Source organism: Elaeis guineensis, chromosome 1 (genome assembly GCF_000442705.2).
Source record: "Elaeis guineensis isolate ETL-2024a chromosome 1, EG11, whole genome shotgun sequence".
Lineage (NCBI taxonomy): Eukaryota > Viridiplantae > Streptophyta > Magnoliopsida > Arecales > Arecaceae > Elaeis > Elaeis guineensis.
Genome location: NC_025993.2, coordinates 27,216,399 through 27,277,530, shown reverse-complemented (window position 1 = coordinate 27,277,530; position 61,132 = coordinate 27,216,399). Strand labels below are relative to the sequence as shown.

The 61,132-nt window shown below is 45.1% G+C and overlaps 1 protein-coding gene across 7 annotated transcripts; it reads right to left on the bottom strand.

Moving 5' to 3' along the window:
- Nucleotides 1-6,009: 6,009 nt before the first annotated feature.
- LOC105034247 (protein ANTAGONIST OF LIKE HETEROCHROMATIN PROTEIN 1) lies at nucleotides 6,010-13,289 on the bottom strand. 7 transcript variants are annotated; one of them, XM_073251540.1, is made up of 2 exons: nucleotides 11,900-13,289; nucleotides 6,010-6,918 (listed from the first exon to the last, which is right to left on the bottom strand). In XM_073251540.1, the coding sequence occupies exons 1-2, from the start codon at nucleotides 13,268-13,270 to the stop codon at nucleotides 6,823-6,825; spliced, it is 1,467 nt and encodes a 488-aa protein (XP_073107641.1). In that variant the 5' UTR covers nucleotides 13,271-13,289; the 3' UTR covers nucleotides 6,010-6,822. The 7 variants fall into 7 exon arrangements, with proteins under 7 accessions (XP_073107641.1, XP_073107647.1, XP_073107651.1 ...); XM_073251546.1 differs by having other exon boundaries at nucleotides 6,010-6,883; XM_073251550.1 differs by having other exon boundaries at nucleotides 6,011-6,880.
- Between the last annotated feature and the right edge of the window lie 47,843 nt (nucleotides 13,290-61,132).

The following is a 61,132-nucleotide window of genomic DNA, read 5'->3' as shown; positions in this document are numbered from 1 at the left end:
AATATTTGTGGATGAGATTCAAGTAAGAAACTATGAAGACTCAAGCAAGAAAAATTTTAAGGACGAAATTTCTTTTAGAGGGGAAGAATGTGATGGCCCAGCCCATATAACAAACTCAGCCACCAAAGCCTAAAAAAAAAAAAAAAAAAGAGAGAAAACAGGGAGAGAGACTCCCAAAGGGAGTCTTCTTCCTCCTCTCGCCGGCTCCCAATCGGAGTCGGAAACGAGCTCCTCCGGCTCTATTTAAGGAGGAGATCCCTCCTCTCTCCCTTCCACCAAAGATCATAAGCTCAGTCGACGGCAATCGCCGGAAAACCACGCGGAAGATCCGTCCCTGTGTCCGTCCAATAGCTCGCCGGAAAAACCTCGCCGGCGTCGGAGGTAAGCCTCCTTCCCTTCCTCTCTTCTCCCCTTTCCTTCCCATGCCTGTGTACATGCTCACCGGCGACCGGAGTCACCGGATTTTATTGCGGAAGAACCTCTATATTTTTTTACTATTTTCTTTGATTACCGGCACCGGTGGTCACCGCCGACCACTGGTTTGGCCCTCCTAGTGTCGTTGAGTCACCCCCTCCTGTCGATGGCCGCCCCATGCCGGTTGCACCGCCGGACGGCCAGCCAACAGGGGATTGAGAGATCCCCTGTTTCGACCCAAAGGAACCCACGGGAAGAAGGAAGGAAAAGAAAAGAAAAAGAAAGAAGAAGAAGGAAAAGAAAAGAAAAAGAAGGAAAAGAAAAGAAAAGAAAAAAAAAGGAAGAAAAATAAAATAATAATAATATAATACTAATAAATAGAATTTTTTCTCCTCTTTCTTCCCTGAAGAAAAAGAAAAAAAGAAAGAAAAGAAGGAAAGAAAAGAAGAAAGAAAAATAAAATAAATTAATTAATAAATAATGATATAAATAATAAAATATGAAAAAGAGAGTTTTTCTCTCTTCCCTCTCTCCCTTCAGCCTGAACTAGTATTTTCTCTCTCTAAAATTGGATTTTCTCTCTCTACTTTCTCTCTCTAGAATCCTCTCTCTAGATTATTTCTCTCTCCTAAGATTTTTAGAATTTTGAGAAGAATGATGATGAATTTAAATGATCCTCATGATGGATTTTTGATCTGTGATCGTCGGACGGTACACCGACATCCACTTTGATCAGATCAGGTATTTTTAGATTTTATTTCTCATGATCTTATTGAATTTTTCACATGATAATTTCAGTATGTTTGATCCGATCGATCGGATTTGTTGAATCATATCGTCTGAGGAGTCCAAGATGAGTTTTCTCTCTCTAAAATTTTTTCTCTCTAAAATTTTCTCTCTCTAAAATATTCTCTCTCTTGATTGATCCTCTCTCTAAAAAGGTTAGTGAATGAAGAAATTTCTTTTAATAGTCCTGATCTGATTCTAATGAAGAACCCTGATCCATGATTGTCAGACAGCGTACTGGCACCCACCTTGATCAGACCATGAATCTTTAGATTTGATCATCCATGATTTCGATCTAGCCATGACTTGATTTGATCATGTTGATTTCACTACTCGAGATATTGGACCAATCATAATGTTGGATTATGTCACCTGATCAATTCGAATTGTACCTCATGAATTCTTTCTCCTCTGATTTTCTCTCTCTACTTGATTTTATGAAATCGATGAAGAAACCTCGATCCTATCACTTCGAATCTGATTTGATCTGATAGTCAAACTTTGGATCGTTTAAGTCCTAATTAGATTTTGATTAGATGAAATTAGATGATCGGACACAATCTAAACCGTTGAAATATGGTATTCGTATTCTTTCTAATTATTGAAATTGATTCTGTATAGGATTGTGGATGTTTGATCATGGGATATCGCAATATGATCTACGAATAGAATTTTTGGAAGAAAATTTATAGAATTATGTGGATTTATTGGAATGCATTCGAGGTAAGTAATGTTTCACTTTTTTTAGATTTATCGGCAAATTATAATGTATTTTTCTGACATGATTTGTGAAACGATGCATGAATTGGATGAATGATATTTTGTTATGAAAATATCTTATTTGAACTATTATGATAAAGCATGATTGAACATATTGATTCTATGATGCATTATATTGATTGATTTTGATACTACATGATTTTATGTTTTATTATCAAAATTAGAATATGAAATATGATTTATGAAGAATTATGATATAAGAAACATTATGAATTGACAACCTGACTATGTAAAGGACCCTGCCAATGGGGGCATATACGTTGGCAATTGATTTGTCCTGAGGATTCATGTCGTCAGAGAGACCAGTGACAAACCGCCAGAGAGACTAGCGGTTCTGAAGGACTTTGCTGCCAGATGATTCGCAGCTCACCGCAAGAAGATACACGGTGTTATGATCCTGCCACAGGAAAAATGTGGTCATAGCTCATGGTTGACGAAAAGAATTTAAGAACGAAAGAAATTGAAATCTGAAAAAAAACTTAAATTTTTGAAAAAAAATGAATTTGGCATGAATTATGTTGCATAATTGAAATTGATTTCGAATTGATGAACTTTATATGCTTATTTTCTATAAATGATTATTTACTTAAATGCCTGATGAAATCTGTTGAAAAGTGATCATTGCTTACTGGGCTGTCTAGCTCATTACCTCCTATTTTTACTGTTTTTACAGATGTTGAGGAATTAAGATGATACAAGATATGAATGCAAGAGTGATCAGAAGCAGAATCTCTATATTTTTATTTTAGGTTGTGTTGGGTATAAAATACCCATAGTCGAAGTTCTCAGCGGGATTGACCCTTGCGGGCTCCGTCCACGACTCCAAGGGAGACTCCGCCCGGACTCCTACGGGAGCCGGACTCCACCCACGACTTCAACCGCAAGGAGGACTCCGCCCGGACTCCTACGGGAGCCGGGCTCCGTCGCCAACTTCAACTGCCGGTAAGCTCCGTCCGGACTCCTACAGGAGCCGGACTTCGCACCTAACTTTAATTGCAGGAAGACTCCGCCCGGACTCCTACGGGAGCCGGGCTCCGTCCATGACTCCAAGGAAGACTCCGTCCGGACTCCTACGGGAGCCGGGCTCCGTCCACGACTCCAAGGGAGACTCCGCCCGGACTCCTACGGGAGCCGGGCTCCACCCACGACTTCAACCGCAAGGAGGACTCCGCCCGGTCTCCTACGCGAGCCGAGCTCCGTCGCCAACTTCAACTGCCGGTAAGCTCCGTCCGGACTCCTACGGGAGCCGGACTTCGCACCTAACTTTAATTGCAGAAAGACTCCGCCTGGACTCCTACGGGAGCCGGGCTCCGTCCACGACTCCGAGGGAGACTCCGCCCGAACTCCTACGGGAGCCAGGCTCCACCCACGACTTCAACCGCAAGGAGGACTCCGCTCGGACCCCTACGGGAGCCGGGCTCCGTCGCCAACTTCAACTGCCGATAAGCTCCGTCCGGACTCCTACGGGAGCCGGACTTCGCACCTAACTCTAATTGCAGGAAGACTCCGCCCGGACTCCTACGGGAGCCGGGCTCCATCCACGACTCCAAGGGAGACTCCGCCCGGACTCCTACAGGAGCCGGGCTCCACCCACGACTTCAACCGCAAGGAGGACTCCGCCCGGACTCCTACGGGAGCCGGGCTCCGTCGCCAACTTCAACTGCCGGTAAGCTCCGTCCGGACTCCTACGGGAACCGGACTTCGCACCTAACTTTAATTGCAGGAAGACTCCGCCCGGACTCCTACGGAAGCCGGGCTCCGTCCACGACTCCAAGGGAGACTCCGCCCGGACTCCTACGGGAGCCGGGCTCCACGCACGACTTCAACCGCAAGGAGGACTCCGCCCGGACTCCTACAGGAGCCGGGCTCCGTCGCCAACTTCAACTGCCGGTAAGCTCCATCCGGACTCCTACGGGAGCCGGACTTCGCACCTAACTTTAATTGCAGGAAGACTCCGCCCGGACTCCTACGGGAGCCGGGCTCCGTCCACGACTCCGAGGGAGACTCCGCCCGGACTCCTACAGGAGCCGGGCTCCGTCGCCAACTTCAACTGCCGGTAAGCTCCGTCCGGACTCCTACGGGAGCCGAACTTCGCACCTAACTTTAATTGCAGGAAGACTCCGCCCGGACTCCTACGGGAGCCGGGCTCCGTCCACGACTCTGAGGGAGACTCCGCCCGGACTCCTATGGGAGCCGGGCTCCACCTACGACTTCAACCGCAAGGAGGACTCCGCCCGAACTCCTACGGGAGCTGGGCTCCGTCGCCAATTTCAACTGCCGGTAAGCTCCGTCCGGACTCCTACGGGAGCCGGACTTCGCACCTAACTCTAATTGCAGGAAGACTCCGCCCGGACTCCTACGGGAGCCGGGCTCCGTCCACGACTCCAAGGAAGACTCCGTCCGGACTCCTACGGGAGCCGGGCTCCATCCACGACTCCAAGGGAGACTCCGCCCGGACTCCTACGGGAGCCGGGCTCCACCCACGACTTCAACCGCAAGGAGGACTCCGCCCGGACTCCTACGGGAGCCGAGCTCCGTCGCCAACTTCAACTGCCGGTAAGCTCCGTCCGGACTCCTACGGGAGCCGGACTTCGCACCTAACTTTAATTACAGGAAGATTCCACCCGGACTCCTACGGGAGCCGGGCTCCGTCCCCTGCTGTGACTAAAAGAAGACTCCGTCCGAACCCCTGCGAAAGCTGGATTTCGAGCTCCTCTTGGACAGATGGCTAACTACCTCTCCTCGCCAGACACTCCAGCCGGACTTCAGTCGACAGACCTCCGCCCCCTGGCGCGCTGCAGTAACAGCCGCGATTCTGCTCCATTCCCTGCGGCAGATCCCACGCAGCTCCATCACTCCACGACTCTGCCCCACTCCCTGCGGCAGATCCCACGTGGCTCCAGCATTCCACGACCCTGCTCCATCTCCTGCGACAGATTCCACGCGGCTCCATCACTCCTTGGCAGGCCGTAATAATGGCCACGATCCTGCTCCACTTCCTGCGATGGATACCGCACGATTCTCCTATCCTCTGGCAAGTCGCGACAACGAACGCCGCTCCACTTCTCGTGGTCGACTCCACGTGGCACGCCCCGGTAATGGCCACGGGTCCACCCCAATACTCGCCGCAACAAACTTTTTCTGACCACGGGCGGCCCACTACCAGACGGTTACAGACGTCACCATCAGTTTGTTGCCCCCTCCGCCTATAAAAGGGGAACCCCAGATACGTTATTCCATAAGCTCTCATTTTTACCTAAAAACTCTGCTAAAATTTCCGTTCGAGCACTCCTTTCTTGTTGAGGCAGAGAACTGACTTGAGCGTTGGAGGGTCTTGCCGGAGCAACCCCACCTCCGGTTTAGACTTCTTTTGCAGGTCCCGGCGGCGACCGCGACTCCCTCGACTCCAGCTTCTCCGACACAAGCGAATTTTTGCACCAACAGGTTGAAAGTCTTATTGAATTTGATGTAAGGACTATGAATCATTGTTGAATTTATTGAGACATTAAAGAAAAAATTTAGATCGTCATATTTTGGATTTAAATTATTGACTAATTATTCCGCTATTGTTTTAGGATAGTATGATAAGATGCCATGCTTATGGGAAGAGTTTTCTATGAGTATGCGGTGGTTGCCATGACCTTCGATTCACAATCTCGGATCGGAAGCGTAACAAGATATAACAGTAAAAAAGATTATAATATTTCTTTTCTTTTCTTTCTTCTTTGCTTCCAATCAAAAATGAAAAAAATATTTTTTTTCTTTCTTTAAACTCTTCATCAAGAAAAAAAATATATTTTCTCTCTTATTTTTTTTTCTTCACTTACTTTTTTTTTTTTTTTTTTTCTTTCCTCGAACTCCCAACCAAGGCGTCGATGTGGAAGTGGATCTGCCGATGTGATGCAAAGGAATTTAGAAATCCATCCAAAAGAGGTCAGGAAAAAAATGGGTGGTCAATTTAACATGTAATCTTAAGTGCTTTGTGTCTAGTAATGCGGTCTCAAGACCCTTGTGATCAAACCAAGACTTAAATAACGGAAAAACTACAATTACACACCCTTGACTTTCATGCTTTTGCATGTACACCCTTTCTTCTTTAAAAAGTTTCAATTAATCTCCTAAACTTCTGATTTGCGTCAATGTAGCCCTTGACTGATATATGATGTTGATCATTCAAAATCGCCAGCTTGCCCTCCGCATGTAGCCCATGTTCCTAACTTCCCTACCCCACCATCGTCCCGTATCCCACCGCTAATAGACCCTTGTACAACGAGATGGTTGTGCAACAACCCTCTAATTTGGCAACATGTTTCACCTTGCACTCGCTGGATCCTTGTCCTAGGACTTTCTACTCTAGCGAGATCTTTCACCGGCGAGCATTGGCTCCAGAAAATCTTGTGTCACCCAACATGTCCGTGGTCTCAAAAGAGGCCAACGTGTGAACGAGCACAAATAGCAAAGGAGGATGCTAAGGAGGAGAAGGAAGAGGAGGAAACCTTTCCACTACTCCCTCACTATATATACATCTTCCATGCCAGCTCCCAGCTCCCTCATCCTGCCATCTCGTCTGCCTACCACCTGCCTCCACACCCTCCATCTTTCCCACCTGCCCTGATCATCCACGTCGAATACTGCTTATCGCAAGATGGCCCTAGTCGTCTCCATCCACATATCTGAGAAACATTGCTTTAACATCCGTATCAATAGCCACATCCATGTCCACCACCGCTTCAGCATCCGCATCAACAGCCACATCCATGTCCACGACCGCTTCAGCATCCATATCAACGGTCACATCCTCATCGTCCACTTGGGAAGGCCGCTTCAAGACTCATGTCTACCTCACCTAATTGTGGAAATTAGGAAAGCACCCCTCGTGGTACAGTTGGGATCAATGCCCCTGCTGACACAGATATTGATTGTTTGAGAAAATGCCCACTGTCACGCAAATATTTCAGTACTTACTTTCCTTTCTTCCAGATATCACAGAATACAAATGGATAACTCAAGCAGCTAAGTTAGCACCCCCAGGCTCTCAATTATCAGCACATAAGATCACAATGCATGAAATGAACGGACGAACTTGTAAGGAAAACCCAACTTCTTGGCACTTCAAGGTCAAAGAGGTATAGGTTAGCAGCTGCTTGGTGGACCCATATGGATGGCTCCCCAGGAACTCTTCAGAAAGAGCTTTAATCAACATCGCTTGAAGGGGAAGAGCATGGGAGGGGGTCTAACACCAGGAAGAGGGATGATAACAAGAGGGAAAGAAAGGAGAAGAAAAGAATAGAAAAAATGAAACAGGCACTTCACCCTGGAGTTAGGGATAAAAGTAGAAAAAGGAAGAACGCGCCCCTAACACCTATAGTGAATGGCTTCTTAAATGGATCCTTCACTCAAGGTTCTTTTTGTAAATTGAATGAATATTATCCGGGTTGTTATATATAATTCTAAAAAAAATTCATATATGACATGCTAAAAAATCTCTATATAAGTTAAGGCTGAAACATGATCAAATACGAATTTGATACCACTATATATACAACCATATTTGTTTTGTTTGACGAACATGAATATAAACATTAATCAGATATAAAAATTTATATTTATATTTATTTTTAATAAATATAAATATAAATCAAATAATAAAAATATAAATATAATATGAATATAAATCTATTAATAAAATTTTATGATCACAAAATCAAAGATGTTTTTAAGTGCACGATAGATTAAATTAATAATATTTTAATATGGTTATAATTTTTTTTAAAAAAAATTCATAAGTTTTATATAAACTTAAATAAGGTTACAATTGGATGGTTGCCTATCTATACCTACATCTATTTTTTTCTAATAGATATGGATATAGATATTGTAGGATGCTCAAATATCTATATATATCCTAATAGATTCATAACAAAAATAAATTCAGATAAATATTTTCCGATCCACTTTTAACGTTTATGTAAAGTATGGCATGAATTTAGTAAACATTGCCGATTTGTCAACTATAGACAAGCCTCCTGGCTTGTTTTAGAATCATAGTGCCTTCTGCTGTCATACCAAGCAAATAGTGAATTTGGCATATGTGATAAAGGGGTATGAGTAATTAAAATGAAAGTAATAGAATCAATTGGGAAGCTAAACATAGAGCAAATAAAGCCAGTGGAAATAATGAACACACACACACATTTAACAAGGAAACCTTTTCTGATATAGTCAGCTTTAGAGTATTTGATCAAGCAATAACGAGATGCCAATTTCAAGAATCAAAATAAGGTTAGACAACAAATGACTAAACAGCCCAAGAAGCAACAAAGGAAGAGTTAACCCCAAATCATCTGAATTAATGTTCTTTTTATGAAAATTTCATAGGTCTCTTGGTCTCTACATCTTTGATACTGTAGATTATTCCTTTCTTTTTTGATGTGAGTAGATTATTCCTTTCAAGAAATAAGAATCCTTAATATAGAGTTTTTTCTGCAGATCACATTCAGAAGACAACACAAGATAACAGCTGTGATAGATGAAACCATCCACTTAGGAATAGAGCAAGATGAATGGAGATTGCACATAAGGAGTTCAATAAATTCCTCAGATATCACTGAGAGTTCACGAAAGAGGCTAACAAGACACTCTTCTATCTTTTTCTTATTCTTTTAAGAAAAGAAAGTGCGTACCACTCAAAAACATCAACCGTCATCATCAATCTTGAAATTCCAAGATAATTGTTCAACAACACAACAGCCACCTACATAGGCCACAAATATGGCTCGGATATACTACTGTCCATCCAAAATTCTTGCTAATTTGAAGTGGCCAAAGACCAATTTACTGGTGTAGATTAAAATAATCATGCTGAAGATGGTGTCATGTGTACTAGCAAACATGAGGTTGTGTAGATGGATAGACAATAGAACTACCAAATATACAGTGTGAGTTACAGAAGACTGCAAGCAGCACTAATAAAATATATAAGAAAAATTGATTGTGATGGCCTCAACATTCAGTTCTAATCCAGCATAGCTCCGCTCTGAAAGAAGACTCAAATTCCAATAGATGAAACTAGGATAATGCAAATACAAAATTGGCTGATTTCCAAATATGTAAGCACCTTTAGAAGAGAAATCGGAGAGCTAATTTCATTGTCTGGATGCGTAAAAAAAAATTCATTACACATGGATTTTGCTAGAATCGAATTAGAAGAGGACTTAAGTATCATTAGACAGTAGGTCAAAGCAGACATCCTAGAGTTCGTAAAATAAACATAAATAGAACAGTAAGGTCCATTGCCAAGGAAAGGAAGAAAATCTTTACAAAAGAAAGAAAAAGAAAGATCCAAGAAATAGCTGGAATTTTGGGTTAGGAAAGAAGAAGAAGAAAAAATTATGATTTTTGTGGCTTGGTGAATTAGATTAGGGGAAGCATTTCTGTAGAAATTACAGGTAGGAACAAGGTAGACAGAAGCTTATAACATTCAGTTGACCAGAAAAAAAGCCGAATTCTGTAAGTAAAGAGGTAGATGAATATTAGTTCTGACAATGCAGAATTCACCCTAAATACAGAAAATAATTAATTAAACCATTTTTCCCTCTATGATGCATGACCTTATTGATATTAGCATACGGAAAAAGCATCAAAACATGCTGCCAGACAAATTAAACCGGGCTTGCACAACAATATGAGATTGCAACTAAAATTCACTATGACAGTTGAAAGTTTTAAGCAAATGTTCTCTTACAAGAAAAAACCCCGAAGTCTCTTAGATTATTTATGTTGCATGGAGACTACATACAAGGAACTCAAGACGTGCTACATACTTGTGACCACCTACCTATTTACTAAGACAATGATCACCACCTAAACCCCAAATATTTGTTCTATATGCGCAAACTTACAAAATTTTAAGAAAAATTAAGTATAATTTTCAATGGATATATCAATATGCTTAAGGCTCAAAGGCAATATGAAGCTCCTCCATTTGATTTTTCTTTTCATGCAGTCCTATCACACAACAATAGATGTTTCCAACATCAGAATCATTAGTCGACACCATATTTGACTATTGTCTCTGTCACTCTTTAATGGCACATTACAACACTTAGTATATAATCACAATCACCTCTAAATTTCTTCTGTACACTTGATTAGCCTTGGCGACTCTACAAAATGAACCACATACCTCATTTTGAAAAATGATCTTGCATAAGAGTGATTCAAGGAGCTTGCATGCATGATGTGATGGAGGCTTCCAACAAATTTTTTTATGTTCATTTTCTGATTTCCTACATGTATCTTCATCAATTTTTTGTTGATTTTTCCCTGATGCGATATCATACTCAACAATGACATAGCATCATGTTGTAAAAAAGCTATTTCAAGACGTTTGACCTTTGACAAGAGAATTAGGACTTCAAATTCATTCCCAATCTCCAAAAACAACTGAGATCAGAGATTTTTGAATTTTTCAATTAACTTGTTCATTGAAATTAAATAAGGTCAGAATTTTGCTAAGGATATTTCTTCATTAAGAGAGATCACTAGGGAATCCACATGAAATAACTAGATTGTGTGCCTTACAAGTTTTGTCTACCATATGATTGACTATTCTAGTTGAACTAATACACATAAATTCTCAAGAACAAACAAGGACCAGACTAGTCTCTTTTTTTCGGACAAAAGACTTGAACTAAGATTCACTAAGGCAATTATTTTGCAAAAAAAAAAAAAAAAAAGAGAAAGAAAATTAATGAAATGCAGTGAGAATATTAATCAAATGCTGATAATTATTTTATTAAAGAAAACTGAGGAAAGTATACTAATAAGGGTCATTGGTTGGTGCAATAGTAAAGGGTTTGGACTAACAAGCCATAACTAGGTAATGTCTCTTTTAAGAACGGTATTCTAATATAATGATTTTGATCCGGTGATTACAAATCTTCTTAAGAAGATTCCATTACGACTAGTCAGATCTTAAAGTAATTGTGAACATCCAATAAATCTTTACCAAATCTTCCAAATTTTTAAAAGATTATAGAAATTAATCAAATATGGCAATTTTAGCTACACATCAGTACATCACATAGGATGCAAGGATGGGATTTATATGCAACTCAGGAAGCAGAATTGTGCGGCTAACCCCTGTGAATTTCACCTGTCTATTACCCTGATCAACAGTACACATCCCTTGATATTCGGGGAGTCAAGCACTAAATGGTTTCCCAAGGTCAGCAGTCAAGCTGATACAGCAGCAGTTGTGCCTGCAACCAGCACCGTACTCCTACTTCAACTGCATGTGACCTGCATCACTAATGTAAAGACCTAAGAAAAGGAAAGAAAAGGGCAGAAATGGCTCGAGAACACATTCAAGTAGATTGATGTGAATGTATAAGGACGTAGGATTTCCAAAATGTTGACCCAATCAAGTTGATTAGACAAGGCATGTTGTTTATGCACATGCTAACTAAGCATGGTAATGATCATTGACAAAATTGATGACACATTTGGCATCACTGGCAAATATGGTGCAGTCTTCCAAAAGCACTACCAATGCCCCAGACTCTTAATCTTCCCCATATCTGAAGTCTTCCAGCCACGACATTAATCACTCCCTAAGAAGCTCCTTACGCAGTCATGGTTATCTCGAAACCAGACTCAGAGCAACGAAACAAAACAATCTCACATTACCAAGATGTTTTAGTCCAACTCAGCAATCTAAAGATATGCAAACCCAACTTGAGGATCTAACGATTCATATGACAATAGCAGCAAAGGGGTAGCATGCTAGTAAAGCCACAAAAGCAGTTTCCTGAAGAACTTAGAATTAAATTAGCATTTTAAACTTATGCAAGAACTGCACAACACATGCAATGAACAAAATTGTATGGCGAGCAGGCATTCATTACTCATGAATTACCAGGCTCATGTGTGAGGCGAGTGCATCTCTGATCCTCTCTCCAGCCTCATCCTCCTTCCCCTCAAAGTCCAGAAACTTAAGCTCCTTCACACACACCTCAATCTCATCTGGCATAGGCTCACTACACTTGATAAGGTAATTATGAAGCAAACAGCTAGCCACCACAACATAAGGCAAGGCCTCAGCACAATCCTCCTTCCAACTCGTCTGAAGTAGCTGCCACCTCGCCCGAACCCTCCCAAAAGCCCTGTCAGCCAGCTCCATCCCCCGAGCATGGACACTGTTAAAAATCGAATCTTTGGAGGAACTCGACCTTGAATCCACCATTTTGAACGGCGTCAGGAGCCAGGGGAGCAGCGGGCAGCAAGAACTTCCCAAGAGATACCGAGGCACAGACACCCCATTCAGCTCTACAGGAGGGCCACCAGCAAGCACCACATGCTGAGCTTTGTAAAGCTTGGTTCTTGTAATAATCTGTGCTGGGGTCATCGACCCATGCCACCCAACAGAGACATCAAGGAACCTCCCTTCCGAATCCACCAACCCCTGGGCGATCACCGACCCCCCTTTCAACTCCCCCTCAACGGAGAACCGGGCGAAGCCAAGCACGCCGCAGCAATTAGGGAGGGACATCCAGGTGAACCCCTGGACGACGCGCTGGAGGTCGGAGGAGAGCTCGAAGAGGTGCCCGAGCTGGTCGGCGACAGCCTTGCAGACCTGGTAGAACGCGCGGCAGGCGGCGGCGGGTGACGGGAGGCCGAAGCGGCGGGCGACGCCGCGGAAGGGGGCAGCGTGGGCGAGGCGGAAGAGGGCGGCGCCGAGCTTGTGGTCCGGCGGGCCGGAGGAGGGATCGGACAGGAGGGACGGGGAGAGATGCTGGAGGAGGAGGTAGAAGGAAGGCTTGGACATGCGAAAAACTTCGATCCAGCGAGGATCAAAGCCATGGGAGGAGGAGGAGGAGAGGAAGCGAAGGAACCAAGAAGAAGAGGAGGAAGAAGATGAAGGAGAGGTCTCTAGGGCTAGGGTTTGGAGGGATTGGAGGGAACTGGAGGGGAGGAGGGAGAGGAGGCGAGAGAGGGAGAAGGAGGAGGAGAGGAGGGAGGATTCGAGGGACAGGGTTTGGGAGGGGAGGAGGAGGAGGTCGGAGTCGGAGAGGAAGCGGAGGGAGAGGGAGACGGCGGAGGCGAGGAGGGAGAGGACAGGGGTGAGGTCATCCGCGGTGAAGGGGGGACTGGGAGAGGGCCTACTCTTCTTCCCGGAGGTGGAGGCGGCGGAGGAGTGACGCTTTCCGCCGCCCATGGGGGTGGGTCTCTGAAGGTGGTGCTCAGCTTTGAGGGAGGGGGGAGTGAGGCCGACAGCGACTTGTTGCATTTGTATGTGGGCACCACATTTGAATTTTTTATTTGACGCAAAAAAAAAAAAAAAAAACTAGAAATATAGAGATTTAGCGACAAAATTTTAGAAAATGCAAATTTTCTCCTCATGGCCTTAGAGGTTTTTTTTTTTTTTTTTTAGGGAAAGATCTTCCATTGGCTAAAGCGTACAGAAGTTTTGTAATTTACCCATCTATTATATGCATTAGGAAAGGCTCTGAAACGAGCCTCATGCAGCATGTCGTGTATTTTCAATTTTGAGAAAAAAAAATTTAAGTTCTCTGAAAAATAAACATATTATTTTAATGTATTTTTTTATTACACGTCTTGATCTTATCGTGGAAAGGAAAGCAACTCCTGCCAGTGCGCTGGTTTGCAGGCCCAAAAAAAATGTATATATTTCTCGTTCGTCCAGGTGCAACGTTCTAGTAACCGTACCCTACCGAGTTCTTAATTTTAATAATCAAAAATTATTATGATGAGAAAAAAATTAAAAAAAATATGTATAAAGATTGCAATTGAGCCGGAGCAAGTCAATAGCCAGACACTTGAGTCCGATTCATTTCGAAATCAGTTAAATCTTTATATTTAAGCCTGAATCTAACTCAATCAAAAAAATTAAAATTATCTCAATTTAATTTGAAAATTACTGAAGCCATACTCAAACTCAAATTTAACCTTTGATTATAATTAAAATAACAACAAAACATCCTATCATATTTAAAAATATTAAATTAATAATATATATTATAAATAAATATAATATTATATTATATATATATATATATTCAATAAAATTTGTGAGTCTTAATATTTTATTGCACAAACTTAATTTAAATTTTTTTTAAAATTATATAAATATAATAATAATTGAGTCAAAATAAGTTCGAACTCAAACTGAATCGAAACAATTTGTCTGTTAATCAACTTATGTGCACCCCTATCCATGAGGAGAGCCATAATTTTTACCATTAACATCAAAAGGAGACTCAATTTATGAGACCTATCATTAAATCTCATTTCTCATTTTCTAATACTTTGTCATTGCTTCATGGAGACATGGAACTCAGATTTTGTTATAATCAAAGAACAAAGAGGGACATGTCATCAATTTTTTTTTATTATTTATATTATGATCCTGTAATAGTATATAATCACAATATGAAAGTATGAAATTTTGGTTTTAATATAATTGATGAATCATATTTCTTAAAAACTATAACTAATATCTATAGTTGGGCCTAACACTAAAGTTTTTTTTTCTAACGTTTCATATAATGATCATAGATTGGTTCTAGGGCCGTAATATGGGCCTTCTTAGAATCACAAGCCATAAAAGAACTATGGGTAGACTAGAATGTCAGGAGCAAAGTAGAATATCCATCTACACTCATTTTCATATCCAAACCATCCAGATATAAATATAAATTTAAACATCCAATTAATATTCATATCTAACTATTTAATTTTATTGGTAATCCTAATTAATCTTATATAGCACTATAAAGTTTTGAGGAAAAAAATGACAATATTAGTTTGTTACTAACTAAATTTGCCTACTATCTAGTGAAATCTTTCATATTATGATCATAATGTTTAATTATTTGACTTATATTCACATTTATATCTATACTTTCAGTACCCAGCAAACACTCATTCCCATTTAAGATGCATATGGATATGAATTTTCATAACCAATTAATATACGTATCTACGATCATATTTGCTAAATATTGGATGAGGATATGGACATGCTAATGTCCAAGTCACATATGCACTATTTTTAGACTTGTTCATTCCCCTTTTTTATTGAATGACTATAAAATCTCTACGATCATTGTGTGGAAACACAAAACCTAGATATTCACATATTAAACAAACTATAAAGAGATTTGTGATTAAAGTTTATTTCCCATGTCTAACGACCACAAAGTGGTTTGGTGGTACCCACACTGAAATCACTAGCAATTTTAAAAAGATGGGCAAAGAGAAAGCATAGAACTAGTTTTAGGATAAGTATGAGATAAAAGAACTTGTTCAAAATTTCAAATACAACCATCACTAAAATGCACAGTAATTGTAGATGTTGGTATAAAAATCCATCTGCGCCGGAGAAGCTGGAGTCGAGGGAGTCACGGTCGCCGCCGGGACCTGCAAAAGAAGTCTCAATCGGAGGTGGGGTTGCTCCGGCAAGACCCTCCGACGCTCAAGTCAGTTCTCTGCCTCAACAAGAATAGAGTGCTCGAACGGTAATTTCAGCAGAGTTTTGAGATAGAAAATGGAGCTTATAGAGTAACGTATCTGGAGTCCCCCTTTTTATAGGCGGAGGGCACAACAGACTGATAGCGACGTTCATAACCGTCTGGTAGTGAGCCGCCCACAGTCAGGAGGAATTTATTGCGAGGAGTAGTGGAGTAGACCCGTGGCCCTCACTGTAGCGCTCCACGTGGAGTCTGCCGCAGGGAGTAGAGCGGCGTCCGTTGTCGCGACTTGCCAGAGGATGGAAGAATCGCGCAGTATCCATTGCAGGAGGTGGAGCAGGATCGTGGGCATCATAGCGGTCTGCCAGGGAATAGTGGAGCTGCGCGGAATCCATCGAAGGAAGTGGAGCAGGATCGTGGCCGTCATAGCGGTCTGCCAGGGAATAATGGAGCCGCGCGGAATCCGTCGCAGGAAGTGGAGCAGGATCGTGGCTGTTGCTGTGTCGCGCCAGGGAGTGCAGACCCGTCGGTTGAAGTTCGGCTGGAGTGTCTGGTGGTTAGTTATCCACTTGAGAGGAGCCTGAAGTTCGACCCAAGTAAGAGTCCGGACGAAGTCTTCCTTTAGCCGAAGTCGGGGACGAGGCCCGGCTCCCGTAGGGGTCCGGGCGGAGTTTTCCTGCAATCAAAGTCAGGGGCGAAGTCCGGCTCCCATAGGAGTCCGGACGGAGCTCGCCAGCGGTCGAAGTCGGCGACAGAGCCCGGCTCCCGTAGGAGCCCGGGGGGAGCCTTCCTTGCAGTCGGAGTTGTGGGCGGAGTCCGACTCCCGTAGGAGTCCGGGCGGAGTTTTCCTGCAATCAAAGTCGGGGGCGAAGTCCGGCTCCCGTAGGAGTCCGGACGGAGCTTACCAGCGGTCGGAGTTGGTGATAGAGCCCGACTCCCGTAGGAGTCCGGGCGGAGCCTTCCTTGCAGTCGGAGTTGTGGGCGGAGTCCGGCTACCGTAGGAGTCCGGGCGGAGTTTGTCTGCAGCCGGAGTCGGGGACGAGGCCCGGCTCCTGTAGGGGTCTGGGCGGCGCTTACCAGAAGTTGGAGTTGTGGACGGAGCCCGGCTCCCATAGGAGTCCAAGCGGAGTCCGCTTGCAGTCGGAGTTGGGGACGAGGTCTGGCTCCCGTAGGGGTCCGGACGGCGTTTTCCTGCAATCAAAGTCAAGAGTGAAGTCCGGCTCCCGTAGGAGTCTGGACGAAGCTCACCAGCGGTCGAAGTTGGTGACAGAGCCCGACTCCCGTAGGAGTCCGGGCGGAGCCTTCCTTGCAGTCGGAGTTGTGGGCGGAGTCCGGCTCCCGTAGGAGTCCGGGCGGAGTTTTCCTGCAATCAAAGTCGGGGGCGAAGTCCGGCTCCCGTAGGAGTCCGGACGGAGCTTACCAGCGGTCGGAGTTGGTGACAGAGCCCGGCTCCCGTAGGAGTCCGGGCAGAGCCTTCCTTGCAGTCGAAGTTGTGGGTGGAGTCCGGCTCCCATAGGAGTCCGGGCGGAGTTTGTCTGCAGCCGGAGTCGGGGACGAGGCCCAGCTCCCGTAGGGGTCCGGGCAGCATTTTCCAGAAGTTGGAGTTGTGGACGGAGCCCGGCTCCCATAGGAGTCCGGGCGGAGTCCGCTTGCAGTCGGAGTTGGGGACGAGGCCCGGCTCCCGTAGGGGTCCGGGCGGCGTTTTCCTGCAATCAAAGTCAAGGGTGAAGTCCGGCTCCTGTAGGAGTCCGGACGGAGCTTACCAGCGGTCGGAGTTGGTGACGGAGCTCGGCTCCCGTAGGAGTCCGGGCGGAGCCTTCCTTGCAGTCGGAGTTGTGGGCGGAGTCCGGCTCCCGTAGGAGTCCGGGCGGAGTTTTCCTACAATCAAAGTCGGGGGCGAAGTCCGGCTCCAGTAGGAGTCCGGACGGAGCTTACCAGCGGTCGGAGTTGGTGACAGAGCCCGGCTCCCGTAGGAGTCCGGGCGGAGCCTTCCTTGCAGTCGGAGTTGTGGGCGGAGTCCGGCTTTCGTAGGAGTCCGAGCGGAGTTTGTCTGCAGCCGGAGTCGGGGACGAGGCCCGGCTCCTGTAGGGGTCCGGGCGGCGCTTACCAAAAGTTGGAGTTGTGGACGGAGCCCGGCTCCCGTAGGAGTCCAGGCGGAGTCCGCTTGCAGTCGGAGTTGGGGATGAGGCCCGGCTCCCGTAGGGGTCTGGACGGCGTTTTCCTGCAATCAAAGTCAAGGGTGAAGTCCGGCTCCCGTAGTAGTCCGGACGGAGCTCACCAGCGGTCGAAGTTGGTGACAGAGCCCGGCTCCCGTAGGAGTCCGGGCGGAGCCTTCCTTGCAGTCGGAGTTGTGGGCGGAGTCCGGCTCCCGTAGGAGTCCGGGCGGAGTTTTCCTGCAATCAAAGTCGGGGGCGAAGTCCGGCTCCCGTAGGAGTCCGGACGGAGCTTACCAGCGGTCGGAGTTGGTGACAGAGCTCGGCTCCCGTAGGAGTCCGGGCGGAGCCTTCCTTGCAGTCGGAGTTGTGGGCGGAGTCCGGCTCCCGTAGGAGTCCGGGCGGAGTTTGTCTGCAGCCGGAGTCGGGGACGAGGCCCGGCTCCCGTAGGGGTCCGGGCGGCATTTTTCAGAAGTTGGAGTTGTGGACGGAGCCCGGCTCCCGTAGGAGTCCGGGCGGAGTCCGCTTGCAGTCGGAGTTGGGGACGAGGCCCGACTCTCGTAGGGGTCCGGGCGGCGTTTTCCTGCAATCAAAGTCAAAGGTGAAGTCCGGCTCCCATAGGAGTCCAGACGGAGCTTACCAGCGGTCGGAGTTGGTGACAGAGCCCGGCTCCCGTAGGAGTCCGGGCGGAGCCTTCCTTGCAGTCGGAGTTGTGGGCGGAGTCCGGCTCCCGTAGGAGTCCGGGTGGAGTTTTCCTGCAATCAAAGTCAGGGGCGAAGTCCGGCTCCCGTAGGAGTCCAGACGGAGCTTACCAGCGGTCGGAGTTGGTGACAGAGCCCGGCTCCCATAGGAGTCCGGGCGGAGCCTTCCTTGCAGTCGGAGTTGTGGGCAGAGTCCGGCTCCCGTAGGAGTCCGGGTGGAGTTTGTCTACAGCCGGAGTCGGGGACGAGGCCCGGCTCCCGTAGGGGTCCGGGTGGCGTTTTTCAGAAGTTGGAGTTGTGGACGGAGCCCGACTCCCGTAGGAGTCCGGGCGGAGTCCGCTTGCAGTCGGAGTTGGGGACGAGGCCCGGCTCCCGTAGGGGTCCGGGCAGCGTTTTCCTGCAATCAAAGTCAAGGGTGAAGTCCGGCTCCCGTAGGAGTCCGGACGGAGCTTACCAGCGGTCGGAGTTGGTGACAGATCTCGGCTCCTGTAGGAGTCCAGGCGGAGCCTTCCTTGCAGTCGGAGTTGTGGGCGGAGTCCGGCTCCCGTAGGAGTCCGGGCGGAGTTTGTCTGCAGCCGGAGTCGGGGACGAGGTCCGGCTCCCGTAGGGGTCCGGGCGGCATTTTCCAGAAGTTGGAGTTGTGGACGGAGCCCGGCTCCCATAGGAGTCCGGGCGGAGTCCGCTTGCAGTCGGAGTTGGGGACGAGGCCCGGCTCCCGTAGGGGTCCGGGCGGCGTTTTCCTGCAATCAAAGTCAAGGGTGAAGTCCGGCTCCCGTAGGAGTTCGGACGGAGCTTACCAGCAGTTGGAGTTGGTGACGGAGCCCGGCTCCCGTAGGAGTCCAGGCGGAGCCTTCCTTGCAGTCGGAGTTGTGGGCGGAGTCCGGCTCCCGTAGGAGTCCGGGCGGAGTTTTCCTGCAATCAAAGTCGGGGGCAAAGTCCGGCTCCCGTAGGAGTCCGGGCGGAGTCTTCCCTGCAGTTGAAGTTGGTGTCGGAGTTGGGGACGAGCCCGTGAGGATCAATCCTGTTGAAAACTTCGGCTGAAGATATTTTATACCCAACAGTAGAAAGTACTTATCACAACTAAAACTTCTACGTTTGCAACTGTAACATACTGGCTCATGCGTCACCCTGCATTCAGACAGCACTGGAAATCAGCTTGTATAATTAAGTTTTTAATCAATATATAGGAACCAGCAAAGGCTCAACTGCGGAGAGAACTAAGCGAGGCGTTGGTTTCTTTGGTGAAAAAAATGAAGACAGCCTAACGGTAGCTGCTAATCATGCAATGTGATGAAATGACATATCCTACAATTGATTTGTAATCTTGTATTGACAAATGGAAAAACAATGATGGTGGATGTCAAAAACTTTAGCACCTCCTCTCTTTGTAGAGTCTACAAATATCAGATGCTGTGAGATGGCTGTGATCCTCTCAGGTGAATGCTGAATCTGGGGAGCAACCATTTTCCTTTTCAGTGTTTCTTTCACTTCAAAAAGCATCGATCCTGGCAGCAGCTCAATCCAGAGCCCAAGTTAATCAGATAATTTTTTTGACTGTTTCATCAAAAAAATAGTTTTTTTTACTGCATCTGCTTCTGTAACACATTCATCTTCTAGCAAAAGGAAGTATTCTCCAATCTTCCAAATTCAATGACTTGTTTTCTCTGTCTGCAGTAGACAGAGAGAGTTGAGAAGAGAAATAATTGAAGGTTTCTAAGCTAAGTTGGTTCAGTTGTTTGGTGTTGTGGCTCAGCAGCTTCTACGTCTCCCAATTTTAAAACTTCTCAAGAAGGATTTTATTCTGGTATAACAGTGGACGGACTACCGTCAAAGTGCAAGAGATTTATCATGTACTGTCATCTCATCTAAATACGGGGGAGATGGAATCTTATAGTTCGCATCTTCGGTTCTTCTTTATCTGGAAGCTACAAGCAGTCCCAAGGGTCAAGTTGTTTTGGTGGAAACTTCTCTGGAACAGGCTGCCTGTTAAATCTTGGCTCGTTAATCATGGTTTCCCATCTCCAACACAAGGTAATTGTGATATTTGTGGAACCTGTGAGGATATTAATCATGTGCTTGCTAGTTGTCGGGTGGCTAGTGAGACTTGGCTTTGATTGCTGATTTGTTGTTCATCACTTCCCCCTTTACATCGTTGATAGATATTCTGGACTTTATTACTGATAGTTGTCATCCGATGCAGAGATCTATAATTGCCTATATAGCCTGGATGTTATGGTCTGTCAGAAATGGGAGAATCTTTGAACATCTTGAGGTTCCCCCGGTTTCAATTGTAGCTCAATCCTTCAAAATGGCGAAGGAATTGCTGCTTTTAGTACTGCCTGGTGCTGGAATTCCTGCAGCTCTAGTAGCTCCACAGTAATGATCACTCCTAAAGAAGATAATATCTTTATTGAGGATAATTTCTGATTCTTACATTTCATTGTTCTCCAATATGAGTATATATAGATTACAAGGTCTAGCTATTGTAGCAATTACAAGAAGAAGGAATATCTCGATTACATACTAAGTAAAGAGAAGCCAAATGTAGATTAGCTAAATAAGGAGAAAGACCAAATAGGAGTGCCAGCCAAATATGAATATGTGTTGACTTGCTAAACATAGAAAAGAGCCAAATAAGAGTGCAAGCCAAAATAGAATGTTGGGTTGGAATGAGTGTGTGCTGATACACCCCTTCAAGATGAAGAATCGAGAGCACGAATCTTCAGCTTGTCTCTTAGGAACCTAAAACGGGAGGTACCCAAGGGCTTGGTGAGAATATCGGCAAACTGATCGTGGGTGGAGATGAACTAAACAGATAGTTGATGTCGTGCAACACGTTCACGAACGAAATGAAAATTAATTTCGACATGCTTCGTGCGAGCATGGAAAACAAGATTGACCGACAGATAAGTGGCCCCAATATTGTCACACCATAGAATTGGGGGACCATGTAAGGGATGGCCAAGTTCCTGAAACAATGACTCAAGCCAGATAAGTTCAGCTGATGCATCTACTAAGGCTTTATATTCAGACTCTGTGAACGAGCGGGCAACTATTTTCTGTTTACGAGATGCCCAAGAAATGAGGTTGGGGCCGAGAAAGAATGCATAGCCCCCAGTGGAACGTCTATCAGTCCCACTACCCGCCCAATCTGCATCCGAGAAAGCTTGGAGAGAGCGAGAGGTGGATCGGCGAATTTGTAACCCATGATCAGCTGTAGCTTGAAGGTATCGTAAGATGCGTTTGACCATAATCCAGTGATCAGTATTAGGAGACTGCATAAACTGACATACTTTATTCACTGCAAAGAAAATATCTGGACGTGTCAATGTAACATACTGAAGAGCTCCAACAATGGAGCGATACTGTGTGGGGTCCGGATGGGGAGCACCCCCTGAATCAGAATCCTTTGTCATGGCCATTGGGGTCTGAACAGGTTTACAATCAACCATGCCTGTCTTTAAAAGAAGATCTTTAATGTAGCGGTTTTGAGATAATAATAATCCAGCAGAGTTCCGAACAACCTCAATTCTTAAGAAAAAATGGAGATCACCAAGATCCTTAATAGAAAATTCCTTAGCAAGTTGTTGAAGGAGAAGAGAGATCTGACTGGAGTCATTGCTGGTTACCAAAATATCATCAACATAGATGAGCACATAGAGGACATGAGACCTCATCCTTAAAATAAATAATGAAGGATCAGTTTTGCTGGCAACAAACCCAAGTCGGAGAAGAAATTGGGAGAGACGGTGAAACCAGGCACGGGGTGCTTGTTTTAACCCATATAAAGATTTGTGGAGATGACAGACATAATCTGGATGGTCGCGGTCCTCAAACCCTGGCAGTTGGGACATGTAGACTTTTTCTGTTAGGTTGCCATGTAAAAAGGCATTATGAACATCTAATTGCCGGATGGACCAACCTTGAGAGATTGCAATACTTAGAATAGACCGAATGGTGGTAGGTTTGATAACCAGACTGAATGTCTCGTTGTAGTCGAGGCCAAGTTGCTGATAGAACCCTTTAGCAACTAGACGCGCTTTGTAACGCTCGAGAGACCCATCAGCTTTTCTCTTAATCCTGTACATCCATTTACACCCGACCAAATCTTTTGATGAGATGAACATGGAACAAGAGACCACATACCATTGTGAATTAAGACATTAAATTCTTCAGTCATTGCAGCACGCCACTCAGAGTGTTTAGAGGCTTGAGTAAAGCAAGTAGGTTCTATGGTGAGGATAGTGGTGGTGAGGGCGGATGGCTAGTTGGAACGGGGTCGAAGTATCATGGAATGTGTACGGGTGGGTTGGGCAGGTGGGTCAGGGGAGGTTTTATCTTGCTGGGAGCTAGTTGTAGAGGAAGGCGTAGGAAGGAAAGGCTTTGCTGATGAGGAATTGCAATAGAGGTCAGTAAGTAATCTGGTCCGAACAGGTGCAGAGTCGTTAATGCTAAAAGGGCTTAGAGTGCTATCGGTCATAGGAGAAGGTGTTGAGGTAGATCGAGAAAAGGGGGTTGCAACCGATGATGAGTTGGATAGACGATGCAAAGGAGAATGTGTAATCGGTGGAGGAACGGATGGTAGTGGGGTGGCCTTTTGTGGAGGGTGAAGTAATGTAACGCCCCAAGGTGGGGAAGAGAGAGATGATGGTGGTGGACAAGTTAATGAAGACTGAGATTGAAAAGGAAAGGTAGATTCGTCGAAGCGAACGTGCCTAGCGATATATGTACGATTTGTTTTTAAATCAAGACATCGATAGGTACTATGAGAGGGACTATAGCCGAGAAACACACACGGTTGAGACCGATACTTCATTTTATGCCGATTGTAAGAACGAAAAAGAGGATAGCAAAGACACCCAAAAATTCGTAGGAAGGCATAGGATGGTGGTTTGTTGTGAATGAGTTCGAAGGGAGATACATCACTAGAGACTTTAGATGGCATCCTATTAATGAGAAAAATAGCCGTTTCAAAGGCATAGTGCCAGTATGACATGGGCACGGATCCATGAGCAAGAAGGGAAAGGCCGGTTTCCGTAATATGACGGTGACGACGTTCGACAGCCCCTTGTTGCTCGTGGGTGTGAGGAGCAGCAACACGATGGGTAATGCCAATTTTACGAAAAAATTGAGGAAGAGAGCGAAATTCTCCTCCCCAGTCAGTTTGGATTGATTTAATAGTACGAGAGAAATGCCGTTCAACCAAGGCTTGAAATTGTAAGAAAGTAGAGAATACATCAGATTTGCGCATTAATGGATAAAACCAAATATATTTACTTTGATCATCAACAAAAATTATGTAGTAGCGGTGTCCTAACAAAGATGGAGTAGGGGAAAGACCCCAAACATCACTATAAATAAGATATAATGGAAACTGACTGCGACGATGGGACGGAGGTAAATGCAACTTACTAGATTTGCTTAATTGACATGAGGGACAAAGGGGACGAAGATGTGCAGACTTGCAGGATAGATTATTGGTCTTCACCATTGAGCGAAGCAAGCGATAATGGGGATGGCCCAAACGGTTGTGCCAGCCATCAAGAGTGGTGCTCTCGGCTACGTGAACAGATGCAGACAACGGAGAAGGGCTGGAATGGAGAGTGTATAATCTTCCTTTACTCGGACCGGATAACATATGGTCTTGGTAGTTCGACCCTTCACAAGAAAATGAGAGGGGTGAAATTCAAAAAAGATATTGTTGTCTCTTGCAAACTGTTGTACGGAAAGTAAATTTTTGGAAATAGAAGGAACGTGTAAGATGTTAGATAACTGAAAAGAAAGAGAAGAGTAGAGAGAGGAAAAAGAACCATGACCAATATGTGATATATGTAATCCCTTACCATTGCCTATATGTACCTGATCAGGATCAGTGTACTCATCATAGGAGGACATAGAATGAATGTCAGGAGTGATATGGTGAGATGCTCCTGTATCTGGGTACCAAGTGAGGGCAGTGGAGGGGTGAGGGGTAGGGAGAAGTGGTGGATTAGGGTGACGTTGAGATGGATTTGGATTTGGATATGGTGAATATGAGAAATTGGCATTGGGTTGTGGAGAGAAAAAGTATGGATATGGTTGCTGAGGGCGATAGAAGCAGGTGGCATTAGAGTGGTTGTTACGATTGGAAAATGAACATCATTGAGAACCACGGCCACCAGGTGGACCAGAATGACCACGACCTCGACCAAACTTGCCATGTCCTCCACGACCTCGAGTAAAGCCACGGCCAATAGAGGGCCTAGGGTCATTAGAAGAATGGACGAACCGTTGAGCAGTATTGACGGTAGGATTGGTAGGAGTGGCATCAGCAACAGTTAATTTTCTAAATGCCCGCATGCTTTCATGGCTAAGTAACAGCCCATAAAGTTCAGTGTATGTCGGAGGGGTGTGTCGGTTGAGAATGCCAGGGACCGCATCTTGTAAATCATCACATAGAGCACGCAATACATGAAGATTAAATTCGGTTGGCTTGAGAGCATTACCAGAGGCAGCAAGTTCATCAGCCACAGCTTTGGCACGTCGGAGCAGAGAGGTGACAGTCTCATCTGGTTTTTGACGTAGATTCTGCAACTCTAGATACAGAGACATGAGCCTGGTAGGAGATGCTGAACCAAAGGCTTCATGAAGAGTGGTCCAGCACTCAAAACTAGTCTCTTTGTCAAGAAGAAGAGGAACCAAATCTTCAGATAATGAAGCAACAAGAAGGCTTACGAGTTGGGCATCTTGTTGTTGCCAAGCAGTAGCAGCAATCGGATCGGTAGGCTGTGGGTGAGAGCCATCAAGGAACCCAAACAGGCCTTGACCCTTTAAGAAAGGAGTAATTTGCTTTCTCCAGATCAAAAAATTGGATGCATTTAATTTGATAGATAGAAAATGCTGTGCCGATAGAAAGGTGAGAGGGGTCGTTGTGTTGGGTGGAGGAGGAGAAGAGGGTTTGGAGGAGGTGGAGATAGATGAACTAGTGGCCATGAGAGAGCACAGAAAGAGGAAGAAGAAGAGATGCTCGTTGGAGCTTCAAGGCTCTGATACCATAAAGAAGGTAATATCTTTATTGAGGATAATTTCTGATTCTTACATTTCATTGTTCTCCAATATGAGTATATATAGATTACAAGGTCTAGCTATTGTAGCAATTACAAGAAAAAAGAATATCTCGATTACATACTAAGTAAAGAGAAGCCAAATATAGAATAGCTAAATAAGGAGAAAGACCAAATAGGAGTGCCAGCCAAATATGAATATGTGTTGACTTGCTAAACATAAAAAAGAGCCAAATAAGAGTGCAAGCCAAAATAGAATGTTGGGTTGGAATGAGTATGTGTTGATAACTCCTATAGTTCATTGGGAACCCCCCTCCTAGGATGCACTGAAGATTAATTTGGATGGATCTTTTAAACGAGGCAGTGGAGGTACTGGTTTCATCATCAGAAATTATTTGAGCGAGATACTCTATGCTGGATCCCGAACTTCCATAGCTTCATCGGTACCGCAAGTTGAACTTAGAGCGGCTTGGGAAGGTCTCTTTGTGGCTATTCATATACTTCATAGTCGGAGGATTATTTTGGAACGGGTGGTCATCTCCTGGCTTAAAGATATTACTCCTAGCAAACAATCTAATCCGCTAGTTATGGATAAAATGATTGAAACGGTGGAATTCTTTCGGCCGGTCCATGTTCTCCATGAGGCAAACTTCTCAGCTGATTGGTTGGCAAATCTTCATAGACGAGGATTTTTGGAATTCAACTTCTCTTCCTGCTGCTTTAGTTTTTTTGGTTTACAGGGATTCCATAGGTTTTTGTTATTCTAAAATTTTTTGAATGTATTTTCTCTTTCTTTTGTTCTTTTCTTCACCCAAAAAAGAAAAAAAAAGAGTTGCTTGCACTTGATACCTGGATAATTGCATCCGTCTCCATACAAACTGCTGCATGATGAGAACTGTCAAGTTCAAAGAGCAAACTGCCAATTGTCTTTGAGGATTCAAGGATCATCAACAACTCCAACCATTCTGAGTGCTTGATGTCATCATCAGAGAGTCACATGCAACAAAATTGGCTACAGTCAGCAATTATATTTTTTAGTACAGGTTGAGAAACCATAAAAAATTACAAGAAGGTACTCGAGAGGAAAAAAATATGAAGGAGGGGAAAAATAGAGGCAGTAAGATACAGTTCAAGGCATATATCCGAATTTGATTCCCAAGGAACTTGATTGCTGTCGCGTGCTTCCAATTTCCAACCAAATCATGAAATCTTGAAAGGTGCACCTGAGGAGCCACTCCTGCGAGCCCCAACACATGCCTCCTAGAAGTTGGGAAAGCTAGTTAAGTTTTTATACTTACATGTAGCAGATTAACCACCCCAACCCGCATTTTACCTCCTGTTACATTTAATATAAGAGATTTAAAAGAGATAAATAGTTTTAAAGCTTCTAGTTGTCAACATTGTATAAGAACACATAGTTTGGTCAAGCTTTGTTCCCTCGCATGAGTTTTGATCATGGGTACCTATCTTAAGAGTTACAGCTTTCTTCTTCCTTGTAATTCATGTTTCATGTATAACAGGTGACAGTTAACTGCTGGAATGGGACATCCCACTTAACCCCCTAAACATATGTGACCCTTGAAGTAGGAGCCCCACTAGTGCAAGTGGCATGTAACATCTATACTCATCAAGAAAAGTCACCTACAGCTTCACTAGGTCAAAAGAAGCCTATTTCAAGATCTTTAGTAAGCAACTTCCTACATATACCAGTCATGATAAATTGCACATTACTGATAAAGAGCCGATCGAGAGAACCAAGAAAATAATAACCACGCATACAGATCCTTTCACAAAAAACTCAAAAATGTCTGTAAGCTTATAATGCCATGGTTCCATGTAATTACCATGGCGAACATACCCATCATCTAGAGGATGACTCTCGATACCAATGATAACACAACCAACATGTATAATATCATAGCATAGTCGCATACTTGCATGCATGATCAACAGATAGTAATTATCTGATGAATTTGCAAATAATTTATTTAATGATGCAATCAGGGATGCAATGGAACTGATCTCACATGTGCAGCTGACAGAGGAAAATGAAGGATAATGCAAACATAAGAAGAAAACTGGACAACATGAAAGAATGTGGATCTTCAGAAACCTCTCTCACTTTGAGGGTCCATAATTTGAAGAACTCCCTTTGCTGAGTCCAGTGATGTGCGAAACCATTCAGGTATCCAACTTTAAAGGAGAGAAGTAACAGTGAGAGATAGGATATTATTTCTCATCTTCCATTGTTTTTCTTCAATATCAATGCCAATCTGTAAAACTCATAATTACATGAGACATTTTAGTTAGAATATTTAATTATATTGAAAGCACTGAATGCATTAAGATGCATAAGACAAGAACAAGTGGTTGATGAAAGGGATCGGAATACTATAGGCACATCCAGGATCAAACCACAGAAAACCCAGGAAGATGTATGTGAAATGTTGAGAGGCAAGGATGGTGGGAACCAAAAATCATGATGTTGCCAGTGTGCCTAAGAAAATGGCTATTTTTAATATGAATGAGATTGCTTATAAATTAAATTAAATTAACAAAAATCTCAAATGCATATAACATATGGCTGCAACCAGTCACCAGTTGGCTATTAATTACATCAGGCTTCTCATATGTGTACTTTCTGAATTTGAATGACTTTGGAATTTACACAATATGTATCTCATCTAACATCTAACAAAATTAATTATCAGCAATGTGTGCATACATTTTTATTGCCATGATGAACCTTCTACCTATGTAATAAAAGCAGTAATACAGAGCAGGCTGAGGATAGCATAGGTAGTATAGATAAGCTATGAAAATATTTTGTCATTTTAATGATAAATAGGGTTTCAAAATTTCAAGGATGCATGGAAATCTCAAACAAAAGGAAACATGATAAAAAGGAAGATGGGATGCTACCTAGATCTATCCAACCTGTATGATAAACCAATAACCACCTGTATTAGCTATAGTTGGCCATCAATGACCCAAACACCCTAAGTCTTTCAACAATATAAACCTGATCAAATCATCAGTTTTGAATCAGCAGCCCACCATATGATGATGCGGTGGGAAAAAGGTTGATAGACAGATACTATAAGCTGCTATCAGCCACTGATTGACAAAAACTACATTTTATTCAAAGAACAATACAAGATACTTAACTTCCAGTGAGCAAAAAAAAAGGACGGGGAGGGGTGGAAGAAGAGAGCTGCTAATCATGGAACTACTTGACCTCACAAAGGCAGTTGCATGATCATGCGAAGCAAACCATTAAACCCTCAAGAGAAAATCTTAAACTTATGATGAGCTAACACACTGCAACATATGCTGCGGTCATCATAAATCATGCACAATAACTTCCCAAAAGACTGATAGCACAAAAGGTGCATTTATTAAGATCTGCATACCTTATAATGGACACAAGACAGGATCATATTGGGTTCATTGAATTTTGCATTTATTCACTGATGGGTTGTCATTGTAGTACAGTGGTGAGTATTCCCACCTGTCAGTAATTCTCTGATAGGTCAGCTCTTTTAGAGGAATTTGGGCTAAAAGTTCCCCAGGGGTAATGTGGGGCTTTAGTTGCGTTATGTTGAAACATTATTTGACAAATTTATTGAATAAAGAACTTCAGTTGGGGACCAATGTCTTGAAGATGTCCCTTACCAATCAAATGATGGGGTAAGCCTTTTGTCTTAACGTTCTACCAAGCAAAATTCTTCATTATGTGATGTAGCACATGCATCAGTCCATGTTAAAACTGGCAGGTTTGTCTTTGCAGAAACCATGGAGCATCATGTTCAATCTTCGGCACACCTCACACATTGCTGGCTCCTTGTCACATTTGATTGTACATTTATTTCTTCAATTGAAATTACATGACGTAGTAGAATGATTTTGGTCAAATATTAAACAAAGTACTTGGTCAAAATTTGCAGTGCTCTATCTGCCATCATGGACAAAATTTTCATTGATATGAAAAGTAAACACAAAGAAAAAACCCCTACTGGGTCACTGCGTTTGGAAAAAGAAAGACCCTTTGTGGGTTGTTACAGATTAAAAAGATCCTACCAGGTCTATGCATTTCAAAAAAAGAGATTTTTACAAGATATCTACCGGAGTGCTGGAATTCTTTTGTGTTAGTTTCTTTTTGATTTGCTTCGATTTTTTAGCAACCTCAACGGCAGCGGCAGTGGGCTCTGTGGCCGTGGCAGGCTCTGACCCCTTAGTAACCTTCAGAGTCTCGGTTGTGGCAGGAGACACGATAGTTATGGGTGCCGCAACGATGGCCTCGGGTACATTTGCTCCGATCGACATCTGGACCAACTCCTCGATGGGCTCTTTAGCCACTTCAACAGGCAGCTCGGGCTCTCCCTTTATGTCCATTTCAATAGCAATTTTTTGGGTCATCTTGCAAAGATCTATCTCGAGGTACAATCTCCTAATCAGATTTCAGCATTGATTGAAAGTGTAGTCATATACCCCTTCAGAACTTTTGGAGACCTCCTCTTCAAATTCTTCGGAAGTCTTATATAACTCGATTGCCCTTGCCACCTTATCTCGCTCTTATTTGAGCTACTTTTTAAGTATTTCAATGGCTTTTCCACGAGCCTTATTGGTCTTCTCTGCCTTTTTAAGCATCGACTCTAGTTCTTTGTTCTTCTTGGCTTAGGTGTGCAACTCGAAAACCTTCTTCTCTTGTTCATTATATTTCTGTTGAAGATCCAAAAGATTTTGATTATTCTCTTTCAGTGACTTCAATTTCTTATCAAGTTGATTTTTGAGCCCTGCCATGAGCTCGGACTCCTTCCTCTTCTCCTCTTGGAGAATTAACAGGTTGGCATCCATGACCTCCTTATTTATCAGCAAATAGGCCACATTTTCATACATGATCTTGAGATCGACAGTAACTTGTGAGGTAAAGATTCAGCTCAGTTATTCACCGACAAAAAAAAAAGGAGAAAAATAAAAGAGAAGAAGTGGTGAGGAGACTCACATGCATAAGGTGCTTGAAAGCATGATGAACAGTCTCTTCTGGTTTATTCTTCTGACGAGCCTCCAGGTCAACGATTGGAAGCACCGATTCAAGAAGGTCGTGATCTAATCGTGCTTGCTCTAAAAGAGACATCCACCCCACGGTGTCTCCCTCAGCCGAAGTGGATGGGGTGATGGTTGGCTTGCATCCTTGGTCCTTGGGAGGGGGCATAGGCCGGCCATTATCCTTCTTTCTCATCTCGATTGACTGACGAGGTGGAGGATCGATTGATATCTCCCAGGGAGTATTTTGGAGACCTCGAGAAGTATTGTTTCTCCCTGAGTTGGCCAGAGAAAGGGTGACAGAAGAAGACCGAGATGGCACCCTGGTAGGAAGAGGATTTGCACCTATGGCTCTTTTTGGTGTAGGATCAGGGTCAGATGGCTTTGATTGGTCCTTTCTTTTTCTCCCCTCCAGTCTATTTGGATTAAACCTCATTTCTGTATCAAGAGAGTTATGCAGTTAGAAAAGATATATGATACAAAAAAAATGGTAAGGTAGGAGAAAATACTTCGATCTTATCCCGAGGAGAGTACAGGCTAATGTCAGCATCATAAAATGCCTGATCAGTAATCAGAAAAGATAACTTGGGCACTCTGGTGGTAATCAGGGCTGAATGAGCTACTTTATTTTCAAAAAAAATTTCATCATTGGAATTATGTCTGATGTCTGGATGCCCTCAGAAAGTTCTAAAATCCCATGGAATAGGAGCCCAGAGAAAGAAAAAATGGTCTTTCTAGCCATGAATTGAAAAAAAAAAGATTAAGTCCAAATTTATAATTTTTTTTAGGTGAGAAGTACCACCAATCTCTCTCACTTGGATGCCTTTTCAAAAAGATCAGAGACCTAAACAAAGAGATCTAAGTTCTATATGGAGAAATTTACACAATTATAAATACTATGATCATCCTGATTGCATTCAAAGTTATTTGGGTAGGATGAATCCTATAAAAATCGAAAACGTTATTGAAAAATGGTACAATAAAAATTGCAAATCAGATCGAAGGGCTTCATCATAGAAGGCAATGCAACCCTCAAGGGGCTCAGAAACTCGATATTCCGGATCTGACGCCAACATCTCATATTCATCAGGTACATCATATTTCTCTCTAAGGTTCATGAGATTCTCCTCAGTCAAAACCAATCTCTTCGTTTCAGGGTCGAGGTAATCTGTGAGACCATGTATGGGAGATTCTGCACTATAGTCCAAACTTCCTTCACCTATGAGACCAATATCAAGGCTCTCCCGGGGTGAACTCTCTACCTCAATAGCCAATAGGGGATGAGTCGATCTAATCTGGAGGTCATCTATAATCCTCTTCCCCTTTCTCCCTTTGGTAAGCATATTCTTCTTAAAAAGTTTTCTAAAGGCAAATAAAAGGGGTCAGATAGAAAGAAGTGTAAGGAGAAGAAAGAAGCAAAAAAAAGTTATTCGGTGACTCAAATAAAATCGGGATGAGAAGGTCAATACCTAAAGTTGGTAGACGAAACCCCTCTCGAAGATGAGAAAAAAAGCCCTTCTTCTCTGATTCTGCCAAGCTCTCTCTGATGGCCTCCCTTTGACAGAAGTTGAAGGGAGAAAAACTTTGAGAGAAAAAGAAATCCGGCAGAGTCTCCATAAGAAAAATAGCAAAAATGAACAGTGACCGGAGGGCAAAGATCTTTTATAAGCAAACTAACAACCCATATTAACTAGCCTAATGGTCAATTTATGACATATGGAGCTAATCCGACAGCCTTGTCAGGTGGCGGTTAGGCGTACCCCCCTTCAAGTGCTGCCACGATAGTCTGATATGTGGCCATGCCAATGGGCCATTCCGACATCAACATTTGGCACGTCCCCATTGAATATTTTTAAAAATACCTTTTCAGGCAATCATGGCGAAAAGATATGGTGAATCATTTCCATAAAGGTCAAATCGCTTCATTTTTTTGATCTAATAATTAATTTTGATATTCTCGAGGCATGGTGTATTTATTTCAGGTAACGACAATACCAACCTAGAAAATCTCAAGATAAAATATGTAGATAAGATCTTCTGATCAATAAAAATGAGATCAAAAAGTAAATATAGAGATAAGATCTCCTGATCGATGAAAAATTAGACCAAAAAATAAGTGAGGAGATAAAATCTTCTGGTTGATAAAAATTGAGCCAAAAGGCAATGCGGAGATAAGATCTCCTGATCGAAAAAAATCAAATTTAAAAGCAAATATGGAGATGAGATCTTCTAGCCGATGAAAGTCGAGCCAAAAAACAAATACAGAGATAAGATCTTCCAATTGGTGAAAAATCGAATCAAAAAGATAAATATGGAGATAAGATCTTCTGGCTAGTAAAAATCAGATCAAAAAATAAGTGAGGAGATAAGATCTTTGGATCCATAAAAATCGAGCCAAAAGGCAAATACAGAGATAAGATTTTCTGACCGATGGAAAATCGAATCAAAAAGCAAGTGAGATAAGATCTCCTGATCGGTAAAAGTCGAGCCAAAAAGTAAATACAAAGACAAAATCTCTTGATCGATGAAAAATCAGACCCAAAAAGTAAACATGGAGATAAGATCTTCTGACAGATAAAAATCAGACCAAAAAGTAAGTGAGGAGATAAGATCTTCTGATCGATAAAAGTCAGGTCAAAAGGCAAACATGAAGATAAGATCTCCTGACCGATGAAAAATCAGACCAAAAAGTAAGTGAGATAAGATCTCCTGATTGATAAAAACTGAGCCAAAAGGCAAATACAGAGATAAGATATCCTGATTGATAAATGCTGGACCAAAAAGTAAATACGGATATAAGATCTCCTGGTCGATGAAAAATTGGATTAAAAAGCAAGTGAGGGGATAAGATCTTCTGATCGATAAAAATCGAGCCAAAAGACAAATGTAGAGATAAGATCTCCTGGCCGATGAACCAAAAAGCAAATATGAAGATAAAATCTAGCCGATGAAAAATCAAACCAAAAAGTAAGTGAAGAGATAAGATCTCCTGATCGATAAAAATCGAGCCAAAAAGTAAATATAAAGATAAGATCTCTTGATCAATAAAAATCAGATCAAAAAGTAAATATAGAGATAAGATCTCTTGATTGATGAAAGTTGAGCCAAAAAGCAAATACAAAGATAAGATCTCATGGTCAGTGAAAAATTGAGCCAAAAAAATAAAAATAGAGATAAGATCTCTTGATCGAGGAAAATCGGACTAAAAGAAAATTGAGGAGATAAGGTTTCCTGGTCGATAAAAATCAAATCATTAGGCAAATATGGAGATAAGATCTCTTGACCGGTAAAGACCGGGCCAAAAAGCAAATATGAAGATAAGATATTTTGACCGATAAAAATTAGGCCAAAAGGTAAATACAGAGATAAGATCTTCTGACTGATGAAAATTAAACCAAAAGCATAAGTATGGAGATAAAATCTCTTGATCAGTAAAATCTGATCTCAATGGCAAACATCTTCCAAACTAGTAAAAACCTAATCTACAGAGTAAATATGAAGATACTTCTACTTCCTAGTCAAATTAAAAAATTATTATCTGGGACATAGAAAGTGAGGGGCAAAGTGTTGGTGTACTAAACCGATCCCCAACCACATGACGTCATCATATGATATCAAGAAATCACCAATCTCGGAGCACCGATAGTGCCTTTGTTTGATGATTGAATATTGCAGTTGACTATTTGCCAACCTGAATCATCATGCCATGCATAATCGAGATAATTGGTATCTCAATTGACAGTAGCCTATTTGATTCTGGTCTTCTTTCACCTCGATCGTTTATCGAGGTGGAATTGCTGGTCTCCTTTGCTTCACTCCGATTGTTCACCAAGGTGAACCACTATGTTGGTGGCAATAGTTGTCCCATCATCATCCACCACAGCTAAGTCCTAGCTGGCCACGATCTCATATACAGTTGGCAAAATCAGTCAGACACGACCCCACTTCCATCTCATATACCCAGCTGTATGCCAGCTCATTTATAGGTGGCTCTCTAACTGCCTAACAAACTCTTCTAATGATCTAACAAATTTTATAGTGGCCTCCTCAACCCCTCTATAAATAGAGGGTCAGAAATTCTACATCGATAAGTCCTGCTCTCTGAAATTAGGAGAGACTCTGCTAGTAGGAAACTAGACCAGAATCTTGGCTCCTACCCAGTCCTCCTTTAGTTTTACTCGATCTTTCTTGCTCTTCTATTATTTTTCATTCTATTTTTAAGGCTCGAACTGACTTAAGCATCAGAGGATCAAGAATCAAAAGATTTTCATCAGGTTTTTTGATTGGTTTTGCAGATTGGAGAAACTCCCACCAGATTGCAATGATCGCTCCAGTCCAGCCTTATTCGATTCAATCCATCTTACTCCAGATTTTGAGCTTTGCAGTAATAAATATGATGAATATATGATTAATAAATAACTTATCAAAAAAAAATCCTATTTTCTACTAGCAAGGGATACGTGTACTTCACATTAAAATAAATTGATAAAAAAAAATCAAAGAATGAGGGATTGGAGAAAAAAATATGTAAATTTGATAAAGATCATTTTTTTTATAATTTTAAAAAGAATCCTTGGAGATGTGGATAAGTGGATAAAATATGGATAGAGTTTTTTTTTTCCCAAAAATAGAGTCCAAAATGATAAGAGATTGAGAAACAATATAAATAAAAAATAGTGGCCAAGAGATAATAAAGGCACAACTGAATCTTCTTAATCATAGTTTTCTATAAGATATTCATGAAAAAAAAAATTCAAGACATTTTAGGTATAAAACTTAATAGATTGAATATAATTTAATATATTTTTCTCTCATTTATTGATATAGTTAAATACTTTATATAGTCACTATAGAATGGTCATGCAGTCATTATCACAGAAACATGACTGTCGAATGGAGCGTATCCTGACGGTCCGAGCACGACATCTGAAAATGATATTTGGTCCGTTGGCCCTCAGTGGTACTGGGGTGACATACTCACCTATTGGGCTCACCCATATGGTGGGGAGGGAGCTGCCTATTCATCCAAACTCGGCTCCGAATCGAATATTCTCCAGTGAGGATTGGGGCCCTATAGTTACACCCAGAGAAGGTAGATATGTTGGGTTGCCCACGTCCAACTCCTATTTTGTTTTAGCAAAAAAAAAAAAATCATAGAAACATGAATAGGCTCCATAATCAATGAACAACTGTAAGGACTTGTCATTACATTTTATTTCCATATTTCATGCGTGATCAAAGAATGATTACTACAGTCAGCATATAAAAATGCAAAAATAATCTTAACTTAGCTAATAAATCTCCATTTCCTTAAAGAAAATTAATGAATCATTTAAGGACATAATACTAAATCCTACTCGCCATGTTAATATAAAGACCATGGAATGGTTATGCAATTGCCATATGGAAACCCAAAAATTTTGGTATTCTTATATTCAATATACAGAAATACAAAATTTAAGCTTGGAAATTCTTCCAATTGTTACATGGAGACTTGACCATTATGTCCTACGTTTACATTTGATTCATATACTTTTAATTTCTCAATTCAAATAAAAAAAGGAGTTTACTTTTCAATTTTTTTTTGGTCATCCAAGTTCTTCTTCATATCTTATGGATAGCCTGTATTTAGATTTCATGCAGAAGATGTCCCAAATCTTGGATTTGACATCGCGATGAACAACAAATTAGCATTATCTCAACTCTACTTTATTCCATCAAATTGAAAAACTTTATGGGCATATAGAAAATACCAACTATTGTTGCTTGTTTTTGTTGAGATCGGAAGATGGGCGACTAGGCCTTGCATGTTGGTGCAGGAGTGACCTGTAAAATAAGTTCAAATCAGAAGCTCTCACTCTGGTGAGGATCTTTCGATGCTCAAGTCAGATTTTAAAGAATAAAGAAAGCAGCAATGGATTCTCTGAGAGAAACTATTTACCTAGATCTTTGGGGCTTTAGTTATTTATAGAGGATGTGGTTGAATAACTGTGGGAATGTGCAGTTCTGGAGTTATTGGGTTGTTGGATGTGCTATTAATGAATGAGATATTCTAGCCTTTATCTGTTCCTATGAACTTATCTACTTTCACGAGTTCCAGGGGAGTTAGTTACTTTCGAGCTTATTCACAGGATGGACAACTACTGCACGCACTGAAAAACTAACTGACCGAGGTAATAGAGGGAGATCACATGCTAGATAGGCCGCACAACCAACTAGATAAAAATGGATCTGCTCCATATATCTCAGCTCGTTATTTGGATTGACAACCGTGAAGATGGCTCAGTGATTTGAGGCATCAATGGTAGCACAATAGATCCAAAGTATCCATGATACCACCGTAATACTACTCTTCTACTCTTGAGTTTGAGAATCAGATGAAAGGAGTACTCCAAAAGTTATACCTCAGATCTGGAGATGCGCGCTCTCATGCCTTCATGCATCCCAGCATTTAAGGTTGATGACATCAGCTTAGCGTGATTGTCACAAATGATCGCGATTGATGGGACCACACAGCTAGCAATTTTCTTAAGTATTTGATTTTTTTGATGGCGGCTTTTTGTCTTCACCTTTGCCCTTTTTTAAATCTAATTTTCGGGTGTATGGAGAAGATGATCACAAAGCCTTTCCACTCCAGACTTTTGTTGTGACTTTTGGAGGCAAGATGAATCCAGAGCTCGTGAAGAAGCTCAAACTGGTGTCAACATAGAAAAGACAAGCCAAAGTCCCATCCATTGGTCCTCTGACTCCAGTGAAAAGCAATATTAAAGTTTCGGCCACTGAACCAACTCTTATGATCGTGGAGGTTGAAAATCCCCCTGTAATCATCGAATCCATAGCTCCACCATCGGAGGGCGTGGTGGGAGCTCTGACAGAGGAGATCTTGACGAATGAGACTCCAGTAGAGGGCACACAGGCGATGGAGATGGTTGATCATCTGGAAGAGATTCTGATAATGGCGACAGAAGTTGGGAACCCTTTGGAGCAGGTGGTGCTTATCCCATGTCTTCCCACGGTCGTTTCCCAAGTAGTTCTCTCATGATCGATGCCTTCCACTCCATCCACAGTGGAGCTTCTAAAAATTTTCTCTCTCCTACTAAGAAGTAGTTCCTGGGTGAGTAGGATTTTCAACAGCGGATAATGGGTGCCCTCAGATCTCTTGCCTAGGTAAGGAGTTTTTGGGTCTTTCCTCTTGACCTCCTACAATTTGTAGTATCATATGGTTTGGTATAAACTTTGTGCAGGTGGGGCATTATCTGGCTAGCTTTGTCAGCTCTACCTCTGAGGCTTCAGTGCTAGAGCTTACAGTAGCGAAGGAGAAAATCGACTGGCTAAAATATCTTTTGGAACAGGTAGAGAAGACTAATGCAGAGCTGACCAAAGTATTCGACTCTTTCGAAGAGGCCCTTTTCAATAAGCCCAAGAAATGATTGGTCGTTGTGATGATGAGATTAGAAGGGCTGAAGAGAGGATTGAAGACCTTAAGAGATAAAGGTCTAGGGCTGAAAGAGACTGGTGCTGAGCCTGCGATGACATAAAGTGCCTGAGAAAGACACTCAAAAAAAGGGACCAAGAATTTGCTTCCTCCGAAACTCATTCTCAAAGGAGTCCCAACAGGGGTTCATCCAAGAGGGCCAAAACCATGGACAGAATGAGCCACAAAGAGAGGATGCCTTAGAGGGATGAAGGTTCTGCCTCCATGGGGATCCAAGTGACCTCGAAGCCGCCTGCACCTCAGGCCGAACTTCAGGAGGCTCTATCAAAAGCGGAGCACCTGAAAAAGAAGGTGAAGGATAAAAAAGAGAGCATGGATCTCCTCTATCATTGACTTATGGATTAGGAGCTTTTGACTGAAAAGGCTCAGATAAGAATAGATTGGCTAGCGAAGAAAGGAGTCAATTTTATAAACAAGGCTTGTAAGTCAGTGTTTTTTGCTGGCTTCGAAAGGTGCAAAATAATGGCTCGAACATACCTTCCTACTACCAGTGCTGAGCTTCTGCAACCCAACCTCCCAGACAGAAGTCTGAAGGCTAGATCTCGGATAGTGCAGGAAAATTCGCAAGAGCATCCTGGCGCCTTGTCAAACCGAGCAAAGTTGATGTGGCTACTTAGACAGAAGAGACTGCTAGTATGAAGAAAAGTAGCTCCAAATCTAGGCGCCTTAATGATGCTCTGAGGCAATGATATATATATATATATATATATATATGAACTATGTAATCATTTTGGCATAAATGAATAAAGTTCATTTTTAGTTCATTTTTTATCATTACCATTCACAGTGCTTGAATGAATGAGTGTAAGTTATATTCTGAGTCATGTTGATTGAATTTCAATCTATCTAATCATGATTCGAATCGTAAGGCATAGTCTGAACCACAATTCGAGCTATAGTTCGAGCTATATTGATTTGTACATATTGTACAGGTTCTGAAAAAAATTAAAATTCAAACCACATCCATCTAGCAAGTATCGCCACACATCCATGCACATCTCTTCGAAAGTGGTGTAAAGCATGATTTGCCTGTCACTCGCATTAACTATCATATCAGCGGCAAGCATTATACTCGACTAGTGACCACCACATGTCAAGCATGCGTTAGAACCTCGTCGACCATGCCTCCTATCATTAATGCTCTGCGAAAGAGGATCGCCAGGAGATCTTTTAAAGCAAGGATAATTTAAACCCCAGATGAGACAGACTTCTAGGATTTTCGATTGTCTTTTTCTTTCTTTGCTCCCACTTTCTTTCGCCGTAGGTTCTTCTTCTTCTTTTGTGTCTATAGTTTTTCTCTTTTCCTGCAAAAAAGGGAGATGGCTTCTAAGGACTCCAATTTTGCCCCACTGAAATTTTAGCCTGAGATGATGGAGAGGGATGTGGTACTGCTTCATGAGTAATTTCAGATCCCTCCAATATTTCAACTGAAGATTTTGGGGCCAAACGATCGAATTTGCCAACATCCTCCAAGCCAGATGAGCCTCCATGAGGAGCACTTTCAGGCTAGGCTGAGGCTTCCTCTTCATTCTTTTTTTGTTGCTCTTTTCCAATACCTTGAGATGTCGCCATGCTCGATAGTCTCGAATTCATGGCAGCATATCTGTGATTTTACTATAGTGTGTATATTAGTTGGGATTGATCCCAGCATCATACTTTTTTGTTCCTCCTTCAGTCTCAAGAGGCATCCTGGAGCACGAGGGTGGTGGTATATGTCTCTTTGAAAGAGGAAAGATATTTGCTTATTGATCCGGGAGGCTTCTTTCACTGTCCATAGCTGGAAGGAGCACTTCATGTTCATCTCCAAGATGTTCGATGAAGATTGGAGATTTGTCGCCTTAAGCAAACCCCAAGAAGCTATGCTGAAGGAGCCTGCATTGGATTAGCACCTGAGGCTAGAGCTAGAGACCTTGCGCACCTTTAAGGTCCCAAAGCTGACCTTATTCAACGTTGGCATCAGTCAAGTCCCTCCTCAAGGTGCGTATGGGTCTCCTATCTCAGAGCCTTATATTCCACAATTCGTGCTTTACATTAACTTGATTATCTTGGTTGTAGAGATGGAGCCGAGCCCATCAAAGAAGTTGGAAAAGAAGATCCGTCGAGAGAGGGCAACTGAACCTGTAGGTGGTCGGAGCACCTGCATTAGGATCAGGAGTCCCCTCGTGCTACCAACTTCTAGGTCGGAACCCAAATCTCTTCGTGTCGAGGACTTTAGAATTATGAGGGTTCAATCTAGCTCGGCCTTTGCTTCGACTTCTAATGGGGATCAAAGAAGCTAGGCAGATCGAGTCCCTAAGGATCTTGAAGAGGTAATTCTGAGCCTGCCAACTCCTCAACTGATTGACTCTTCTCTGAAAGAGGTGTCAGCCAAGGCAGCTGGGGCTTCTGAGACCGCACTAGCTGGTCTGAAGCTTGAGGTTTCAGCCTTAGAAGATTACAAGCTAGCGCATGAGTTATTCACTGGGATGCTCTTCCCAGCTGACACAAGCAAACTACTGGCCGAGCTATGCAGGAAGGTGAGGAAAGCAGCTGTGGAGTCCTTCATTTGGATAAGTTGATACTTCTGTAGTCTTATTTACTTCAAATATATGCTTGTCATGCTTGCTGATAAGAGGGTTTTCTTGATAGCTCACCCATTATCTAAATGGGTATATGGAGAGCTCCCTCTAGCTTTCAGCAGAGGCAAGGAAGCATAAGGCCGATGCCGAGTTGCTCAAGATGACTAAAAACAAGATCTAGAAGGAGGCTGCAGAGGCCTCAATGAGGGCCGATGCTGCCACTAGAAGAGTTAAGGATGCTGAAGCGGCCCTGAGAGGAGTTATCGAGGAAAATTCTTAGCTGCTAGGCATCCAAAAAGTGCAAGCAGTGAGAATAAAGGAGCTTGAAAAGCTCTTAGAGGAGAATAAAGCTATAATCGGAGCAGTAGAGAAGAAGGCAGCAAAGGCCGCATCAGAGGCTGTCGCAAACTTTCGGGCATCAGTGGAGTATCCGGATGAGAAAGTTGAATTTTTTGCTGATGCTTACGATGCTGGAAAGTAGTCAGTCTAGGATAGGATTACTGTCCAATATGCATATTTAAATCTAAATTTTTTTGATGAAGTTTGGGACCCCACTGCAACCAACGCACCTGCAACAGGCACCTCTGGTCCAAGTGCTACCTCGTAAGCTATTTACTTTTGTTTTGTACTTGGACCTTTTGAGTCATTATAAAAAATTTCAAAAGGATGAATAAAATTTATTTTGCTTCATACCTTCTATTTTTTTATCTATGATTGCGCACTTTTATTCATATGCCGATATAAAAAAATTATTCGCATATGCCGATCTGAGGCAATTATTTACACATGCCGATCTGAGGCAATTATTTGAGTGACGTCTTCACTCTACTCTTTTTAATGTAAGCGATCATGGAGAATGACGGCTGTTGACTCTTCCGATGTAATAATGCTTGGAAAAGAATGTAGGGCTAGCCAGAGTACGTCATGTAGTAATACCCTGGTTCATAAAGCGTCGCTTGGATTTATTTCTGATAATGGAAAGATATGCCAATTATTACCTGATGGACAATTGTATTCTTTCAAACTGTTGATTGACAGTTGATGTGGGCACTGACGCCTATAAATAGGGGTGAAAGGCCAGTTGAAGTCCACCTTTCATCTTTCTGCCCTTTGCAAAAACTTCTTCTCTCTTCTATCATCATAGCACCAACTTTGGCAGCAATTAAGACTAAAGTGAAGGAATGGAATGCCCTTGTGAGAGCAGCCCGGAAGAGGGCTAGGCATGCGGGTCTGTCCTCCTCTCACAGGGTGCCCTCCACCTCTAGATCCCCATCATCTTCTAGGGATGAACGTACCCCCAACTTGAGCGGATTCCTCTCGATGTTCGAGCGTGCTATATTTAGGAATTTTGAACTTTCATGGAGTTCGAGAAGGAGGCTATCAACATTGCTGCTACCATCTTTATCCTCGATTTTGAAGACTGTAAGGCATGTCTGTTGCAAATAATGCCATACCTGAAACTCCATGGCCTCCGGTCTAGAAACAACGATGAGGAGGTGGGGGCCTCCTCGTCAGATGAAGATTGAGTCTCCTCATCCTTGCTTTTATTTTTCTTTGCTCTCTTTTTTTTGTAAGGTGGCACTTCAGGCACCATTTTTTTTTGTAAATATTTGAATGAATGAAAAGAAGTTACTTTCATAGTATCTGTATTTTTTTATTCATTCTTGCACATTTTCATTTAGCATGTAATGGCCAGTTCTGATCTAGGAGACTTGGAATTATCTCGATCTAACTCAATTTTGGCCTTAGAAATTTAGCTGAATCCACTTCAATTTAGGAGACTGAGCTTTGTCATGAGATCATAGGGAATAAAACTGTTTCAATTAGAGAAACTTCAATAGAAATAGTTCCGATCGAAGGAACCTTAGTTCTGAGCAAACAAGCCCCAGTAAGGCTGGTTCCGACCAAAGAAATCTTGGCCAATACAGTTCTGAACAAAGGAACTTGGGTTCAAAACAAAGAAATCCAAGTGATAATTAGGTCGATCAGAAGTTGTTGAGCATGGGTTGATCGTAGGCCGTTATCCAAAGATGATGATGAGCGGCATCTTTGCTCTGCCCTTCATGCGAGTGGCATCTTTGCTCTGCTCGTTATGTGAGTGGTATCTTTGCTCTGCTCATTATACGAGTGGCATCTTTGCTTTGCTCATTACACGAGTGGCATCTTTGCTTTGCTCATTACATGAGTGGCATCTTTGCTTTACTTATTTTCAATTATAGGTTGATTATTGTAAGCTGAGGATCCCTTTGATTAGCCCTCTGAAGATCCTTTTAGGTTAGATTTCATTCATTAAGTATGATTCTGATCAAAGAAATCCTTAAAGAGTTAGTTTCGACCAGAGGAGCTCTTGTAAAGCTCATCGGATAGGAGTTCAAGAGTTTATGAATATAAAAATTCATATGTGTGTGTGTGTGTGTGTGTGTATATATATATATATATATATATATGCATGCATGTATGTATGTATAACAATATGATGTTACAACATCACTGATAATACATACATAGGTTGGCCGAATTTCATGGCCTAGAGAGTGGAGTCCTATCGAGTTGCTTTAGCTGGTAGATTTTAGAGCGTACTACCTCATCCACTTGATAAGGATCTTTTCAGTTAGGTGATAGTTTTTTCTGCTCAGTGGGCTGTGAAACTTTAACTTGTCGTAGTATCAGGTCGTCAGTTTGAAACTTTTTGACTTTTTTGACTCAGGCATTATAGTATCTAGCCACCTTCTGATAATAAGCAGCCATTCTCATGGTGGCATACTCTCTGCTTTCTTCGATCAAGTCGAGGTTGGCTTGGAGCCACATCGAATTGGTATCTTTATTATACTCCTCGACTCTGAGGAAAGGTAGTCCAAACTCCATAAGAATGACTGCTTCAGTCTCAAATATCAGGTTGAAGAGAGTCTTGCCAGTTGGGAGCCTCTGAGTGGTCTAGTAAACCCACAGCATATGATGAAGCTCATCTATCCATAACCCTCTTATTCGGTCTAACCTGATCTTTGAGTCCAGTAGGAGAGTCCTGTTGGTCATCTCTACCTCTCTATTTGCCTGTGGATGGCTTATTGAGATAAAGCAGTGCTCTATTTTATGTTCTCTACAAAATTCGGAGAGTCGAGCACCACTGAATTGACTATCGTTATCTATAATCAGTACTTTGGAGAGACCATAGCAGCAAATGATGAATTTTCAGATGAAATCTTTTACTCTCACTTCGGTTATGAGGGCTAGAGGCGTGGCTTCAATCCATTTGGTAAAATAATCGATAGCCATTAGGAGAAATTTGCAATGACCTGATGTAAGAGGAAAGGGGCCAAGGATGTCTATTCCCTACTGAGCAAACGGCCATAGGGCATTGATGCGACTCAAAAGTGCCGTCAGTTGATGTTGAATATTGAAATTTCTTTGGCACCTATCGTAATTCCTGACAAAGGTGCCTGCATCTTGTCGCATTGTGGGTCAATAGTAGCCCTACCGAAGAATCTTGTAAGATAAGGATCTACCCCCCAAGTGACTTCCATAAATTCCTTCATGGATCTCCTGTAGGAACCAGATCTAGGATTTCAGAGTTAGATCTTGAAATGTTTTCAAGATCAGACAGCGGAAGACTAAAATGAATCAAAAATTTATCTTATAAATCAGAGAATCTCTAGATCTAAGATCCTATTTTGTGATTATTACATGGCATTAAATCATAAGTTAAAATATAAAAAGCAAGAACTACATGTTGATCATATCAATATGTTTCTATACTACATCTAATGTATGTAAAATATAATAGATAAGATCTATTACCTTGCAAGTTAGACATTCTAACTTTGCTGATCCGGGCTTGAGGATGATGTTGCAAGCCACACATGTATTCGGCCTCTAGGAGACATCCACACGAGCCCATGAATCAGGATCAGAAGTCCTGATCCAGAAAATCAGCACAGTATATTAGTACTGTGCTGAACTTTCTTCGATGGTCGATCAGATGTCTCCTTCTTCTTGATTTGGACTCTTCCAAAGATGAAAAGTAAGAGAAGGAGTTTTAGATGACACACTCTCAAAAAACTTACAGATGGAGGAAGGAAAGAGATGAACCCAGCAACTCTAGAAGAAGACCCTCTTCTTCTTCTCTTTGCTCTAACCCAGACACCTAATTTTGTGTCTATTAGATCTCCACACTCCAAGACTCTTTCTCTTTGATTTTTGGAAGTCCCAAAGGTCTCTTAATACTCTGTGTTCTATGAAACTTTCATGAAGAAATTTATTTTAAATAGAGAGATATGAAGAGTCCTTGTCTAGATCAAATACCTAGTCAAGGATTATCCAAACAAGCAAGACAAGGGGCGCCCAACTCTTGGGCGTCCCCTCCTTTTTCTGTCGTGGACCACCAGCAAAGGATGCATATTATGTACCATAAAAATCATAAAAATTTTTAAAAAAATCTAGATAAAATCAGTGCCACAAGAAAAGAGTTTTGATTTTCTAAAACTTTATCTCATAGAATTTGAAATCCAAACTAATTCCTACTTTGACTTGATCCACAACCACATTCCATGTAGGAGAGAAAGAGAAGAAAGTTTTGGACATGTGTGAAGACCTGAGAGAGAGGGTTTTGTCACACAAAATAAGAGAGAGTGGGCATGGGATAAGAGAGAGTGAGCGTGGGGGGGCTAAGGTGGCGCAAGGTGGAATCCTAGTCTTACTAGGATTCAATCTATGACTTGTTCAAATTTGATTTCTCAAACCAAATCAAATCAAAACTAAATTAACTTAATTAAAATAGGTCTTAATCCAATTAAGAGACTAATTTAATCAGATTAAATTAGATTTAAATTTAATTTAATTTTTTAATCAAATTAAAAATTAGGTTAACCCAAGTCCTATTTGAATTAGGACTAGTTTTTTCTTGCACTTGGCTTATCCAATAAACTAATTGGACTTGATCCAATCAAACTCAAATCAAATCTAATTAAATTATATTTAATTAGACTTAATTTCAGCCCTTTGACTTAATCAAATTAAGTCAATTAGCAATCAAATTGCTAATCGATCCTCCTACAACACTTACACTAGGTTAAATGTCAATCGTATTTATCGTTTAACCCTAGAACAGTTCTTAATCGTTGATCAACCATCCGATCAGATCGTGAACTCTAATGTGTGTGACCTTATAGATTCGAACCAAAGCTGGTAGCATAAAAATAAATTTTTATATCAAACGAAGTGACCATCTAGCAATGGTACCCGACGATCGGATAGGTCGAATGTGTAGAACAATATCCTTAGAACCCATGCAGATATAGTTTCCATATAATTTATCTCCTTGACCAAAATCGTAGGAGTCCGGGCGAAGTCTACCTGCAGCCGGAGTCAGGGACGAGGTCTGGCTCCCGTAGGAGTCCGGGCGAAGTCTACCTGCAATTGAAGTTGGGGGCGAAGTCCGGCTCCCGTAGGAGTCCGGACGAAGTTCACCTGCAGTTGAAGTTGGGGGCGAAGTCCGGCTCCCGTAGGAGTCCAGATGAAGTTCACCTGCAATTGAAGTTGGGGGCGAAGTCTGGCTCCCGTAGGAGTCCAGATGAAGTTCACCTGCAATTGAAGTCAGGGGCGAAGTCCGGCTCCCGTTGGAGTCCGGACGAAGTCTGCCTGTAGTAGAAGTCGGGGACAAACTCCGACTCCCGTAGGAGTCCGGGCGAAGTCTACCTGCAATTGAAGTTGGGGGCGAAGTTCGGCTCCCGTAGGAGTTCGGACGAAGTCTTCCTGCAGCCAGAGTCAGGAGTGGTGTCCGGCTCCCGTAGGAGTCCAGACGAAGTCCACCTGCAGCCGGAGTCGGGGGCGGAGTCCGGCTCCCGTAGGACTCCGGACGAAGTCCACTTGTAGCCGGAGTCGGGGATGAGGTCTGGCTCCCGTAGGAGTCCAGACGAAGTCTACCTCCAGCCGGAGTCGGGGATGAGGTCCGGCTCCCGTAGGAGTCCGGGCAAAGTCTACCTGCAGCCGGAGTCGGAGACGAGGTCCGGCTCCCGTAGGAGTCCGGGCGAAGTCTACCTGCAGCCGGAGTCAGAGATGAGGTCCGGCTCCCATAGGAGTCCGGATGAAGTCTACCTGCAATTAAAGTTGTGGGTGAAGTCCGGCTCCCGTAGGAGTCCGGACGAAGACTTCCTGCAGCCGAAGTCGGGGGCGGAGTCTGGCTCCCGTAGGAGTCTGGACGAAGTCCACCTGCAGCTGGAGTCGGAGATGATGTCCGGCTCCCATAGGAGTCCGGACGAAGTCTACCTGCAGCCGAAGTCAGGGATGAGGTCCGACTCCCGGAGGAGTCCGGGCGAAGTCTACCTGCAATTAAAGTTGGGGGCGAAGTCCGGCTCCCGTAGGAGTCCGGACAAAGTCTTCCTGCAGCCGGAGTCGGGGGCGGAGTCCGGCTCCCGTAGGAGTCCGGACGAAGTCCACCTGTAGTCAGAGTCGGGGATGAGGTCCGGCTCCCGTAGGAGTCTGGGTGAAGTCTACCTGCAGCCGGAGTCGGGGACGAGGTCCGACTCCCGAAGGAGTCCGGGCGAAGTCTACCTGCAGCCGGAGTCGGGGATGAGGTCCGGCTCTCGTAGGAGTCCAGGCGAAGTCTACCTGCAATTGAAGTTGGGGGCGAAGTCTGGCTCCCGTAGGAGTCCGGACGAAGTCTTCCTGTAGCCGGAGTCGGGGGCAGAGTCCGGCTCCCGTAGGATTCCGGACGAAGTCCATCTGCAGCCAGAGTCAGGGATGAGGTCCGGCTCCCGTAGGAGTCCGGGCGAAGTCTACCTGCAGTCGGAGTCGGGGATGAGATCCGACTCCCGTAAGAGTCTGGGCAAAGTCTACCTGCAATTAAAGTTGGGGGCGAAGTCCGACTCCCGTAGGAGTCCGGACAAAGTTCACCTGCAGTTGAAGTTGGGGGCGAAGTCCGGTTCCCGTAGGAGTCCAGACGAAGTTCACCTGCAATTGAAGTCGGAGGCGAAGTCTGGCTCCCGTAGGAGTCCAGACGAAGTTCACCTGCAATTGAAGTCGGGGGCGAAGTCCGGCTCCCGTAGGAGTCCAGACGAAGTTCACCTGCAATTGAAGTCAGGGATGAAGTCCGGCTCCCGTAGGAGTCCGGACGAAGTCTGCCTGCAGTAGAAGTCGGGGATAAAATTCGGCTCCCGTAGGAGTCCGGGTGAAGTTTACCTGCAATTGAAGTTGGGGGTGAAGTCCGGCTCCCGTAGGAGTCCGGACGAAGTCTTCTTGCAGTCGGAGTCGGGGGCGGAGTCCGGCTCCTGCAGGAGTCCGGACGAAGTCTTCCTGCAGTCGGAGTCGGGGGCGGAGTCCGGCTCTCATAGGAGTCTGGACGAAGTCCACCTGCAGCCGGAGTCGGGGACGAGGTCTGGCTCCTGTAGGAGTCCGAGCGAAGTCTACCTGCAGTCGGAGTCGGGGACAAGGTCCGGCTCCCATAGGAGTCCGGGCGAAATCTACCTGCAGCCGGAGTCGGGGATGAGGTTCGGCTCCCGTAGGAGTCCGAGCGAAGTCTACCTGCAATTGAAGTTGGGGGCGAAGTCCGGCTCCCGTAGGAGTCCGGACGAAGTCTTCCTGCAGTCGGAGTCGGGGGTGGAGTCTGGCTCCCGTAGGAGTCCGGACGAAGTCTACCTACAGCCGGAGTTGGGGATGAGGTCCGACTTTCGTAGGAGTCCGGGCGAAGTCTACCTGCAATTGAAGTTGGGGGCGAAGTCCGGCTCCCGTAGGAGTCCGGAAGAAGTCTTCCTGCAGCCGGAGTCGGGGGCGGAGTCCAGCTCCCATAGGAGTCCGGATGAAGTCCACCTGCAGCCGGAGTCGGGGATGAGGTCCGGCTCTCGTAGGAGTCCGGGCAAAGGCTACCTGCAATTGAAGTTGGGGGTGAAGTCCGGCTCCCGTAGGAGTTCGGACGAAGTCTTCCTGCAGCCAGAGTCGGGGGCGGAGTCCGGCTCCCGTAGGAGTCCGGATGAAGTCTACCTGCAGCCGAAGTCGGGGATGAGGTCTGGCTCCCGTAGGAGTCCGGGCGAAGTCTACCTGCAATTGAATTTGGAGGCGAAGTCCGGCTCCTGTAGGAGTCCGGACGAAGTCTTCTTGCAGCCGGAGTCGGGGGCGGAGTCTGACTCCCGTAGGAGTTCGGACGAAGTCCACCTGCAGCCAGAGTCGGGGATGAGGTCCGGCTCCCATTGGAGTCCGGGCAAAGTCTACCTGCAGCCGGAGTCGGGGACGAGGTCCGGCTCCCGTAGAAATCTGGGCGAAGTCTACCTGTAATTGAAGTTGGGGGCAAAGTCCGGCTCCCGTAGGAGTCCGGACGAAGTTCACCTGCAGTTGAAGTCGGGGGTGAAGTTCGGCTCCCATAGGAGTCCAAACGAAGTTCACCTGCAATTGAAGTCGGGGGCGAAGTCCGGCTCCTGTAGGAGTCCAGACGAAGTTCACCTGCAATTGCTGTCAGGGTCGAAGTCCGGCTCCCGTAGGAGTCCAGACGAAGTTCACCTGCAATTGAAGTCGGGGGCAAAGTCCGGCTCCCGTAGGAGTCCGAACGAAGTCTGCCTACAGTAGAAGTCGAGGACAAAGTCTGGCTTCCGTAGGAGTCCGTCTGTCGTGAAGAATCTGGTCGACGCTGGTGGGGGTTTATCCATCGGCAGAACTCGAGAATGCTGTGGAGGCTCGACTATCAGAGAGGTTCGGAAAGATGTCGCCGAAGGTTGGAAGTTGGCAGAATTCCCGGAGGGTCACTCCTGGCGCGAACTTCGACTGAGGAGGTATTTTGTACCCGACACCAGTCCCTCTACTTCTGAGTTCGGATTTCGAATGGAGGAAGTACAAAAAAATTTCACAGCCGAAGTTGCCCCTTGAATCCTGTGCACGATCACTCTCAGATATTTTGGCATTTAATGTGCGCGTGCCGGAGCCTTTTTCCAACCGGGGCGATCCGAAGGGTCCTTTCAGAATTCCCACCAGAGCGTAGTCCCAAGCACCACACCATAATGGTCCCGCCAGCGGTCAGCCCTACGCCGCGGTGAGTGGGACACGTGGTGGGCACTGGTTGACTTAGGGATATCCGCCACCATAACTGCGCCAGGCCCCGTCGCTTATTTAAGCCCCCTCCTTCCCTCCATCCCTCCAGGGGCTTCACTTCGCCTGAGAGTTGGCGCCCTTCTTCTGCCTGAGAGTTTAGCCACCCCATCGGCACCCTTTTTGACTCCAAGCACTCTTCGCACCAGTCTTCGCCATCCCCACCGGCTCCCCGCCACCTTCAGTCTTCCGAGCCCCTTCGAGCGGTTCTCCCGTCGGGGCTTCTGCCCCGGAGGCCAACCTCGAGAGGATGCCACGGACCAAGAGGAGTATGAGGGGAAAAATAGCGATCTGCGAATTCTCTGACTGTCGAACTGTCACTGAGGGTTCCCATCGCCTCAAAGGGGGCCCGAGGGAGAATTTCTTCAACAACAGGGATTTAATAATGGGAACAACCGGTGAGCGCATTCCGCCCGAGAATTTTGGAGTAGTTGAATGGGGTGACACCGATCAAGGGGACAGAGTTGTCATCACAAGCTGTGGCGAGATTCTTGATGTCGTCGGGGCCGAGGGACCAGAAGCGGTCGGCGCTGATGGCAGGGCAGTAGAACTTGTTGCGGGGATGGTGGAAGTAGCGCATGCCGACCTTGCCGGTGGTTGTCGTGGAGCGCACGGTGGTGGTGCATGCCTCCGACGCCATTACGGCCTCCGGGATAATCTTGTTCTTTTTTATGCAGATCGTCGTCGCCGCTGCTGTCGCCGTCGCTGTCCTTTGAATTCTATCCCCCCTTTTTCCCCCTAGGGTTGGGGTTTTGGTAATAGAGCGAAGCGAGGCGGGGGGCGAGAGCAGAGGGGTTTATCACACGCACTGGAAAATACTGCTAAAAAGGATGGAACTGGAAGGAGAGGTCGAGAGCTTAAAGTGGTCCCTAACGTGTTCTTTTTGGGTCTTGTAGTAATGTTCTTTTTTCTTGGCCCTCAGGGTCTTGTAACGTACATCTTGTTAATCGAGAATGAGAAGGAGATTTTGTTATTGTTGCCTACCGAACTTCTTTCATTCATCGTTGTTATTATCGTATTCCTCTCCTCTTTTCCTTTTCATCTGCTTTCTCTCTTCTTCTCCCCCCCTCTCTTTTTTTTTTTTTGTCGACGTCGCCTGGAGGTTACTGGTCGTTGCCACGTCGGCTCGCTTTTCCAGTCATCCTTCTTCTTCAGCCTTGATGGCTCTATAATGCACATTTAATAAATAACATGAGAAAGAAATTTTCTGCTACCTCTTTTACTCACGTGTTGAATTATCATTTGCCAAGCTTCTTTCGGCATTTGCCTTGCTCGAAATCGATGCCGTTCAGAGGTACCCGATTGCCGTCGCATTGATCCATCCTTTCATCCATGGTCGCAGATTTGTCCGGGGCCGCTCGGGTTTGACGCTCCCTTTCAGAGTTCAAGCTCGGAGGCCCGAGCTTCTCGTCATCCCGAGGAAGCCGTCTTATCTCTGGTCTGTTTTGAGAGCTTCTTTGAAGGCTGGGGATTTTGATAAGAACTCCAATCCTCGCTAAGATGTGGTTCTTGGCATCTTCGATGCGATTCATTTTTCATTCATCGCTGATGCAGTTCGTCGCTTTCCTTTTTAACTCCTCTCCCTTTTTTCTTTTTTCTTTTTTTCGAGTGAGGGTTTTCCCTCCGCTCTTGGTGGGGTCGCGGGAGCGCGAAGGGGTCGCGGGAGCGCGAAGGGGTCGTCGGTAAGGTTCCCTTCTTCTTATCTGGTCTTAAATGTCCATATCTCAATTGGCGTCAGGACGGGGTTCTTCCCCTATTTTCGATGTAATCGGTTTTAGCTCAGGTTAGGATGAGGTCCTTCTCTTATCGCTAACAGGGCTATGGGGGCACATACGGGCGTTGCGGGGCCTCTCCCCCCATCCGGTCTAAGTGTAACCGGACCTTTGACCTTGCTCAAGTTAGGGCGAGGTTCTCCTCCTGTCCCTAACAGGGCTGTGGGGGCACATGTCGGCGTTGCAGGGTCTCTCCCCCCATCCGATCTAAGGAGAACCGAGCCTTCGACTTTGCTCAAGTTAGGGAGAGGTTCTGCTCCTGTCCCTAACAGGGCTGTGGGGGTGCATATGGGTGCTGTATGGCCTCTCCCCCCATCCGATCTACAAATAATCGGGCCTTCGACCTTGCTCATGTTAGGGCGAGGTTCTCCTCCTGTCCCTAACATGGCTGTGGGGGCGCATATAGGCGCTGTATGGCCTCTTCCCCCATCCGATCTACAAATAACCAGGCCTTTAACCTTGCTCATGTTAGGACGAGGTTCTCCTCCTGTCCCTAACGTGGCTGTGGGGGCGCATAAGGGCGCTGTATGGCCTCTCCTCCCATCCGGTCTACAAATAACTGGGCCTTCGATGTTGCCCACATTGGGGTTTGTTTTTGTTGTCCGATGGGGTCGTCCCCTATCGTTACAAGTCCATGCCAAAAAAAAAAGATGTGCAGATCTGAAAGGAATCTTGATTTAAAGTAGGGTCGTTCGTTATACATTTACAAGTTTTCAAACCCTAGGGCTGTGGAAGGTCTGCTTCCTGTCAAGGTCCTCCGAAGATGGAGTTGATGATCCCGATTGGGGGTCGATCTTCGGGCTGCTCTTCTCTCCTTGGTGGCTCAGGCTGCGGCAGGGCCCTTGGCCGATCTTCTCTACCCTCAGGCCGACGTCGAATGAACTTATCAAGTCGACCTCGTCGGATGAGCTCCTCGATCTTGTCTCGGAGCTGGATGCATTCCTCCGTGCTGTGGCCGTGGTCACGATGGTAGAGGTAGAACTTGTTAGGATTGCGCTTCCTGGGGTGCGTGCGCATCTTCTCTGGCCTTGGGAGTTGCTCTCCGACCTCCATCAGCATCTGGATTTTCGATGCGTTGAGAGGAGCATAGCTGTGGAATCTTCCTGAGGGAGAGCCCCGCTGAGCCCGACGCTCCGGGCTTCCCTGCCTGCATGCTCGGGGAGGAGTCTGGATGCGCTTGTGCCCGGGAGGAGTTCGAGAACGTGGCTGAGCTTCTCTCGGCCCTTTTTCGACTGCGGGCTTACTCGAGTCTCCCGCCTGCCGCTCTCTCGCGGTCTCCTCGTTCTTCATTTTGAAGGCTTCTTCCACTCGGATATACCCTTCGGCCCGAGCCAACAGGTTAGCAAAATCCCTGGGGTACTTCTTTTCCAGGGAAAATAAAAGGTCATTCTTCTGAAGGCTGCCTTTCAGGGCGGCCATCGCTACCGATTGGTCCAAGTTCTGGACCTCCAATGCGGCAACATTGAAACGGTTGATGTAGGCCCGAATGGACTCCTCCTCCCTCTGCTTGATATTGATGAGGGACTCCGAATCCTTCCGGGGACACCGACTGCTAACAAAATGAGCCACAAACTGGTGGCTCATCTGATCAAAGGAAAAGATGGTACCCGACTTCAGCGTCGAGTACCAGTTTCTCGCCGCCCCCTTCAGGATGGATGGAAAGGCTCGGCACAGGATGGCGTCGGGCACTCCATGAAGCAGCATCATTGTCCGGAAGGCCTCCAAGTGGTCAACTGGGTCCGAAGTCCCATCGTAGCTTTCAAATTGAGGGAGTTTGAAGTTCGGCGGGATCGGTTCCTGCATGATCATTTGAGAAAAGGGAGGGTCAGTACAAATATCCTCACCATAAGCGGGGGGAGCGTGGCGGAGTTCTTCGATCCACCGGTTCATCTCCTGGAGCCTCCGATCCAGGAAATCCTCTCGACTATGGGTCTCAAGGGTCTTCTGACAGAATGGAGATAGAGATCTTTCAGGGGTGGAATCGTGATATGACTGAGGGCTCTCCACCCTCGGATTCGTCTTTTCGGGAAAGACAGGGCGGCTGGCCCAAGTGGCCCGTTCTACCGTCGGATTTTGGAGTTCTGGTGATGCTCTCTCCAGTCGCACTGATGCCTGCGGTTGCTGCTGCTGTTGCATGGCCTGCACAGCTTCAGTGAGGCCTCTGACCTACTGCACCAGTAGGTCGAATTGCTCTGTGCCAATCATCGTTGCCGAAGGAGGGGGAGGAGGCTGGGAAACTGGAGGTGAGGCCGGAGCCTGAGATCTGGCCGTGGAGGCCGTGGATCGTCGTGTGGATGCTTTGCGGGGAGGCATCGGGCGAAGACCTAGTGGGGGAAGGAGGAAAGGATGTTGGAAAATATGACCGGAGGCAGTCCCGTTGAGCGCTCCTTTAAGAACAAGGGTACTGCGAAGACACACGTCCTCCTTCTAGTGCCAATCCTGTTGAAGCAAAAATTCACCTGCGTCAGAGAAGCTGGAGTCGATGGAGTCGCAGTCACCGCCGGGACCTGCAAAAGAAGTCTAAACCGGAGTTGGGGTTGCTCCGGCAAGACCCTCCGACGCTCAAGTCAGTTCTGTGCCTCAACAAGAATGGAGTGCTCGAATGAAAATTTTAGCAGAGTTTTTGGGATAGAAATTAGAGCTTAGAGAATAACGTATCTGGGATCCTCCTTTTATAGGCGGAGCGGGCAACAGACTGATAGCGATGTTTGCAACTGTCTGGCAGTGGGCTGCTCAGGGTCAAGAGGAGTTTGTTGCGAAGAGTAGTGGAGTGGAATCGTGGCCATCACCGGGATATGCCACGTGGAGTCTGTTGCGGAGAGTGGAGCAGCATCCGTTGTCGTGACTTGCCAGAGAGTGGAGGAACCGCACGGTATCCGTCGCAGGAAGTGGAGCAGAGTCATGGCCATTATTGTGGTCTGCAAGGGAGTGATGGAGCCGCGCAGAATCCATCGCAGGAAGTGAAGCAGAGTCGTGGCCATTACCACGGCCTGCCAGGGAGTGATGGAGCTGCACAGAATCTGTTGCAGCAAGTGGAGCAGAGTCGTGGCTGTTACTGCAGCCTGCCAGGGGGTCCAGGCCTGTCGGCCGAAGTTCGGTTGGAGTCCGGTCTTCGTAGAAGCCCGGATGGGGATCATTTGTCGAGGAGTCTCGGCCAAGGCCTGTCTGCAACAGAAATCCGAAAGGAATTCATCCATAATGGAAGCTTGGGTGAAGGCTTATGGTGGGAATCCGACACGGACCGCTCGTGGTAGAAATTTGAAGTAGATCATTTGCAGCGAAAACTTGGAGTGAGTCGCCTGCGGTAGCAGCTCGGAGTCCAGCTCCTGTAGGAGTCTGGACGAAGTCTTCCTGCAGTCGAAGTCGGGGACGAGGTCCGGCTCCCATAGGAGTCGGGGCGAAGTCTACTTGCAATTAAAGTTGGGGACGAAGTCCAGCTCCCGTAGGAGTCCAGACGAAGTCTTCCTGCAGTCGGAGTCAGGCGCAGAGTCTGGCTCCCGTAGGAGTCTGGACGAAGTCCACCTACAGCCGGAGTCGGAGATGAGGTCCGGCTCCCGTAGGAGTCCGGGCGAAGTCTACCTGCAGCTGGAGGCGGGGATGAGGTCCGGCACCCATAGGAGTCCGGGCAAAGTCTACCTGCAATTGAAGTTGGGGGCGAAGTCCGGCTCCCGTAGGAGTCCGGACGAAGTCTTCCTGCAGCCAGATTCGAGGGTGGAGTCCGGCTCCCGTAGGAGTCCGGATGAAGTCTTCCTGCAGCCGGAGTCGGTGGCGGAGTCCGGCTCCCGTAGGAGTCCGGACGAAGTCCACCTGCAGTCGGAGTCAGGGACGAGGTCCGGCTCCCGTAGGAGTCCGGGCGAAGTCTACCTGCAGTCGGAGTCGGGGATGAGGTCCGGCTCCTGTAGGAGTCTGGGCGAAGTCTACCTGCAGCCGGAGTCAGGGACGAGGTCCGACTCCCGTAGGAGTCCGGGCGAAGTCTACCTGCAATTAAAGTTGGGGGCGAAGTCCGACTCCCGTAGGAGTCTGGACGAAGTCTTCCTGCAGCCAGAGTCGGAGGCGGAGTCCGGCTCCCGTAGGAGTCCAGACGAAGTCCACCGGCAGCCGAAGTCGGGGACAAGGTCTGGCTCCCGTAGGAGTCCGGGCGAAGTCTACCTGCAATTGAAGTTGGGGCGAAGTCCGGCTCCCGTAGGAGTCCGGATGAAGTTCACCTGCAGTTGAAGTTGGGGGCGAAGTCTGGCTCTCGTAGGAGTCTAGACGAAGTTCACTTGCAATTGAAGTCGGAGGCGAAGTCCGGCTCCCGTAGGAGTCCAGACGAAGTTCACCTGCAATTGAAGTCGGGGGCGAAGTCCGGCTCCCGTAGGAGTCCAGACGAAGTTCACCTGCAATTGAAGTCGGGGGCGAAGTCCGGCTCCCGTAGGAGTCCAGACGAAGTTCACCTGCAATTGAAGTCGGGGGCGAAGTCCGTCTCTCGTAGGAGTCCGGACGAAGTCTGCCTGCAGTAGAAGTCGAGGACAAAGTCCAGCTCCCATAGGAGTCCGGGCGAAGTCTACCTGCAATTGAAGTTGGGGGCGAAGTCCGGCTCCCCTGCAGCCGGAGTCGGGGGTGGAGTCCGGCTCCCGTAGGAGTCCGGACGAAGTCTTCCTACAGCCGGAGACGGGGGCGGAGTCCGGCTCCCGTAAGTCCACCTGTAGCCGGAGTCGGGGATGAGGTCCGGCTCCTGTAAAAGTCCGGGCGAAGTCTACCTATAGTCGGAGTCGGGGATGAGGTCCGGCTCCCGTAGGAGTCCGGGCGAAGTCTACCTGCAGCCGGAGTCGGGGACGAGATCCGGCTCCCGTAGGAGTCCGGGCGAAGTCTACCTGCAGCCAGAGTCGGGGACGAGGTCCGGCTCCCGTAGGACTCCGGGCGAAGTCTACCTGCAATTGAAGTTGGGGGCGAAGTCCGGCTCCCGTAGGAGTCCGGACGAAGTCTTCCTGCAGTCGGAGTCGGGGGTGGAGTCCGGCTCCCGTAGGAGTCTGGACGAAGTCTACCTGCAGCCGGAGTCGGGGATGAGGTCCGGCTCCCGTAGGAGTCCAGGCGAAGTCTACCTGCAATTGAAGTTGGGGGCGAAGTCTGGCTCCCGTAGGAGTCCGGACGAAGTCTTTTTGCAGCCGAAGTCAGGGGCGGAGTCTGACTCCCGTAGGAGTCTGGACGAAGTCCACCTGCAGCCAGAATCGGGGACGAGGTCCGGCTCCCGTAGGAGTCCAGGCGAAGTCTACCTGCAACTGAAGTTGGCGGCGAAGTCTGGCTCCCGTAGGAGTCCGGACAAAGTCTGCCTGCAGTTGGAGTCGGGGATGAGGTCCGGATCCCGTAGCAGTCTGGACGAAGTCTACCTACAATTGAAGTTGGGGACGAAGTCCGGCTCCCATAGGAGTCTGGACGAAATCTTCCTGCAGCCAGAGTCGGGGGCGGAGTCCGGCTCCCGTAGGAGTCCGGACGATGTCCACTTGCAGCCAGAGTCGGGGATGAGGTCTGGCTCCCGTAGGAGTCCGGACGAAGTCTACCTGCAGTCGGGGTCGGGGATGAGGTCCGGCTCCCGTAGGAGTCCGGGCGAAGTCTACCTGCAATTGAAGTTGGGAGCGAAGTCCGGCTCCCGTAGGAGTCCGGACGAAGTTCACCTACAGTTGAAGTCGGGGGCGAAGTCTGGCTCCCGTAGGAGTCCAGACGAAGTTCACCTGCAATTGAAGTCGGGAGCGAAGTCCGGCTCCCGTAGGAGTCCAGATGAAGTTCACCTGCAATTGCAGTCGGGGGCGATGTCCGGCTCCCGTAGGAGTCCAGACGAAGTTCACCTGCAATTGAAGTCGGGGGCGAAGTCCGGCTCCCGTAGGAGTCTGGACGAAGTCTGCCTGCAGTAGATGTCGGGGATAAAGTCCGGCTCCCGTAGGAGTCCATCTGTCATGAAGAATCTGATCGACGCTGGTGGGGGTTTATCCATCGACAGAACTCGGAAATGCTGCAGAGGCTCGACCGCCAGAGAGGTTCGAAAAGATGTCGCCGAAGGTCGGAAGTTGGCAGAATCCCCGGAGGGTCACTCCTGATGCGAACTTCAGCTGAGGGGGTATTTTGTATCCAACCGACTCCATTTCGGATTGCATGGCTTCAAGCTATTTCTCAGAATCAGGCCTCTGCATTGTATCCATATAGGTGATCGGATCCTCATCGTTCTCATCGAGTTCGATGGGATCACCATCCCGGATCAAGAAGTCGTAGTATCTGTCCGGCTGACGCGGTACTCTACCAGATCGCCTTAATGGTGCAGATACATTGGGCTCCGGATCTGATCTAATCAAATCTGACTCAGGTTCAGCTATTGGTGTCGGTCCTTCTACCTGCTGAACTTCATCAAGTTCAACCTTAGAGGTAACGGTTCCTTCACCAAGAAACTTCTTTTCTAAAAAGGTTACCTTAAGGCTGACGAACACCTTTTGTTCATCAGCATGGTAGAAAAAATATCCTTTGATCTCTTTGGGGTACCCTATGAATGTGCATTTGTCAGACCTAGGTCCAAGTTTATTAGTAACTAACTGTTTGACATAGGCCGGGCACCCCCAGACCCTAAGGTGTGAAAGTGCTGGCTTACGACTTGTCCATATCTCATATGGAGTCTTAATTACAGACTTACTTGAAATCTTATTTAACAGATAACAGGTCGATTCGAGTGCATATCTTCAGAAAGATATCGACAAGCTGGCAAAACCCATCATGGATCAGACCATGTCTAATAGAGTCCAATTTCTTCTTTCAGACACACCATTATGCTGTGCTATTTCTGGAGGAGTCCATTGGGAGAGAATCCCATTCTCTCCTAAATATGTGAGAAACTCACCAGAAAGGTATTTTCCTCTTCGATCAGATCGAAGAGTTTTAATACTCTTCCCAGTTTGTTTTTCTACTTCACTTCAAAATCGTTTGAACATTTCAAATGAATCCGACTTATGTTTCATCAGATAGACATATCCATATCTGGATAGATCATCTGTGAAAGTGATGAAGTAGAAATATCCACCTCTAGCACTTGTGCTCATAGGTCCGCATATGTCAGTATGTATTAGGCCCAAGAGCTCAGTAGCTCTCTCACCTTTTTCAGTAAAAGGTGACTTGGTCGTTTTACCAAGAAGACAGGACTCACGGGTTGGAAGTGATTCACAATCACTGACTTCGAGGATTTCCTCTTGAGTCAACCTGTTTATCCTGTTCTTTATATATGACCTAGCCTATAATGCCATAAGTAGATATCTGATACACTATCTAATCTAGGGTGCTTGCCAGTAGAATAGACTACGTTAACAGGTTGTGATAACATATACACACCATTGTTCAAATGTCCACAAAAAATAGTAACACCATTCATAATGATATTACAAACTTATTTCTTTATTGAAATTTTATAATCACTTTTGGTCAGAAGGCCTACAGAAATAATATTTAAAAAAAAATTGAGACAGAAATGACAATCATTAAGAATAACGGTATAGGACTCAAATACAAGTTTCAAGATTTTTAATGCTAGAACTGGAATTGATCTTCCATCTCCAACATTCAGGAACCTCTCGGCTTGCTCGAATCTCCTACTGACCTGCAACCCCTGCAACGAATAGCAAATATGGTAAGGGCTACCGATATCCAATACCCAGTCAGTTATATCACAAATAGAGAAATTGCAAGGAGTTATCATATAAATATCTTGTCTAGCAACAGCTTGCTTCTTTCTCTGCCTGCTCGGATCCAGGGAGGCAATGTACTGAGGACAGTTCCTCTTCTAGTGCCTCCATTTCTTGCAAAAGAAGCATTCAGCTTGACTCTTATCGGGCTTAATCTTTCTGGTCTGGCGCTATACTGATGTCCTAGCCTGAACTTGCACCTTCTTCACTTTCTTCTTCTTGTTCTTCTTCCCTTTCTCAAAGGGTTGAGAACTAGAAGACAAACCTCCCACTAAGTTCACCGACTCCTTATGGAGTTGGTGATCCTTCTCAAAGTTCTGAAGCAATCCCAGTAACCCATGATAGTTTACTTCAGACTTTGTCATTCTATGATGAGTGAGGAATGGGAGATAAGACTTGGGCAGCGAGTTCAGTATTGCATCTTTTCCAAGCTGCTCATGCAAGAAAAAATCGAGCTTGCTCAAATGCTCCATTAGCTCGATCATGTACAATACATGATCAGTGACAGAGATACCATCCCGTATTTTGGTATTGAAAATGGCACAACTAATCCTGTACCTCTCCACATCATCGGGTGTGCCAAAGATATCCTCTAACACTTGAAGCATGTCCTTTGACTGAGTCATCTCAAATCTGCGACTGAACTTGTCACTCATAGCAGCCAGCATGATGCATTGCACCGTGGTCCGATCACTGAGCAACTTCTGGTAAGTGTCTCTGGCTGTTCCACATGCATTGACAGCTGGCTCCTCAGGTGCAGGATCCGTTATCACATATAGGATCCATTCATGCTCTAGAACTATCTTCAACTTTCGATACCAGCTACCGAAGTTGAGTCCCACCGACTTATCATTGTCCAACAATGATCAGAGTGATAGGAAAGTGGCCATATCTGTACAAAGAAAAATTATAATCTAATTAGTAATTAATTTATTAAACTTAAAGATTTAGTCTTTAATCAAAGGTTTCTCTCATTATTTTATTCGAATTGATAGCCTCTACCTCTAATTCGAAGAATTATCCTAATTCCTTAGTGGGTACTAGAATTCACTTAGACTGCACACAAGCCCAACTTTAGTTGGCCAACCCATGTACATCTAAGGGTAGGTTCATAATCAATTATTTCTCTAAATAATTTTTAGTAATTTTAATTTTATCCTAGTCCCTAATCAGTAGGCTTTGGCCTCCATTGAAAAGGTCTGGTTAGGTCCAACCATTAACATGACCATACTTGGCCCATCTAGCCAATAAATGATTAGACCCAACTTTGATTGGCTAACCTAACCATCATTTAGAAAGATGCAGTCAAGAAATCATATTATGAATGATAATTGCATCAGCCGATAAGCACCAGACCTTTGGGCCTCCAATGATTATCCAACTGATGGACCCATTATCATCCACTTAATGGGAGGCTATGATCTAGTTATCACCATAACTATTTTATTTTAAAGACCTAATAATTTTAAAGAATTTAATTGATTTAGAGAAGGAGGTCAGATGAACCAGCTTATCATGATCCTCCCACTGGCTTCACCAAGTCAGCTTAAGGGAGACCATTAAAAGGGCTGGTCTAGGAGCACCTAAATCAGTCACACTGATTTACCTAGCTAACATGGGTCAGCTCGAATAGTCAAATGATCTGATCAAAACATAATTTCACCAAGAGATCAGGTAAGTTCGATTGGTGGGAGGATCTGCCAAAGCTTGCCTTAGACACCATCAGAAATGGCTAGGTAAGCGGACTGCCAATTAAAAACCACCGGTCTGGTTTACCTTAGACACCAACTGATTTAATTAGTTTCGATTAGATCAACCTAACAGTTCGTGCTAGACTGCTTAGCCAAGAATCAAGTCCATTTGGTTTTCATTAAAGATATGGACTTGACCAACCACAACTATTGTAATTAATCTAGAGAATCCTTGACCTAATCTAAGACAACAATTGATTAGATTTAGTCAATTCTCTAATTAAGTCCATCTTTAACCTAACCTTAGGTCTAACCCAATTAATGGACCTAATTTTCACTAATCTATTAATCCAATGTGTTATGGTTTGTGTCTTAGGTTTTTCAATTCACAATCCTAAAACCTAATCAAACAACTTCTTAATTCTCAATTAAGTTTTGGG

What these genes read in the sequence shown, in the direction of transcription:
- LOC105034247 (XM_073251540.1), bottom strand. Translation starts at nt 13,270, where the DNA reads ATGCAACAAGTCGCTGTCGGCCTCACTCCCCCCTCCCTCAAAGCTGAG. An exon ending in TCGCCTCACACATGAGCCTG is followed by an intron (nt 6,919 to 11,899) that starts GTAATTCATGAG and finishes TTTGCGTGACAG; the next exon opens with TGGGCATTTTCTCAAACAAT.